Source organism: Nicotiana tomentosiformis, chromosome 6 (assembly GCF_000390325.3).
Source record: "Nicotiana tomentosiformis chromosome 6, ASM39032v3, whole genome shotgun sequence".
Lineage (NCBI taxonomy): Eukaryota > Viridiplantae > Streptophyta > Magnoliopsida > Solanales > Solanaceae > Nicotiana > Nicotiana tomentosiformis.
Window position 1 is genome coordinate 123510238 of NC_090817.1, and position 72089 is coordinate 123582326.

At 35.9% G+C, this 72089-nt stretch overlaps 3 protein-coding genes across 3 annotated transcripts; 2 read left to right on the top strand and 1 right to left on the bottom strand.

Moving 5' to 3' along the window:
• Positions 1–5476: 5476 nt before the first annotated feature.
• Positions 5477–15439, top strand: LOC104093046 (suppressor of mec-8 and unc-52 protein homolog 1). Its single transcript, XM_009598764.4, has 16 exons — positions 5477–5645; positions 6532–6742; positions 7161–7313; positions 7630–7678; positions 8372–8455; positions 9240–9343; positions 10478–10564; positions 10676–10729; positions 11633–11728; positions 12410–12537; positions 12738–12864; positions 12990–13049; positions 13160–13267; positions 13605–13705; positions 14134–14185; positions 15114–15439. The coding sequence occupies exons 1-16, from the start codon at positions 5614–5616 to the stop codon at positions 15210–15212; spliced, it is 1545 nt and encodes a 514-aa protein (XP_009597059.1). The 5' UTR covers positions 5477–5613; the 3' UTR covers positions 15213–15439.
• Positions 15440–16716: 1277 nt separating this feature from the next.
• Positions 16717–22156, top strand: LOC104093047 (GDSL esterase/lipase At1g71691-like). Its single transcript, XM_009598765.4, has 5 exons — positions 16717–17060; positions 17771–17892; positions 19944–20183; positions 20865–21114; positions 21701–22156. The coding sequence occupies exons 1-5, from the start codon at positions 16802–16804 to the stop codon at positions 21919–21921; spliced, it is 1092 nt and encodes a 363-aa protein (XP_009597060.1). The 5' UTR covers positions 16717–16801; the 3' UTR covers positions 21922–22156.
• Positions 22157–23442: 1286 nt separating this feature from the next.
• LOC104093048 (uncharacterized) lies at positions 23443–27269 on the bottom strand. The gene is made up of 3 exons (XM_009598766.4): positions 26956–27269; positions 24159–24273; positions 23443–23649 (listed from the first exon to the last, which is right to left on the bottom strand). The coding sequence occupies exons 1-3, from the start codon at positions 27178–27180 to the stop codon at positions 23576–23578; spliced, it is 414 nt and encodes a 137-aa protein (XP_009597061.1). The 5' UTR covers positions 27181–27269; the 3' UTR covers positions 23443–23575.
• Positions 27270–72089: the final 44820 nt, after the last annotated feature.

Genomic DNA, 72089 nt, shown 5'->3' on the forward strand with positions numbered 1-72089 from the left:
CAGCGAACGCGAAGAGAAAATTGGGGCTGGCACATTTTGTGCTTCGCGTTCGCGACAGAGTGAATGCGTTCGCGAAGACTCGAGGTGCAAAGCTTCGCATTCGTGATCGAAGCCTCGCGTTCGCGAAGGAAAAGAGGCTAACCAGGAAATTGCCTTCGCGTTCGCGAAGTAGCCCTCGCATTCGCGAAGAGTAAAAGTGGGCATCACAAATTTTGTGCTTCGCGAACGCGAGGCACTGACCGCGTTCGCGAAGGGTAAAAATCCCAGAAACAGAACTTAAGTTCTGAAAATGGGGTTTCGACCCATTTCCAACAACTTTCAATTTTTGAGCTCGGGTAAGGCGATTCTTGGGCGATTTTCACGGGAAAATATTAGGGTAAGTGTTCCTTATCCTATATTGATTATATTTCATGATTCCATACTCATTTATATCATGAATCCGTGAATTTATGGAAGAAAAATCAGATTTTTATACAATCTTCCAAAAATAAAAATGTAAGATTTGAAGGTTCATTTGATATCGGAATTTGACAATTTTGTATGATTGAACTCGTAGCGGAACGGGTGTTCAGATTTCGTAAGTTTTTTCGAGATTTGAGATGTGGGTCCCACTATCGAATATTTTAATGAATTTCGGATTTTTATCAGAAAAATTAGTAAATTTATATAGAGTTAATTCCTATTATTCGTATTGAATATATCGAATTGTTTGTGAATAGATTTGAAGATTTTGGAGACAAATTTAAAAGGAAAAGTTGTGGTTGAGTAATTGATTGAAATTTACAAAGCGAGGTAAGTGTCGTGGTTAACCTTGACTTGAGGGAATAGATCCCTTAAATTATTTGTTATGTGAATTGCATGTGAACGACGTATAGGCGAGGTGACGAGTGTCTATACGTTGTCGAATTAATTTTTTGCATAATTATTTGAAAATCATAAATCATTTTAAATTATGAATGAATTATTATATTAATTGTTTCACTCATAATTCCTTGTCAAATATTAATTCTTGAATTCCTGTAATAATTGCTACATGCTTATTTGAATTATGTGCATTAATTGCTACTTGACATTTAGCATATTAAATATTAAACTGCCTATTTTCTCCCTGATTTTCATAATAAATTATTATTTGTCATTGTTTGTTTCATAATTAAATCATAATTATTGTGTGCTTGTTGTCTTATAATTTTAGATTAATTATTGCATTTATTGAGGTAATTTCTTCTATGAGAATTGGTAAATGAATATATTGGAGGATCGGGTTGTACGCCGCAACAGAAGTGATATAAATGAATATATTGGAGGATCGGGTTGCACGCCGCAACATAATTGATTGAAATGAATATATTGGAGGATCGGGTTGTACGCCGCAACAGAATTGATTGAAATGAATATATTGGGCCGCAACATAATTGATTGAAATGAATATATTGAAGGATCGGGTTGCACGCCGCAACAGACTTATTAAAAAGTCTATATATATATATACTTGATAAAATAATTATATGAGAGGTTGAAAAATGAATATATTGTGGAAATAGGTTGCACGCTGCAACAGAAATTGATTGAAATAATAATTAATTATGACTACTGAGTTGGCTTCAACTATTAAAAAAGAGTTACCTGATTTATTTCTATTATTGTTGTTTTACTAATATTGCGTACATATTAATGTAAGTGACCCGTCTTAGCCTTATCACTACTTCGTCGAGGTTAGACTCAGCACTTACCAGTATATGGGGTCGGTTGTACTGATACTACACTCTGGACTCCTTGTGCATATTTTGGAGTTGGTCCTAGCGACGTACTATAGACTTGCTCGGATTTGAGGTATAACTGCATGACATCCGCAGTTCTGAAGTCCCCGTCTATTTTACTTTAGCTGTGTGTTTATTTCTAGATAGTTGTAGTTTGTTCAGGCCCTTATTTGTATTATTCTAGAAGCTTGTGCACTTGTGACGCCAATTCTGGGATAGTATTTAGACACCGTTATTTTATGGATTATTCAGTATATTTCAGACCTTACTTTCGCATTTATTTCTTTGTTATTAATAAATTTAAAAATTATTTAGAAATGGTTAATATTATTCTAACGTTGACTTGCCTAGCAAGTGAAAAGTTAGGCGCCATCACAGTCCGAAGGTGAGAATTTCGGATAGTGATAAGAATTTTTAGACTGACACGTCATTGTCTTAAAATGTCAACATTAGTGTAAAATTACGAGCAAATTTTAACGGCATTTGTCGTTTTTTGTTTAATTTACTGTGGTCAATGAACATGAGAAGAATGTGCCACTGTACCTAGAAAAATAAGGCACATAGCACGAAATGTTCGTAAAAGATAAAAATGTATGCTCAATCTAAATTTAAATGACTATAAGCAAGCATGTGAATAGAAACGTATTTGCTTCTTCATACTTCTAAATAATAGAAAATTTATTTATCTACTTAACCACAATCCTTATATCTTTCTATCTTCTCTCCTTTCTGCCAACACAACAATTGAGGCTAAAAAAACTAACTAGAATATGCACGTTTCTATAAACCAACTTTTGGCTGTTTCTCCCTTTGGGGCAACCATAATTCCAAAAATATGAACACCATAGTCACTAACTACAGTAAGTTAGGGATTATCGAGATTCTATCGGAAATGGTTTTTTTACCTGCATGAATGTAGGATACGGCTGTATACTCATATTTACCACAAACTCCATTTGTGAAATTATATTGGGTATGATTGTTATTAGAACAAGTTAGAGATTAGAGAATTTGAATATTATACTTCGACTTCGAAATTTTAGCATAAGTTATGTGATTTGTTAAGTATGAAATTTATACTTGTATGTATTTAATAATTTTTTTTTAATATATACATAGAATTTGAACCAAAATTATTGAATTTCAATAAATCTGTTACATATTAATTATGCCGGCCTGACCACCTCTAGATAGTATAAATGGATAGTTAGCTCTTATATGGATATGATAAATAAAGTTAAAAGTATAATTCATGCATCTATTTTGACTTTTGAATTATTGATCAAACAATGTATTCATATTTTATTTTTGTATATGGATAATGCTAGTTGGATATTTTAATTTTATTTCGTGGTTTATATAAGTTATGGTGTAAACAATTTCATTGCATTGGAAAATATTCCTCATTTTGCTTCCATAAATATCAGAAATTATAATTGTGGATTGTTGCAATAGAGAATATAACCGTTCCAAAAGACGTAGCAAATAATAACTTGAGCCCCTAATAAATAGTTGCAATATGTTACAATATCCTTTGCAATATGGTGCTGATAATTGTTCCAATATATCACAAAAAACTTTGCAATATATCATGAAAATCGTTGCAATAGACTTAAAAAAATCGCTGGTATAATTATACCACAACGATTTATAACCGTCCCAATAGAAAAGCAAATCGTTCTCATAGATAGAACAATGGTAGCAGTTGCATAACCGTTGCAATACCCCTATATGAAAACGCTTTTGAAACCGTTACAAATAACCGTTTCAATAGATCTATTATATCGCTGAATCCCGGAACATGTCCAAACCTGTTCCAATAACCCTATAGGGACGGTTAGTATATCTATTGCCACGATTTTGAAAGAGTTGCCATAAGCGTAATTTCTAGTAGTGATATATCCTTTAACTAACAAAAAAAATTCTTGCACACTTTTATTTTGCTGATATTTTTAATCTTTTCAGGTTCCACGTTTCAACTTGTAGCCTTGTACAAAGTATGCCAGATATTCTCTTACACAGTCACGTGAGCGTCTTATGATTTCCTATTTTACTCGTCATGTTTGTCAAAAGTAATTAACTTTCCCAAAATATCTGTTATACTAGAATATCAAGGAAGAATTAATGATCTTTTTCTTCAAACTTTACCCTAGAGTGAGTAAAGTTTAATGAAAGCATAAATAAGAGTAAATTAATCAAATAAATCTTATCATTACTATTTTCTTTAAAGGGTGTGCAAAACGCTGATAGGACAAATAAATAGAAACAAAGTACTAAATCAAAGAACCTACGCAGAAGCAATAAGGCAGCAAAGAAAATCTAGTAAGGCATTAATATTAACAGCACTTTTCTCGTACGGTCATATACTTTCGTTAAATCTACAAGTATTTTTGCCCATCTTTTTCACTTGTCTTTGAACAAGTTTCATTGCTTCATATATGTGATCAGTGAATCTTATTTTATAAGAATGTGGGTTTTACTATTCCTTGTTCGTAATTGATAGAGTTTTTTCTGCATTATCATTCCAACTTTTACGCCCATATTTTTTGGATTAAAAATTTGCTCAATGAAGATTAGGATCGTTAGTCGATCACAGTCTCCTAGTTTTAGATCGTGACATCATTCGTTAGGGTACCTTATCATAATAGTCTTCTCGCACAATAACTACTTATGATACAAATACATCTCAGAACATTGGTTAACTTTACAAGGTTTTGCATTAAACAAGGTATTAAAATTTAAAAATAAGATAAAATAATGAAGGTTTGAAAACTTAAAAATATTGTCTACTAGCTCTCTATGGGAATATAGGAGTGTAAAGATTAAAGTACTTCATATATCTCCGTCGGATTAATGATAGTGATCCGATGCAAAAGTAAGGAAAATTATTTGTCTTCTTTTCTTGGATTGTCAGATCGGAAATGAGAGAAATTAAAATTGTACTACAATCTTTTTCAATAAAAAAGAAACTAATAATAAGTTGCAGTAAAGAGGAAAAAGTTCTTTGCATCTTTATTCCTATCCTCCTCTGTTATACAAACTAAGCAACTAGCAAGAGAGACAGGGATTATTTTCTTGTCTTTATTTCGAAATAAAAAGATAAGCAATGTCGTGAATGAGTAGGAACTCCAAGATATGAGTTTAAAAATTCGGGAGTTTGAACTGCACATTTTAACTTTTGGAATTTTTCGAACTCCAAGATATTGTGATGGAGTTCCACTTGTCAAAGTTTCGAATTTCAGCACCTTTCTGGAGTTTCGTATTTTAGCGAGGATATTTTTGTTCAAATGTTAATTTCATCTTTAAAAGTACTTTATTTTTTTGAGATTCAAGTGGTGGCCGAATATTAACAAGCGGTGAAATACAAAAATAACCCTCAAAAGTAGATGATATTGAATTTTTGTCCCCGCTTGTCTCATTGGCAGAACTTCAAATTTAATAAGTGTTGTCCCTCGCTCATCCCATGGACAATAATTGTAACTTTTAACCTTGAAGTTATGCTTGCGTAGCAAATGGGGGTCAAAACTTAAAGACCACCTAAAAAGTGTCATATTTCTACAATTTATTTTTATTCCAAAAACTGGCCATCCGGGCTAATTTTTACGTTTACAAGTCTCCAATCCAATATGTGGCCCAAAGGTAAAAAGCCTTCTGTAATAGGTGAAGGAACATTTCGGCCCATCTACTAGGCCCACAAATGAGAATGGTGGAGAACTGACCAACAGTTCCTGCGATTTTCAGTTCATAGGCAAAATCCTTACATTTTTCTGTGTGTGTGTGTGTGTGTAGTATTTGTATTTGTTCGTGATTTTACACCTAAAGCAGGGATTAACTAGGGCTCTCACCCATAACCATGTCTTCTACCCTCGAAATCGAAGCTCGAGAGTAAGCTTCTAACTCTCTGTTTGTTTATATATGTTTGCATCATAAATATTATGCATGAATTTTAGAATTTGAAATGAGCCCTAATAGAGATGAATGGGTATTTTTTATTGATGTAAGAGAGTAATGTGATACAGAAGTCTTATTTGTTACACATGGTGCCCCATGATTATAGAAATTTGCTTATTCTGACCAAAAACAAGGTAAAAATTGCAGCTTTAGTAGTAGTGCCCTGTACTTTAACTTCTCAGAGAAATAACCATTATGAGGCTCTACGACCAAGAAAAAGAAAAAAAGAAAAAAGAAAAGATGTGCGGAATGGATACAGAGGATTCATATAGTCAGCCCAAGTGGTTGAGGTGTAGTTGATTGATTTGTATGTGTGTGAGATAGAGAAACTGATTAGGACATATCTTAGGCAAAGTAATATAGAAGGTACTACTATTACAGCTGCAATTTTTGCTTTGCTTTGGTGAGTTTAAGCAAGGCACTGTGTATAGTAAAGAAGACTTCTTGCAGCATTTGTGATGTACTTTTACCTTAATGTTAATCAGGATAAGCAAAATTTTGTTATGGAGCACCTTGTGTAACAAGAAGATTCTTGCAGCGGCCGTTGCATTTACCCAACCCCTATTTTTTGTGCACATTACTGGATAAATGCTGTTCTTGAAGTGTTGCATGTATCTAACTAGTTGTGCCTTTTTTTTTTTTTTTTAAATAAGTTTGTTGAGCCATTTGCTGTTAGGGCCATTTTACTTTCCCAAGAAGACCATCTGCATTGTTTTCATTTAAGATATTACCTTTGCAGACATATCAGTTTGAAACAGCATAAGAGTATCTTATCCTTATTGTTGTATGTGAGAGATAATGTTTTCTTTCTTTCTTGCAGTGTCATTAAGATAGTTCTTCAATTCTGCAAGGAGAATTCTCTGCATCAAACTTTCCAGACATTGCAAAATGAGTGCCAGGTTTCTCTTAATACTGTGGACAGCCTTGAAACCTTTATAGCCGATATTAATAGCGGAAGATGGGATGCAGTACTACCTCAAGTTGCACAACTAAAGCTTCCGAGAAAGATACTGGAGGATTTATATGAGCAGGTCTGCATGGATCATTCTTTCAAAGAAGCATTTTAGATTGTGTGTTTTGTGCTTATTATCCTCTTACTTGTTTTTTTGTTTGTTTTCGTTTTTTTTTTGTGTGTGGAATAAAAATTGCTTGAGAGTTGTATTAACAAATGTTTGATGTGAGAGTGAATAGATTTCGGTTGAATATTGTACTCTTTTCTTGTTTAAGAAAAAAACATGCCATATTTTTCTTGTCTGTTTTCTTCTTTCTCTTGATTGCTGTAGTTCCATATCACTGCTCTTTATTCAGATGAACTTCAGCTTGGCAGAAAAATATTAAGTGCAAATATTGCTTTGCTTATTTGGTTTTCTCTGAAGTATTTGATCACCTTTTTACTGTCTTTGTTCAGTGCAATCTTTTTTGCTCCTGACTCTTTCCGTTGCCTGATAGATTGTTTTGGAGATGATTGAACTTCGGGAGATGGATACTGCACGGGCTATTTTAAGGCAAACCAATGTGATGGGTGTCATGAAACAGGAGCAACCAGAAAGATATTTGCGGCTCGAACATCTACTAGTTCGGACTTACTTTGATCCACATGAGGTTAGAATCATTCTATAAAATAAATGATTAAGCTATGTGTGTCCCTTTTTTTTGCGCCAGTTGAGATTTGAACATCCCCAGTACTGTTGTTTGTTTTATTCACATGCATGTTATGTCAACTGGACAAGTATACATATTTTACTTTGATTCTACTTGTGTTCAACCTCCTGTTAGATCTCTGTTGGTGCGAAAGAATTGGCTTTCTTCTCTTGGTTGTCTGCTTCATTCTTAACTGCTTGAAGTTGTCTTGATACCCTTGACTTGAGGTTTGACTGGATGTTGCTTTTGACCTTGCATGCAAATGTTATATGTGCAGGCTTATAATGATTCAACCAAGGAGAAAAGACGTGCTCAAATTGCCCAAGGTTGCCAATAAATGCACTTTGCTTAGATTGATAAAACACTTAGTTTGAAAAAAAATCTATAATGAACGAATTTGCAATGTGTTCTATGCTGGTCTACATGTAGCACCAGAGCAAGTTTTATGAGAACAGCAGTTTCATTTCAGTACTCGGCATAAACCAAATTTAGCAATCTGTATTGATAGATGCACAATGCCATGAAGAATGCAAAGCTCATTAGCCTGTTAAACTCTTCAAAGAGGGATTGAAAGACTTCCTGAGATGTGATTTGAAGTATAATCCCTGAAAGTAGTTTCTCTAAGGTTCCTGCCAACTAAAGGGAAAATGTACTTTTCCTAAGGCCCACTACATAAAAGGCTGCATCTTACTATCTCTCCTATTACTTTATCCCACCAGATTAACGTCTTCTTATTGCAATTCCTCCTATGATCCTTCTATAGTCTAATTTATGTGTTCTTTTAATATGTTATATTCTGAGATCTGTGTATCTGCATAGCAATGCCATTATACTGGTCCTCTGCGTCTTTGTAATTGGTTAAGAAGTACAATTACAGTAATTCAACAGTACTAAATAGGGCTGAGCAGTTGATGATATTTCAGGGTTGAAATGTTGTAATGTCAATTATATGTACTTAATGCATAATTTGGTATTGATACACTTAAGATTATAACTTATCTTCTTTGGCTGCATTGCAGCACTTTCCGCTGAGGTTTCTGTTGTTCCACCATCACGTTTAATGGCTTTGATTGGTCAAGCCTTGAAATGGCAGCAGCATCAAGGTGAAATATACAATCTTATCGTTAGATTTTCATTGACGTGTTAGTAATGAACACTAAACTTCTGAGAAATTTCACTTTATTGAAGAGTAAACAAATGTTGGTAATTTTTGAGGACATCAAAATTGATAATTGCCTTTTATTTTCCTTACTCATAAAAGAAAATGGTAATTGTTCGTTGAGTTGTTAAGTTTGGCCAGTATTTCACGCACCAAAAAATGGTCATCCTGTGGAGAGATGACTTTTGGGCTCAATGAGTTTATGCTCCTTCTCTACCTTCCAATTTCTCTTAGGGGGGCAGGGAGAGGTGGTTGTTAGTTCTCAAAAACTCAGGTTTACTGCTAGTTCATTAACTGCTTCAAATCCTTGGTTTAGTATTTACTTTTAATATTTTAATATTTGTGAACGAAGAGAGTACATCAGTACATCTTCTACCTACAGCTATTACAAGATGATCATATTGGATTCTTCTAAGGCTATAATGTTCATTCAGAAGAAAGGCATCTTCTACCCGCAGTTAATAACAATTTTTTGATCTCCAAGTCCAAATGCTTGTCTTGAGAGAATTTAAATATTGCATCAGTCAATCGTGGACATGCCTATTTTAGATAAAGCATAAATTTGTTAAAGAAGGATGAAATTCCCCATATCTTGTGTCAAGTTTCTAATATAACTTCTAATGCTTCCAGTGGTGTGACTTTCATAATAGGTGAATTAGTTTTTTGCTAACATAACCCGATAATGACTTTGTATACCATGTATGTTATTTTCTTCTGGCTCTTTTCAGGTTTACTTCCACCTGGAACACAATTTGATCTATTCCGAGGTACAGCTGCTATGAAACAAGATGAAGAGGATATGTATCCGACAACACTCGGCCACACTATTAAGGTTTGTTGTATTATGTTAAACTCATATATGTTTGCTGTTAGATGGAGACTGTGTGTTGCATGTTAGGGTGGTTATAACTTCATCAAAGAGCTTATGTTGTTGAAACATCAAACTGTCAACGTTTGGAAATTGCTCTAGAAGTCCCTGTGTAATCAAAAACATGGGGACCTAGATTTATTCGGTTTATTTATTTTTATTATATTTTTTTGCTTTTCATTCTCACGTGAAACTGCTCTCAGCTGGTTAATCACTTTCATGTCCGTGTATCTCTTTGTTTTTCTTTTTAATGGTGTTCTCTGGTACCGGGCTTCTCACTTAGATATGTGTGTCGAGCTTTTTTTCTAATCTCTCTCTGTTTGTTTCTTTTCAAGTTTATTTCTTATGGGTGTATTGTCCTGTGGATAACCAATGTTGTTTTTGTGAAACTATGGGAGAAAAATATGATAATGGGAGTCACAAAGTCCAAACAAGTTCTCCTCAAAATGCAAAGAAGTACATGACATCTCAGGAAGTCACAAAAGTATGATAATGGGAAACAGTTAGAAATCCTCATTGTTCTGATAACGTGGGAATCTATGTTTGCTTTCTTTTCATTTTCACTGTTTTCTGTTTAAATTTGACAGAAGAAGTACACAAATAAATAAGAAAACTTGGAACACCACCCCTTTAGTGATTTGGTGGACTATTACACTAGAATTTTTGAGAGCAAATTGGAGTCTGTTATTAGCATTAAGGACAGATGCATATCTTTACTACTTTTTTGGTGCAACGTGGCTGTTGCATATAGACACCATGGTGGGCTTCTTGAGCTCATTACATAGACACCATGATGATATCTTTACTACTCATTCTCATCCTCTTGGATGATGCAACATTTATAATGTGCATGAACTATGAAATGATTGATCTCACCTGATATGTGCCGAGCTTTAAATTCGTAGGTGTTATTTCTTAGTCCTTGTACCTTCATTGTACTATAGCACAGTCCATATATTTTTTAGAAAATCTTTTCTGAGCTGTTTCGTTTTCCTTTCAAGCTTTCTCTCCTTTTTTCCTTTCCGGGAGTAATAAGGGGGCGTGAATAAGAAATTTAAAGATGATAATTTTATTTCTCTAGTGGATTTTGTGCTGCAGTTTGGGAAGAAGAGTCATCCAGAATGTTCTAGGTTCTCACCTGATGGACAATTCCTTGTCTCATGTTCAGTTGATGGATTTATTGAGGTATACTAAACCTAAGTCTCTCCGAATGCTCTCTTTTACTTTTCTTCATTTTCTTTTATTTTAATTGATGGTATAGTGTTGATTCAAATTTATTTTTATTTGATTCACCAGGTATGGGACCACATAAGTGGAAAACTGAAGAAGGATCTTCAATATCAGGCTGATGTGAGTTATACATTTACTATTTCTTTCCGAGTTTCATCCTAATTTTTTGGGCCTTAGTTTCTTGAAATCGTAGCATAATTCCATAGTTGTTTCATCTCTGTATGTTACTATTGAACTATTGATGCATATGTCGTTGCTGGAACCTTTATTCCATTTGACAAGTGCAGTTGTGTAATTTCTTTGCTATATTTGCAGTGAAGTCTATTAATGAATAGAAGATATAGTATATCTCAGCTGTATGCAGCTAGTTGTCTTGTGAATTGCCTTAAGCAAGTCTTATTGCTTATCTACTTCTCCAAGATGTTCCTTCATAAATGTCAATACGCAAAGTTGTTTAAATCTAAATATTAGTTGTTTTTATAAAAAGGGATGTATGCTGTTTGTTACCTATAAATATAGGCTTATCTCTTTTTCCGTGTTTTTCTCCCCCTTTTTTGGTTTTGGGGGGTGGGGGTATAAGGGGTTTGAATCTCGCTTTTAGCATACCTAATCATATGGTTCAGCTTTCCTACTGGTGCTTTTGTCATTATTTTTTTTGAATTTTTTTTAATCATGATAAATTTCTTATTATTTGGGTGTATAATTAGTATGGTAATAGTAATACGACATCTTTGTTTGTTTTTAAATACTCATCAGGAGGCTGTTTGGTGAAAAGAGAGGTCCTGGAATTGCCACTTTGTACTTTTGAATTTGTATTGTCTATCTTGCTGGGTTCCTGCATCTTCCATTTTTCTAATCAGCATCTGTTTTGTATTAACCTGCCTATGTTAGGCGGATGATCTCTGAAAGAGGACTTGGTTATCTTGATGCATTTGAATTTGTCTTTAGCTATTGTTTGAACTTGGGATGTTCATGCATGTGGTGAATCTTTTGTATTTTCTGACTTGCTGAATATTTATGTAGGAAACTTTTATGATGCATGATGATGCTGTCCTTTGTGTTGATTTTAGCAGAGACTCGGAGATGCTTGCATCTGGGTCACAAGATGGAAAAATAAAGGTAAAGGTTTAGTTCCTAATCAGCTCTATTCAATAAAAACTTTCTAATTCGTATTATCTTCATCCTGCCAATTTGACTGCTGGGAGAACTGAGACACTTGAGGAAGTCTTGAGCAGTCTGTTTTGACATTGTTACGCTGTAATTGCACTTCAGATAAGTTTTATTTACTAATGCAATTTAATGCTGGCGCCCCGAACATGCTGGAGCATTGAAATGAAGCAATATATTCTTTGCTTCATATGTATAATCATTCGAAAGCAGCTTCATAAAGATCCTTAATATTTCCATAAAGATCCTTAATAGTTTACTTATCACAAAAAAGAAAAAAGATCCTTAACATTTGTAGGAGCAGGAGAAGGACTCCATAATCAATGAAAAGAGAGAAGGATAAAAAAACCATAATGGCTATTTTTGCTTAAGCTTTGCCTGTTGAATCAGAAACTTTAATTACTGAATCAACGCAAGAGTCCAAGTTGTCTAATTTATGGCGCATCCTTCATATGCCTCTTCATACGACTTTATTTAACCCTCCAAGTTGTCCAAGTTGTTGCTGTGCAGTTACTTCTCTTTACAGTTTGTTACTCTTTGTTGTCTTCTGTTTTTTTCCTCTTTTTGTTTTCCTATGTCAACGTGTTAGATCTGGTTTTGGCTTGCTTGTTCTTATGTTACTATGTGTGATAGGTTTGGCGTATAAGGACTGGTCAGTGCTTGCGCCGTCTTGAACGCGCACATTCTCAGGGTGTCACCAGTCTTGTCTTCTCTCGAGATGGAAGTCAGATCTTAAGCACATCCTTTGACAGCACAGCAAGGTTTTTATCCTTTGACCATTTGCTGTGATGGCATGTCATCACTAGATGTTAGACATAGTGGTTTTAGCTAAATGATATCCTCGGATGCAGTCGAAAAGGGAAATAAACTGAAAAATATAACGGCTGCATAGCCATAAATTGTCTGCTGTTGGTCTTGGTTGGGAGAAGCATGTCTGATATCTCTGTTTCATCTTTTGTAGAATTCATGGCCTGAAGTCAGGTAAATTGTTAAAGGAATTTCGCGGACATTCATCTTATGTGAATGATGCCATCTTTAACAATGATGGATCTCGAGTCATCACGGCATCTAGTGACGGCTCAGTGAAGGTAAGATTACTGTCTTTCAAGGGATGACTGAGAGAAGCATGCCATATTTTTTTTTCCAATTCTATTTAATTGGGATTATCTACTCTATTCTTTGTTCATAATTTGTCTGAGTTGCCTCAAAACAGGTCTGGGATGCCAAAACTACAGAGTGTCTGCAGACATTTAGACCGCCACCTCCTTTAAGGGTATTCGATTTGCCTGGGGCATATTACCACTATATTATTTATTATGTGTTAGTTTTTTTTAAAAGATTTTGTTTTTTGAACTCGTTTGCTGCTATCTTTTTCTCCTACAGGGTGGTGATGCATCTGTGAATTCTGTCCATCTTTTCCCTAAGAACACAGATCACATTATAGTGTGCAATAAGACGTCATCTATTTATTTGATGACACTTCAAGGACAGGTAAGCATTGTTGTTTGTGGATCATTTTTCTTTCCATTCTTTATTTTTTATTTTGGGAGATTTTCCGGGAAAGAGGTAAGGTCCGCGTATACATTACCCTCCCCAGACTCCACTTGTGGTATTATACTGGGTTTTTTGTTGTTGTTGTATAGTCCGGGAAAGAGGAGCGAACAAATTGGGAAATGGAATCATTTTATACTAGCAACTGACATTTTTTATACTAATTGAAATGTCAAATTCGTTTTCTAAAAGAAAACATAAGGACAATGGACTGAAGTGGAGTTTAGTAGAAGAATTCAAATAGTAAGTGAACTTATGCTATGCAATTGTCATGTAGGTCGTTAAAAGTTTCTCATCTGGTAAAAGAGAAGGTGGAGACTTTTTGGCTGCTTGTCTATCACCAAAAGGAGAATGGATTTACTGTGTAGGTGAAGACAGGTATAGTTGAAATTTAAGTCCCTTGCTTTATGGAGTTTTGAGATTGATGCCATTATTTCTTATTGCTACAGAAAAAGAGAGAAAGAGAGTGTGACTTTGTTGTTACTTGGTGAACTTTGATTTTATTTCATCCTTGAAGATTTCTCTCTTCTTCTACATTTGAAACTTCAAGGACTTGCTGCTATAGATTTGTCTACGATTGAACTTAATTACTATATTATTCATACATGGTCGAGTTATTCTGAAACTACTACTGCTCTCTCGTATCTACTTTTGAACCGGCTTATTGTACAGTGGAAAATATCTTTTTTTTCCCTGCACTCAAAATGTGTCAGTTATGTGAACTTTATTACGTTGTTGATATTGATATTCAGTGGGGAAGGATTTATCCCATTTATGCTGATGATGTGGTTTGTGTATTCCAACAGAAACTTGTACTGCTTTAGTTATCAGTCAAACAAACTGGAACATCTGATGAAGGTACGCTTTAATTCCGATGTGAAGTTTGTCTACCACATCTTCTTTCCTTATTGTCACAGTACAAGTCATACTTGTAGAGTTAACACTTTGAGCTCGGTATTGTTATAAATCTTTCTTTTCTTGCTTTCTTTATCTCACTCGCTTGCTCACTTAATCATTACTGGGATGTGTGCGTATGTACCTAAGACGCACGTGTTCACATACGTGGATGCTGCCGAGGCTAAGTTATATGTTTTTTTTCGGTTTGTCAAGAGATAAATAACAGTGCGAAGAAGGATATTGATTTTTCTCCATGGCTCATCCTCCTAATGCCTTCATTCAAGCCAAGAGAAGGGGAACAATGATAACTTGCTGATGTGTTGTGCAGTTTTCAGTTTCTTACCTAATATTTATACGAAAAATTAATGGATACCATGGATATTTTGGTTTAAAACATCTTATATTTCTTCTCATAATACCTCTTCAACCAACCTGCTAGCAAAATAAGAAAATGATAGAAGGTTAGTTAATTGATTCTGCGGTTATTTCTCTCTAATTTCATCCTCAGTTATACTATCTCATTTTTTTGTTTTACCAAATCATATTTGTTTTAATCAACATTTATTCAGTGATAATGGTATATAGACTATTTTCTTTTGTTTCCTCTTAATCCTCCCAAAATAATCTGTTGTACCATTAAACCTCTCATCCCTTCTCAAACAACAGTAAACTTATCTGCCTCCTGCATTCACATGCACATGTATGTACATATACCGTATTGCATATTGTCAGGTATGGACGTCGAATACGTTTTTTTTTTAACAAGTGATATGTTAGTCATTCTTTGTTAGGGGTGCATTAAATTTTAGGTGGGTTTTTAGTGTTGTTGGCTTTAGGATCAGGATAAAAAGCAAGTCACTGAAAGTTATAGTTTTCTGCTTTATGGCAGGTACATGAAAAAGAAGTAATTGGTATCACTCACCATCCCCATATAAACCTTGTCGCCACCTATGGAGAAGACTGCACCATGAAGTTATGGAAGCCTTGAGGCATTCTTTGCCAATGTTGATTTCGGTGTAGAAGTGGAAAAGATTGTTAATTGTGATCCAATGATAGCCAACTTTATGTATTTGTATATTTATCTGACTTTTTTTTATAACTTTAGTCCATTCAATTAGATGCCTCGCGCAAATATCTTCACCATATGTGGTGTGGAGCCTGTTTTTCTGGATCAAATTTGTTTACAATCTGGATCAATGCACTTGGTTTGAGCTAGGATCCCACTTTTGGGTGCTAATTGTTTTCAGGATCTTTCTTCAATGGATCTCCATTATATAGGAGACAAATAAAATGCCTCAAACTAATTATTTGGGGTAAGAATAAGTGCGATATCACTCTATAAGAGTAGAGAAACCATGTACGCTACACTCCAAAACTATGTGGAGCTCTTCAAAAAGACATTGTATTGTCTATACTAACCATTGAGAAATTGGAAGATACAAATATTTAAGTTTGTGTTATAAAACCTAACGGTAACAAGTGTGATCCCACAATGTCGTTTCCTATAATACAAACTAACGCTAATGGACATGAAATTAAGTATACTTGCAACGCACGTAGTTAGCACATTCAGGAAGGTAATAACAGAAGGCCAGTGTAGTAAATACGAAGCAACCATCTCAACTGTCCCCAACACAGAAAATTAAGCTTTTCTGCATGCACATCATAAAAATTCTGAAAGAAAAAAAGGTTTTTGCATTTACTTCTCAGAATCATAAACATGCACCTTTTTCTCTAGGGAAGAGACTTGATTCTCAGCTGCAAATGGAGCTAAGTATTAATGAAGGAATGCAGCTCAGCTCAACATTATTTAGTGAGTTAAGCATCAAATGTAAATACGCCACAGAGCTCCGCCCAAAGAGACCAATCATTTGTTAAATCACAGCTCATCCATGGCTGCAGCAGTCTGCATAATATAGAGTAATTACTAGCAGTTACTCATGTTGTTTATTTGCTCAACTAATAACTCCCTTTCAATTTTTGTGGCGCTGGCTCTTTTCTCTTTGTTTTAAATGTTTTCCTTAGGTTGAAATATACTCCTTTCCTGTCTTACATATTAGCCGTTTTGCCCTTAATTCTTAATTGAATTTGTTCAATATAACTTGTCAATTTTAACTAATAGCCACTGATATATGAATCTAGTTATATATCTTCTCAAGAAGTTTTCCAGAAATACATTGAAATGTAACTTCTCAAATAACAATGAAGAACTAGTGAAATTAAGCAAATAATAGAAAGAAAAAAATGACTGACTAATATTTCAATTCCTAATGAGGTGAAACTATGAAAGTGAAAAAACCATTAAATCAATAAACCAACCTGAAATATAGTAAGTATAGTGTAGTACTCATATATTATCCCCAAGGAATATAATTCCTATATACTCACTCATCAATTATTACTCATTTACTGCATAAAACAACTTACAGGTGAATTCATTTACTCCTCTCTAACCACCGCATTTCCCTCCTCTATTAAACCCTTTGCCACCTTTTCATTCCTTCTCACTTCAAGCTAGTTACATTATTTACACACACTAACCAAAGATAGTAGAGAAGATCCATCTATATTGAGGAAATGGCTAGTGAGTTTAGGCTATTTTCTTTGGGTTTTCTGTTGTTTGCATTGGTTAATAATGCAATATGTCAAGAAGAAGAAGGAACGAGGAATGCTTTGGTGCCAGCCATGTTTATATTTGGAGACTCTTTGATTGACAATGGAAACAACAATAATTTGCCTTCTTTTGCAAAGGCTAACTATTTTCCTTATGGAATTGATTTTAATGGTGGCCCTACTGGTCGTTTCTCCAACGGTTACACCATGGTTGATGTAATTGGTAATATACACACATTTATCCACTTGTTTATATTTGTTTTTTTCTCCAAATATTTCATTTTCCAACCCTTTGTGCATGGAATATTTTCGATTTTTTCATCCTTTGTTTCTTGTTTCTATTTGGAAAAATATTATTGTATAACCACTCTTAAAATAATATCTGAAAAAATTGTATATTTTCGATATGTTATATAAATTTTATACACTTTTACAACTATCGAATGTAAATAGTTTTGGCCGCGGGCTAAAAGTGATCTTTGCCCTTCCTATTTCCTTCTAAAGTTTCAGTACTTTCTATTTTTCTCCCCTTTTTGATAGAATATTAAGAACAATCATTACTTAGAGTGATTAAATAAAAGAGTAGAATATTAGCATACACAATAATCTAGCGAAATGTGATACTTTCGAGCTTAGATCATAGGTATAACAATATGTTAGACTCTAGTATTGTGGACTTTTTTTCTCAAATTTTGTTTTTAATTACTATAAAAAAAGAAATATTTGATTGTTTTTCCTAAAAGAGAAATAGGATTCGGTACGGAAATATTTCTTGACATGATAAAGAGAATTATTGCTTCTTGCCAAGAAACTTCTCATAACTAGATCAAGTATTTAAACAAGGATAAAAACAAACCAGTTATTTCATTTCTAAAAAGATAGATAAAATTAGAATATTGGGTGAATTAATTATTGACTCATTATTACTTGCAGCTCAATTGCTTGGACTACCCCTTATTCCACCATACACTGAGGCTTCTGGAGACCAAATGCGATTTGGAATAAACTATGCCTCAGCTGCTGCTGGGATTCTTGATATTACTGGCAGAAACTTTGTGAGTTTTCTTTTTAACTTTTAAATTTTTTGAAATATCCAATTCAATCCCCTCCCCCCCACAAAAAGAAAAAAAGGAAAAGGACAAAGAAATGGTACTTTTAATTTATTTAAAATGTCTCAATAACCCCAAAGCAAGATCAGAAGAAAAGAAAGGATTTAACGTATGTACTAACCGTGTAAAAAACTATCAATATAAATTTAACAAGTTATAGTAAGATTTTTGACTTACTTTTCAAGTTACTAACTTCACTTATAGTTATTTTTTTCCTAAACTGATAGTGTATTTTGTTTTTGATTTTTTTTCACTTTTAGCCCGCGTCAAAAATTATTTACATCTAATAGCCGAAAAAGTTTATGCAATTTGTATAATTTTTTGTATATAACATACAAAATATATATATATATATATATATATATATATATATATATATATATATATATATATATACATTTTTCAGCTATTATTTTGAGAACGGCTATACAATATTATTTTTTCTTTTTAAAAAAAAAAATTGTTATTGTATAGAAAATTTAGGAATTTCCACCTTGTCTCTCCCAAAAAAAAGGTAAGTAGTACTGTAGGCGTGTTCATAAAAACCCGAAAAACCAAACCAAACCGAAAACCAAACTAAACTGACCAAAAAAACCGATATTTTTAGGTTTGGTTTGGTTTTGGTTTTAAATTTTAAAAACCGATCAAATTTGGTTTGGTTTTGGTTTTAATAAAAAAAAAATCCGAACCAAACCGACTATAAAAGTAGATATTTAAATTTATTATTATACCTATATATATGTATATTTTTATATAAAGTTTCTAAATTTTTATGGTATATATATATATATATATATATATAAAATTTCTAAAATTTTATGGTACATATTAGTCCTTTGTATGTTTAGTCTAGTTCTTTGCTATTATAATAATTTAATTCTTTGCCTTCTAGTTTGATTGGTAGTTTTCTTTTATTAAGTACAAGAATTTATTTCATGTTAAAAATAATCGATTTTAATTGAGTACTTAAGCTATTCATCACTATTTTAGTCAATTATCATCAATATATCTTGGTAAATGATAGATTTCTCAAAGAGCAATTGGTTTGATAGCGTTACGTTGAAAATATACTCGCTGGAATATGCGTTTGGTAGTGTATGTCTCATATTTAAGAAAAAACCGACAAATAATCGAAAAAACCGAAAAATCGAAAAACCGAATCGATAAAAAACCGACTTAATTGGTTTGGTTTGGTTCAAATATTTGAAAAATCGACTTACTTGGTTTGGTTTCTTTTTAGGGAAAAACCGACCCAAACCGAACCATAAACACCCCAAGTTCGGACCCCTTATTTATTGGTGAAAGGACAAAACAATGGGTGAAATTCAAAAATAATCAGATTTACAAGTGGTAATTGAAAAATAGCCACAGTTTCAAAAGTAATGGAAATTTAGCCACTTTTCATATAAAGATAAATCTGAACGAAGATACTGTTCAAAATCCGAAAAATATTCCAGCATAATATACTGGAGTTCGAATTTTTTACATGTGAACTTTCAGCATAATGGAAGTTCATACAGATGTGCTCCAATCTCCAGCATATTATGCTGTAACTTTCCGTGTGTTGGAGTTCCAGCATATTATGCTGGAAGTTCATACACAGGTGCACCAATCTCCATTATATTATGTTGGAACTTACCGTGTTACAGCAAAATAATGATTATTTTTCAATGACTTTACATATACTAGCTATTTTTTAATTACCGATCCGAAAACTGGCTAGCCCGTGATATTTTCACCAAAACAGAGACTATATGAGTCGAGAACCCTTGAGGATCGATTGATGAGTCAAATTCATATATAGAATGTAAATGGCTGACACTTAAAATGTTGTAATAATAAATCCATGAACAAAGTGAATAAATAAAGGTAAATGCACTACACCTAAACCACCTATCCAAGTGCTTTTACTTTTAACTTTTTAAAATGTCACATTAGTTTCTTTTCATAGAATCTTACATGATTACTTGGACATTTTTATTATTAATCTTATACAGGTAGGGCGTATTCCATTCAATCAGCAAATCACAAATTTTGAGAGCACAGTTAACCAAATCAGAAGCAATCTTGGAGTATCAGATGTAGGAGAGGCATTAGCCAAATCTATTTTCTTTGTTGGAATGGGAAGCAATGACTACCTTAATAATTACCTTATGCCTAATTACAATACAAAGAATCAATATAATGCTCAAGAATTTGCCAGTCTCTTGGTTCAGCAGTATAATCAACAACTTATGGTAAGACTCTTTTTTTTTTGTTTCTTATTATCTCTTTTGTAATTTTCCAAATTAGTGTATCCATTTTTCCCTAATATAATATATGCTTTTATAGGAGAGGGTTTTCGGTGAAAAGAAAGAAATTATATTTTCTTTTCCTTTTTCTTTTCTTTTTTGTTTGTGGCTGGTAAGTGAAAGTAAAAAAAGTGAAAAACTATATATCTTTTCCTCTTTTAGTGGGATGCAATTTCTTATGCGTGATCTCGCTGGTTCCTCTCATTTTCAGCACAATAAATATTAGAATAATTAATTTTTTTTTCAAATACTTTATTTATTTAAATGAGTTTATTATTTGATATTTTTTTGTACTACATTGAATAAATAATAAATTCCTTTTTACCAACACTGTATTTGTTTTAAACAGGAAGAGAAAACCTTAAAACAAACCTTTTCTGCTAGATTGTTTTAGTTAAAAATTATTTGGTAACATCATTTGTGGAAAATTCTATGTTTTCTTTTTCTTTTTTAAAACAATATTCCATCTTCATCTATCAATTTGAGGTGATTTCCTTCTCTTTAAATAAGACAACAGAGATTTGAGTTAAGTCATTTTCACCTAGGACTTTACTCTAAACTAGTACTTTTCATTTTATTTATCAACTAATGTTTTTTAACCTCCAATTCAATTCATGAAAATTGCAGAGATTATATAATCTTGGAGCTAGAAAATTTGTGATTGGTGGAGTTGGACTAATGGGGTGTATTCCAAGTATTCTAGCACAAAGTCAAAATGGTGCTTGTTCAGATGAAGTCGATCAACTTGTTCTTCCATTCCATAACAATGTTAGATCAATGCTTAACAACTTTAATACCAATCTTCCTGGTTCCAAATTTGTTTATATTGACATCAGGAATATGTTCCAAGATCTCCTTACCAATTATAGACAATATGGTAAGTCAAACTCTTTCCAGAAAAATTCTTATTTATTTTATTCTATATTTTATTTCAGTTGGACGAAGAAAAAGACATTTGAAAAGTTCATGTCCATTACAAACAAGTTAAAATATATTGATAATGTAAAAATTCTTTAATTGATAAGGTATAAAAGTTAAATCCATTTTTAGTTACACTTTAACTGAAAAGGGCAATCCGATGCACAAGGCATCTCACTTTCACGCAGGGTCCGAGAAGGGCCGCATCCCAAGCGGAGTGACGTACACGGCCTATTCTAATGCCAACATTAGTAACTGTTGTCACGGCTCTAACCCGTGATCTATAGATCACATGAAGACAACTTTTACAGTTACTCCAAGCCCCCTTCGAATTAACCTTTAACCATCCACCCCTTTTTCTTCCTTTCCTTTACCTTTCTTTTTCTTTCCTTCTATTATTGTTATTATTGCTCTCCCCTACTACAGTCCTTTTTGTCTAATTTTCTTTTACTTTCCATCTAAATAAAGATTTCTTGGAATTTTGTATTAAATCCTTGGAAGCAAAAGCTAACATTCTGTATTCAACATTGTTAATGATGTAACAGGATTTAGTGAAATAAATAATGGATGCTGTGGAGTAGGGAGAAATAGAGGGCAAATAACATGTCTACCATTCCAAACACCATGTCAAAATAGGGAACAATTCATATTTTGGGATGCATTTCATCCAACTGAGGCAGTTAACATCTTGTTTGGGAGGAAGGCTTTCAGTGGTGGTTCTGATGTTGTTTATCCCATCAATATTCAGCAACTTGCCAGTCTTTGAGATTTCTCTTTTTATCTATGAAAAATCATGGAAGAAATTAACTTGAATTTCTTCAGCTTCTCATTTATTTGAAGTGAACTTAGTTTTCTTTTTTCTAGTTAATTTTTTTCTTTTGGATATTTTGCTATATTTAGTAGAGAATATAATCTTATTCTGCAAGTGTTTGAAGACTGTGGAGAACCATGAAGCAGTTGCTGATATATTAGGAATTCGTTAGAATCTATAATTTTTACTACTTGTGTCTGCTTCTATTACTTTTATCTTGAGCCGGGGGTCGATCGGAAATAACCACTCTACCTTTACAAGGTAGGGGTAAGATTTATGTACGTTTTACCCCTCTCAAACCCCACTTTATAGGATTACACTGGGTTTGTTGTTGTTGTTGCTGCGTTAGAATCTACAATTTACTGCAAATTTCTTAAGATCCACAATGCTTCAAAAGATGAAAAAAGATATGCTTTAAATATTATATTTATTAATCGTTTTCTGATGAATAGATTTACTTATATGAATTGGAAAAAAAGGTTGTTGCAAGAACTTGAGTGGTGCAGGCAGGGAAATAAATATAAGGATCAATAATCATAAGACAAGCAAGGTTATGATTTTGAATCGGTGGATAGAAAAAGCATCATTTCACCATTATTATTTTTAACAATAAATGCAAACTTATTATAAGTAAATATAGTTCTTCAATAATTGTTCAATTAAGTATTACTCCAATATAGTTATGTTGAAGATGACGAGTGTTGTCACAATCGCTGCCTCGTACTTATCTGCCAGTTGCTATTAGGTGAAGAACTATGCACAAAGCAAATCTAGGAATTTAAGTTTGTGGATGCAGAGGACAACTGCACTTACTACCCCTTTATACAACAGGCTCGGACTTATTATTTTCTCAAGAATGCATGCTTCTAGCTAAAATTGGATTCATAATTTACAAACAGAGGATATAACTTTCAATATAGTATAAATTTTTTTAGAAAAGTTTCTTTTAAGATTTCTACGTATATAGTTACGTTTGAGACAACGGGTACACATGCACCCGCCGTTTATATAAAGATGAACTCACATGAGGGACCTTTCGGAAGTTTTACCATTGCAGAAGTACAATGGATCCGAGTCCACTTTACTTTACCTAAAGAACCCTACGACTATAAGCCTTTGAATTAAATATTACTAATGTCAAAACATGTACTATCTCCTTTTTTTTTTCCAAATAACCCTGGTATCCACTTACGCGCACCTTGACTAATACCATAGAATACCTGCTATCTCCCACCAGCACAGATACCGAATAATTCTGTCCATCAAAGCTTGGACATATGAGAAGAAATTACCTAGAAAAGATTGTTGATAAAGAGATCAAGAACATTACCATTCAGAAGAGATCTCCCATGTTTTTAGCTAAATTAGGCACCTAGTATCGGAAGTTCATATCAAAATGTGGAAAGACTAAATGGGGCTAGTCGCGTAAGTCTCAGCTAAATAGGAGTTCACTAGCACTTGTGCTGGTGAACTAAATGAACTTTAAGATGACTAGTCATTTATCAGCAAATGCATATAGAGTACAAAACTGCCCGAGTCTCCAGAATATATGAGGTACAGCAAAGGAAAAAGAAAACTCAACACTCCTTGCAGTTACTAAGTAAGTCCATTAACGGACCTTACGAACTTTTTCTTCCTGTCCTAAGCCAAGAGATTTTTGTGCATTTGCTATTCCTTCAGGATCTGCCAAAATGAAAATCTTTGAGTTAAAGGAAAAATAAATATGAAGGAAATGAAACATGGCTAAAAGTTATTAGAGGGGCCAAAAAAAGAGGGTTTTTTCTCCTTTCATCTTTTATCCAAATCGCAGAAGATTCTGCTTGTCATGACTACATTCCCACCTTAACATTTGCAACTGCCATCAGCTTGCAAATATACAACTAAACAAATATTGCTAATTGTTTTAAGGCCCAGCCTAACACCCAAACCTCTAAAGTTCAAGCCCAGCTAAGTTTTACTTGCAAACCAACAAAAAAAAAAACCTCCAAATAATCCCCCACCTCGAAACAAAAAGATACAATGACAGAAACCCCAAAAGAAGCAAACGAAGGAGTCTTCATGAGAAGAACAAACAGTTCAGTGAAAACACGATAACCAACTAGCCAAAAGTAGCTCCCAAGGGGACACCACAAAGGAAGGACCCTTTTCCCCTTGAAACAAATTAGTAATATACAACTGACAAATAGACTTACCAAAGAATTGCGTAAAGATACTCGTGAAGAAAGTTAAGTTACGAGCAACATTATATGCCATTGCAGGAGGCAGAGGTTTAACAACAGTGTCAATGCTGAAGACACGTTGAAGAAACTGCAAATAAGTAAAAGAATCGTATAAATATTTTTTAACCAAATAAGAAAAATCAAAGGCTCAATAGAATTTAAGAGTACAACAGATACAGATATTCTTTTTTGTTTAGTATAGTAGATACTGATATTGAAGGTAGTCATCTATTATCAAAAGGAGCATCCACTTAATTTTCCAAATTTCCTTTGTCCTGTACTTCTTAGCATCAGATATGAGATCCCTTTGGACTGTAATCTCTGCAGCTTTAACTTTAGATTTAGACTGCAATTGGTTTTTGAAAATGCAAATCTACTGTAAAAAGATTTAAACAAATAGATGAAGAATCAATCATCAAGAAGGTTTGGATTATGCACATTGTCATCTTTTGATCTTCTTCTTTTTGATAAGAGAAATCCCTGAGGATCAGTGGCGCATGGTTTGAAACTCGATCGATAATGAGCCCGCCCCTCTACGCTTCTCTACTTAAATACCAGGCTTTTGTCTGCGAGAGGATTCTAATCCGTGATGTGTGCCTAATCCACACATCACACATTGTGATCTTACCACTAGATCAAACCTCTGGACCGTGCACTTTGTCATCTATAGTTATACATATTTTATGGCACCAATTTTTTTACCATATTGACTTTACATTTATAAAAATTAGCTATCTTCCCCGAGAATTCCTTTTTCCTCTCTCTGTCAACCATACACCTGCTCCATAGCTTTGCCATCCATATGCCACAGTTCCTTCACTTCATACTTCAATCAAACCTCCATTGCACATCCATTTATTTTGGCTCTCCATTTTCATCGTTTTTCAGCTTAGATCATTTGACTACACCAAATGATTCAGGTAATCGCTTGAAAATATGCCCAAAATTTCAACTCCGAGGATTCTTGGCGCCGAGAGACCATTTGGAACCTCTTAGATCTAATCTTGTATTGCTATCATCCAAAAGCGCAAGATATTTTTCAACATATGATTCATTGATGCATGACAACCAAAACCATAGTGGGTATCCTTGTCAAATCCTGAACTTAAGCACTAGGTGATCACAGGACAAAACCATTGAGCACGGACTTTTGCACTATCAAATGAGACTCATGATAATGCTTGATAAAATGCTAAAATGTATAGTTCAAGCAAGGCATTTGTAAGAAGCAGTCAGGAGATAGGGGAGAGTGGAACTGTGGAAGTAGCAAATGTGAGGATAGAGGGCATTGGAGAAGAGCTCGAAGGAGTGGGAGGGAGAGCACAAGGGTGGTTGGAAGAGTAAAAGATGAGAGACAAAGGAGGAGCAAAGCACACAATATGTACTGAACAGAGGTGGCTGAAGCTAATTGGAATGAGCTGAGATAGGTATGTATGGAGGAGCTGCCTATTATCATTGCCGTCCTTAGCTTCTTCCTTGTGTCTTCTTCTTTTCCTTTTATTGTTATAGTTTCCCTTCCTTTCGTTTTATTTTTCATGTATTTTCAAGTTGCTTCAATTATATTTTGTCTTCATCTCAATGTGTTTGGAATATGGATCTCAGACGGATCCTTTAAATTCAAATGGTTCAGAAGAAAAACAATATAATGAGGAAAAAACCCCGAGTTCAAACTATAGACTGGAAACTAATTCAGTACTTTGACACAGAGTAACTTACTGTCTCTCCACTTACATGGAAGGACATGGAATTGCAATTGAACCACAACAAATAAAAGTTTCCTCGTTGTATAGAACTACTCAAAATCTACCCTAATATATAGTATCTACTAAATGTACTGCTTGCCCTGATACAAGCAATACACTGAAAGACACTTTGATGCTACAGCTAAGACAAGAAAAGAACTGGTTTGATGGGTCTAAGTTGCTAAGGCCTATGCTCTATAAGAAACAAAAAACTTCACCAAAATGAATGTTAGTACCTTTAAACCATCTCCACCTCATAACGATTTAGCAATCCTTCTTTACCAAAGCGAAACTATTTGAGGTATGCTAATCTCACACATATGACCACTTTAGGTTGTGGAACCCAATTCAGCTCTCTATCTTTTAACCAGAAGACCCAAGTCAAGTGCCATATTGTATCGTATTGTATTGTATTATACTGTATTGTTTAATGAATACAATATTTGGATAGGTTGTATCGTTTGCCATCGTTTCATTATGTCGCACACCAACAATATAAAGAATAAACTTACAACATTACTAAAAAAAATAGGATACGGATTAGAATTATTGTATAAAAAAGTAGGGTAAAGGATAAAATATGAATATTTAATAATAAAGAAGGGCAAGATGAGAGAAAATCAAGATAAGGACGCCGTCACACCAAATCCATCGTTCCGTAAATTGACACTTTTTGTAGTTACGTAACGACGTATTTAACAATATGATATAAAAAAAATTTAAGTAACAATCAAAACAAACATTGTATTTAAAATAACAATACGATACAATACAATACAATGGGTAACAAACATCCAAACAAGCTGTTAGTCTTCACGATAGAAAATGCCGTGGTCAACATTGGGATAACTTGTCCCGGTCATTGATTTTGCTGCTATTAGTTCTACAAATTCATCTATAAGCTTAGGGTCGGCTACATAAATTACACTGGCCGTAACCTATTACATAAAACAGAGAGAGAGAGAGAGAGAGAGAGAGAGAGAGAGAGAGAGAGAGAGAGAGAGAGAGAGAGAGAGAGAGAGAAGGACCTGTAAGTTACGTTGGAAGCTATAGCGAAGTTCAGGGTCAATTTCAAGAGAATCATCAGCTTCATTAACATTGGATTTCACGGATTTTTTACCAGGGACGTGCATAGTCGGCGTTTGACCTGGTTGGCTTGTGACTTTGAGCCTTGCGTCTTTGAATTTGTCATCTTGTTCTGCCTCTACCCTCCACGGTGCTGACGCTAGCAGCTCTTTCTTCCCTTTCGCCATTCTCAAAAATTGCAGTGTTACTATGAGGACGACGACGAATGCAACAAGATAAAGGAGAGAAGAATTGCCGAACCAACGACGTCGTTTCAAATCCAGACCTCTAATTTCACAATTTTACAATTAAGTACTTCAAATTGGTCAAAACTGTTATAAAATAAAGACAGTAAAGTAAAGACAAGTATAGAGAGAAACTAATCTATTATTCAATCTTCAAACTTATGTACATAATGAACTGAATTCTCTTCTATTTATAGAAGAAAGGAAGCTGCTGTGTAAGCTGGTACTCTAAGTTGTTGTGTCAGATATAAATAATCTTCTACCATGGGTAATATTTATCCATAACGGAGTACCGAAAGGATAAGCTTCTTCAGGAGGCTTATTTTCAATGGAGTACTAAATAGATAAACATATTAAGGCGGAGTCTCATATGGACAAGCTTCTTCAGGAAGCTTATTTATAACGGAGTACTAAATGAACATCCACAATATAATATATTTATAACACTCCCCCTTGGATATTCATTAAAAGATAATGTGCCTCATTAAAACCTTACTAGGAAAAAACCTTGTGGGAAAACAATCCTAGTGAAGGAAAAAGAGTACACATATTTATTAATACACATTGCTAGCTACCTCATTAAAAACCTTATAAGGAAAACCCTGTGGGAAAAAACCTTAGTAAGGAAAAAAGAGTACATCGCATATTTTACTCCCCCTGATGAACACCTTGTTTCAAATATTTAAGTCTCCGCATTCCAATCTTGTATACCATCTTCTCAAAAGTTGAAGTTGGTAAAGATTTAGTGAATAAATCTGCCGGATTGTCAGTTGAACGGATTTGTTGCACATCAATGTCACCCATTTTTCTGAAGATCGTGTGTGTAGAATAATTTTGGTGAAATGTGCTTCGTTCTATCTCCTTTTATAAATCCCCCCTTTAATTGGGCTATGCATGCAGCATTGTCTTCGTATAAAATTGTGGGTCTTTTCTCACATTTCAAACCATATTTTTCCCGAATAAAATGAATTATTGATCTCAACCATACGCATTCCCTACTTGCTTCATGAATAGCTATTATTTCAGCATGATTTGAAGAAGTAGCAACAATAGATTGCTTTGTGGAGCGCCATGATATGATAGTACCTCCACATGTAAAAACGTACCCGGTTTGAGATCTAGCTTTATGGGGATCAGATAAATAACCTGCATCTGCATAACCAACAAGATCTGCACTATCTTTGTTAGCATAAAACAAACTCATATCAAGAGTTCCCTTTAAATATCGCAATATATGCTTAATCCCGTTCCAATGTCTCCGTGTAGGAGAAGAACTATATCTTGCTAGTAAATTAACAGAAATGCTATGTCAGGCCTTGTAGCATTAGCAATATACATTAGTGCACCAATTGCACTAAGATAGGGTACTTCGGGACCAAGGAGTTCCTCATCCTCTTCTGGAGGTCGGAACAAATCTTTATTCACTTCAAGTGATCGAACAACCATTGGTATACTCAATGGGTGTGCTTTGTCCATGTAAAAGCGTTTTAATACCCTTTATGTATAGGTAGATTGATGGATAAAGATCTCGTCTGCTAAATGTTCAATTTGCAGACCAAGACAAAGTTTTGTCTTTCCAAGATCTTTCATCTCAAATTCTTTCTTAAGATATTCAATTGCCTTTTGGAGCTCTTCTGGAGTTCCAACAAGATTTATGTCATCAACATAAACAACAAGTATAACAAATTCTAAAGCCATTTTCTTTATAAAAATACATGGACAAATAACATCATTTATGTAACCCTCTTTCAGCAAATATTCACTGAGGCGATTATACCACATGTGCCCAGATTGTTTTAAACCGTACAAAGTTCTTTGTAATCTGATTGAGTACATTTCCCGAGATTTTGAATATGCTTCAGGCATTTTAAATCCTTCAGGAATTTTCATGTAAATCTCATTATCAAGTGACCCATACAGATAAGCTGTAACCACATCCATTAGATGTATTTCAAGCCTTTCACGTAAGGCTAAACTGATGAGATATCGAAATGTTATGGCATCCATAACTGGTGAATATGTTTCTTCATAATCGACTCCAGGTCGTTGTGAGAATCCTTGTGCAACAAGGCGAGCCGTGTATCTTTCAACTTCATTTTTATCATTCATTTTTCGCACAAAAACCCATTTATGACCAACTGGCTTTATACCAGCAGGTGTTTGGACTATTGGTCCAAAGACCTCTCTTTTAGCAAGTGACTTCAATTCCAATTGGATTGACTCTTGCCATTCTGGCCAATCAGATCTTTGTCGACATTCTTCGACAGATCGGGGTTCAAGATTCTCACTATCTTTCATAATGTTAAGTGCAACATTATATGCAAAAATATTATCCACCACTATTTCAGATCGATTTAAATTAATCTCATCACCAGTAGAACTTATTAAAAGTTCCTCACTCACTTGAGTCCCGGGTTCATTGACTTCTTTAGGAATCTCAGAACTAATCAGATCTTGGGTCTCTTCAGGAGATCCCTTCATAATATCATTTTGATCATTTGTCGATTTTCTTTTTCTAGGATTTCGATCCTTAGAACCCAAAGGTCTACCACGCTTCAGGCGTGCTTTAGGTTCACTAGCTCTCATGCTAGTAGATGGTCCTGCTGGAACATCAATTCGTATAGGAACATTCTCTGCAGGGATATGTGACTTAGTTATCCTTTTCAAATCAGTAAATGCGTCTGGTATTTGATTTGCTATATTTTGTAAATGGATGATCTTCTGGACCTCCTGATTACATATAGGGGTACGTGGATCAAAGTGAGATAATGATGAAACTTTCCACACAATTTCTCTTTTGATTTCCTTTTTCTCTCCCCCTAATTGTGGGAAATTTATTTCATCAAATCGACAATCTGCAAATCGAGCAGTAAATAAATCTCCCATCAATGGTTCAAGATAGCGAATAATAGAGGGTGATTCAAACCCAATATATATTCCTAACCTTCTTTGGGGGACCATCTTATTGCGATGTGGTGGTGCTACTGGCACATATACAGCACATCCAAAAATTCGTAGATGGGCAATATTTGGTTCATGACCAAAAACTAATTGTGACGGAGAATATTTATTATAATGTGTCGGTCTGAGACGGATAAGTGATGTTGCGTGCAAGATAGCATGGCCCCAAACAGTAATGGACAATTTTGTTTTCATAAGTAGTGGTCTTGCTATCAATTGCAATCGTTTAATAAATGACTCTGCAATGCCATTTTGAGTATGAACATAAGCTACAGGATGTTCAACTTTTATCCCAACTGATAGACAATAATTATCAAAAGCTTGAGATGAGAATTCTCCAGCATTATCAAGGCGAATAGCCTTTATAGGATAATCTGGGAATTGTGCCCTTAATCGAATTATTTGGGCTAATAACTTTGCAAACGCCAGGTTGCGAGATGATAGTAGGCACACATGAGACCATCTTGAAGGTGCATATATTAGGACCATAAAATATCTAAACAGTCCACTTGGTGGGTGAATAGGTCCACATATATCCCCATGTATACGTTCTAAAAAGGCAGAGGACTCAATGCCAGCCTTCATTGGTGATGGTCTAGTGATCATTTTGCCTTGATAACAAGCATCACAAGAAAATTCATCATTTGTAAGAATCTTCAGGTTCTTTAATGGATGCCCACTCGAATTTTCAGTAATTCGTCTCATCATTATTGATCCAAGATGGCCCAAACGGCCATGCCAAAGCATAAAAGTATTTGAATCAGTAAACTTCCGGTTTACGATAGAGTGTGCTTCAACTGTACTAATCTTTGAATAGTATAAGCCAGAAGATAAAGTTGGTAACTTTTCTACAATACATTTCTGGCCAGAAATATTCTTTGTAATACAAAGATATTTGTCACGACCTAATTTTCCCTCCGTGTGACGTCGTGACGGCACTTACTCTTTACAACTAGGTAAGCCTAACACTTTGCGGAATAATGAAATAAAAATATAAATTTAACCAATTATTCAACAATACACAACAATCCCCAAAACCCGAAACATCGTGAATCACAAACTACAGAAGGAAAAATCTAGTGTCTCTATACATCAGAATCTAACAAGGAAGATATAGAAAATAATGGACATGAGAAAGAGTAGAAAGGGACTCCGAGGTCTGCGGACGCGACAGATATAGCTTGAAGTCTCCAAAGCTGTCCCGACTCACTGATAGTGCGGCTGATAAGGTGCACCTAGACTTGCACATGAATAACATGTGCAGAGAGTAGCATGAGTACACCACAATGGTACCCAATAAGTGCCAAGCCTAACCTCAGTCGAGTAGTGACGAGGTCAGGTCAAGACCCTACCAGAGTAAATATAATAAATTAAACAGTAAAAGACATAAGTAAAAATTTACGGTAATATAGTTAAGGAAATTCTCGAAAATTTAACAGTTTTAGGAGCCCTCGGCTCAGAACAAAGTAAACACAATGGGGAATCTCCCGGAATGCCGTCCCGTAGTTCCGAATGAATATGCAGTACAAGGGGGATCTCCCGGAATACGTCCGTAGTCCCAAAGTAAATATGCAATGCTGGGGGATCTCCTGGAATATGTCCATAGTCCCAAAGTAAATATGGAGTGCTGGGGGATCTCCCGAAATACGTCTGTAGTCCCAATTTAAATATGCAATGCAAGATACAATGACAAGTATGGTCTTAAATATACAATTTACACTAATCACAGATAAGGAAAAATAGGGATTTAACTAAGCATGGCTCACAGAATGTCAATTAGGCAGTTAAAACACGTAAGCATGCTTTTCTAGTCTAAACTAAACAATTAAACATTATTAGTGCAATTCAATAAGAGAAACCATTTATGATTTAAAAAGGATAAACATGATTTTTCTTTTGCAATAATAGCCTGTGTACATACTCATCACCTCACGTACACGGTGCCCACACACCAAATAATATCGAAATATCCTAAGGGGAAAGTCCCCAACACAAGGTTAGATAAGCCACTTACCTCGAACCAAGCTCAATCAATCGGTCACAATGTCTTTCCCACGAATATCCGTCTCTGAATGACCCAAATCTAGACAAAAGCAATTACATATCATAATACAACCATAATAGACTCATCTAATTAATGAAATCAACATTTTATCAAAAATTCCGAAATTAACTCAAAAATTGCCCGTGGGGCCCACGTCTCGGAATCAGGTAAAAGTCATAAAATATGAACACCCATTCACTCACGAGTTTACTCGTACCAAAATTGCTCAAATCCGATACCAAAATCTCGATCAAAACCCCAAACTTTGGTCTAAGAAATTTTCTCAATTTTCACCCAAAATCCAAAATTTAACGATGAATTCAAGCATAGATTAGTGGAATATAACCATAAAGGAGTTAAAAATCGTTACCCAATCGATATCTCTGAAAATCCCTCAATCCCTCGTCCAAAATCCGAGCTCCCAACTTAAGTTTTTGATAAAAATGGCATAACCTCCGTTTTTGGAACTTTAATACTGCCCAGACGCGTCCTTCTTCGCGAACGCGGCCACACCCTCGGGTTCGCGAAGTACAATTTACTTCGGCCCAAAAATTCTCCATCGCGAACGCGATGCACATGTCGCGAACGCGAAGACCACTCAGCTTGACCCTTCCCAAACGCGGGATCTCCATTGCGAACGCGAAGCACGAAATCTCGCCTGCCTCCAGTTTCTTCTTCGCGAACACGAGGACCATGTTGAGAATGCGTATCTTCGAGGTTCCACACCTTTACGAATGCGAGAGCAACATCGCGGACGTGAAGAGTAATTCAGCTGCCCTTCTCAGATACCTTACGCGAATGCAAGGACTCCCTCGCGAACACGATGAAGAAAATGCCTGCAACAGAACACCAGAAATATGCTATCTTCCAAAGTCCAAAAGTGATCCGTTAAGCATCCGAAACTCACCCGAGGCCCCCGGGACCTTAACCAAACATACCAACAAGTCCTAAAATACCATACGAACTTAGTCGAGCTCTCAAATCACATCAAAAAATGCTAAAATCATGAATCACCTTCCAATTCAAACTTAAAGAACTTGAAACTTCAAAATTCTACAACTGATGCCGAAACCCCAAATTTTGCACGCAAGTAATATTCGATATTACGGACCTATTCTAACTTTCGGAATCGGATTCCGACCCCGATATCAAAATTTCCAGTACCGGCCCAAAACTCCAAAAATTTTACTTTCGCCATTTCAAGCCTAAATGAGCTACGGACCTCCAAAACACAATCTGGACACGCCCCTAAACCCAAAATCACCTAACGGAGCTAACAGAACCGATAGAATTCCATTCTGGAGTCGTCTTCACACTGTTTCGATTACGGTCCAAATTCTAAGGTTTAAGCGCTCATTTAGGGACTAAGTGTCCCAAAACACTCCGAAACTCAAAACCAATCATCCCGGCAAGTCACAATAGTAGAAATAGATATGGGAAAAGTAGTTAATAGGGGATCAGGGCTATTACTCTCAAAATTACCGGCCGGGTCATTACAATATTCCACGTTCATTTCATCTATTGTCTCAACATGTATCCATTTCGGCGGATATCTATAAAACTCAACAAGTTTCTTCGGGAGTTGGAGGAGAATAATGCATTGTTGATAATGAGTTTTGTTCCCTTAGGCAGAAATACAGTATCTCTTCCGGAGCCTTCAATCAAACTTATATTACCAGAAATTGTAGAAACATTTGCTTTTTCCTTATGCAAATAAGAAAAGTATTTGTGATCTTTGAATATGGCATGAGTTGTTCCACTATCAATTACACAAATATCTTCATGATTGGTCTTTGATCCAAACACAATTTGAGGATTATCCATATTCTTCAAAATGATATAAACAAAATAAATTTGATAGCAAACATCATTTTTAAAGCATAACTTTTATTTATGCACAACAATTACATAACCATACTATCTACTACAAATAAAAAAAATTAAAATATTTATATTTTTACAGATTCACTACCGATCACATGACTTGTTTCTCCTTTAGGGAGTGCAAAATAATCAGCTACATCCAAATGCATGAAGTCTAAATTATCTTCAGAAATAAAATTTGCTTCAGCATTTTTCTCTGTCTTCTTCAGGGAGGCTTGATACATCTCTACCATGTGCTTTGGCATACGACATGTACGTGACCAGTGCCCTTTTCCTCCACATCTATATCATGCATTTTCGGGCTTTGCTGTTTGTACCGCTTCATGCTTTTGTTCCTTCCTTTTCCACTGCTGGTGGTGAGGAGGGTTCTTTGGTGTATTGTTATTACCACGATTAGAGTTTCCTCCCCAACCACAACCATGACCACGACTGGGGACACGTCCTCTTCCACGCTTAGCTTGGTGGAAGTTCGTCTTATTCACTTCAGGGAATGGACAAGAACCAGTAGGTCGGCTTTAACGGTTTTTCATTAATAGCCCATTATGTTGCTCGGCTACAAGAAGATGTGAGATAAGTTCAGAATACTTTTTGATTCCCATCTCTCGATATTGCTGCTGCAGGAGCATATTCGAGGCATGAAAAGTGGTGAAAGTTTTCTCCAACATATCATGATCAGTAATATTATCACCACATAGTTTCAATTGGGAAATAATTCTGAACATAACAGAATTATACTCATTGATAGATTTAAAATCTTGTAGCCTTAGATGAGTCCAATCATAATGTGCCTGTGGAAGAACGACCATCTTCAGGTGGTCATATCTATCTTTCAAATTATTCCACAGTATGACCGGATCTTTAATAGTAAGATATTCTATTTTCAGGCCCTCATCAAAGTGATGGCGTAGGAATATCATTGCTTTGGCACTGTCTTGGTTTGATGCCTGATTTTTATCTTTGATGGTGTCTTCCAGACCCGTCGCATCAAGATGAATTTCGGCATCAAGCACCCAAAATATGTAGCTTTTGCCCGATATATCCAGGGCTACAAACTCAAGTTTAGAAAGATTTGACATTATTTAGAACAAAAAAGTTTGTACCTCTGATACTTTCAAAGTATTTTCTCGAGATGGCAGAGTCTTGTGCCGATAAAGTGTTATAAAATAAAGACAGTAAAGTAAAGACAAGTATAGAGAGAAACCGATCTATTATTTAATCTTTAAACTTATGTACATAATGAACTGAATTCTCTTCTATTTATAGAAGAAAGGAAGCTGCTATGTAAGCTGCTGTGTAAGCTGTTGTGTAAGCTGCTGCTGCAAGCTTCTTGTAAGCTGCTACTCTAAGTTGTTGTGCCAGATATAGATAATCTTCTACTTTGGGTAATATTTATCCACAACGGAGTACCGAAAGGATAAGCTTCTTCTGGAGGCTTATTTCCAATGGAGTACTAAATAGATAAACATATTTACGGTAGAGTCTCATATGGATAAGCTTCTTCAGGAAGCTTATTTATAACGGAGTACTAAATGAACATCCATAATATAATATATTTATAAAAAAAATACAATTTTTTAGTCACTTTTAGACACCCATAACTTCACGTGGTATTGGATAGGCTTTGTATCGCTTCACACCGAGGGAAAGATATAGGCTTTAAGATATAGATTCGACAGAGTTCAATAGCTTTCATCTCAAAATTTTATATGTTAGGGATATACTATTAACCATGCGGTTTAGACATAATATTGTATTTATTATTTATGGAATAATTATGTATTTAATTTATAGTACTATTTTAAATAGATCATTTGTTACATGTGTTTCCTTTAGTTATGTAGTAGACAATTAGTGTATGGAGTCTTAGCTCATGCACAGAAAATTAAATTGTCGGTTCTCGTAATTAATAAACTATGTTCACAATCGAAGATATTATTGGGAAAAATATCTTGATGATTATAGCACAAGATTATAGTATAATTTGTCTTGATTATGGGAGTGGTTTTACTCCGACTTCTTATGCTAGTATGCTTAATGTATATTGAACAGACCAAGTAGAGAAAAAATATTTTTGTACTGAATATATATATAATATTTTCTCTAATTCATTGAATGAGCTTATACTCCTAATCTTGATATAATTATTATGATCAATGTGATTTGTTTATTATTTCGATTTATCAAAAGGTACAATTCTATTCAGAGTTAGTGTATGCCTGGTAGATTGGACAATAACGAATAACATTTGTAAAATAATAATTAGTTGATAGAATCCATGATTCGTTTTTGAGTTTGATGATACCCTTTATGTAAGCATATAAGTTTTCATGTGAAAACCCGACCGGTGAATTTTGTATCCGTCACATGAAATAGTTTAAGCGGAATTATAAAGGATTCAATTAGTTGATTAAATTAAATTGTCAGTGATTTAATTTAATTGACTGGCATTTGGGATCTTAACACGGGGAGTTAAAATAAGTATTAGTGAATTTTCGAAATTCATATTGAGAAGTTCAATTGCATGTTTTTAGTGGAATAAACTGCAATTAATTATAGTAGGAATTAATTCATGCAAAATTAAGAATTAATACTATAATTAGTAACCTCTTATTATTTATGTGGTCCCTGATATACCTAGTAAAAACCTGGACTGACTTGGATAAAAAGTGACTTGGGAGAAAAGTCATTTGGTAGAGTTAGAGTAGGATTCTACTTGCACAAGCAGAAACCTACACGTTTTGGAGACCTTTTTGGCTGAAAAACGAGTATACATAAGAAAAACATTTTTTACCCAATAACTCACTTTTAGTGTAACGACCCAACCAGTCATTTTGACTTTTCGAACCCCGTTACCCTAAATAAAACTTTCCGTATGTGCTTTAAATGATTTATGACTTGTGGGATGGTTGGTTCGGGATTTGGAACTGTTTGGGTTGAAATCGGAACACTTGGTTCCTTAAGTTGGCTTTAAAATGTCAAATTTGACTTTGGTCAATATTTTTGAGTAAACGGACTCGGGTTACTGTTTTGACAGTTTCTGTAGGTCCGTATCGTGATTTGGGACTTGGGCGTATGCCCGGAATTAAATTCTGAGGTCCCTAGCCCGAGATATGAAATTTTGATAAAAAATTAAAAGTTTAAGTTCAAATAGTATCCAGATGTCTAATTATATGAAAACAACTCCGGAATAGAATTTTGATGATTCCAACAGCTCCGTATGGTGATTTTGGACTTAGGAGCGTGTTCGGAATTTTATTTGGAAGTTCATAGTTATATTAGGCTTGAAATGGCTAAAAACAAAAATTTAAGTTTGGAAGTTTGACCGAGGAGTTGACTTTTCGATACCGGAGTCGGAATCCAGTTCCGAAAATTTTTATAGCTCTGTTATGTCATTTATGACCTGTGTGTAAAATTTGAGGTCAATCGGAATTGATTTGATAGGTTTCGACATCGAATGTAGAAGTTGGAAATTTTAAGTTTCATTAAGCTTGAATGGAAGTATAATTCGTGGTTTTAGCGTCGTTTTATGTGATTTGAGGTTTCAAATAAGTTCGTATGATGTTTTAGGACTTGTTGGTATATTTGGTTGAGGTCCCGAGGGCCTCGGGTGAGTTTCGGATGGAAAACGGATCAAAAGTTAGACTTAAAACAGCTGCTGCAATATTTTCCTTTCTACTGGAAATTCTGGCCCAAAATCGAGGCCCAAGATCGAGGTTGTGGATCGAGGCTGAGGATCGAGGTTGTGGATTGAGGCTGAGGATAGAGGCTAAGGATCGAGGCTGTGGATCGAGGCTAAGGATCGAGGCTGTGGATCGAGGCTGAGGATCGAGGCTGAGGATTGAGGCTGTAGATCGAGGCTGTGGATCGAGGCTGAGGATCGAGGCTGAGGATCGAGGCTGTGGATCGAGGTTGTAGATCGAGGCTGAGGATCGAGGTTGTGGATCGAGGCTGAGGATCTAGGCTGTGGATCGAGGGCTGCCTGGGCAGAATTATAAAAGAGGGCATTCGTCCTATTCGCTATTTTTAACAAATTGGAGTTTGAGCAGAGGCGATTTTTGATATATTTTCAAGGAAAAGACATTGGGGTAAGTGATTCTATCTTGGTTTTGGTCTATAAACATAAATATATCACTGTTTTCACCATTTAATTAGTGTTTTGAGATTGAGATTTGGAAGATTTTAGAAATCTCATAGAAACGAATTTTTGAGATTTCGGTATCGATTCGGAGTCGAATTTGAGTGAAACTGGTATGGTTGGACTCGTAATTGAATGGGTTGCCGGATTTCATAAGTTTCGCCGGATTCCGAGATGTGGGCCCCGCGGACGAATTTTTAATTAATTTTGGGATTTTTCTTTAAAATGTAGTATTGTTTTATTGAATTGATTTCTATAATATTTAGTGATTGTATCAAATTATTTTGGCTAGATTCGAGCCAGAGGGAGTGGGATAATCGTGGAAAAGGCCTTATAGTGGATTAAATTGGAGCAAGACGAGGTAAGTCTCCTGTCTAATCTTGTGAGGGGAAAATTACCCCATAGGGTTTAAATTGAATAATTATTGCTAATTGCGGGGTCTACGTACGCACGAGGTGACGAGAGTCCGTGTGTAGCTACTATTAATGCTAAAGTCCGGGTAGTTTAAGACTCAAAGCATGAATTACTTGTTTGAATTGTATTCTTTATTAATTAAAATATTTGATGTATATATTGTGAATCGTTATGAAAAGTAGAAAAATATGAAATTTTCATATGCTTAATTTTTGTTTAGATTAATTAATTGTTGAAATAAATTGTTATCCTCTCGAATAAATTTTACAATAAATACTCTTATTCTGGAGGTACGTAAGAAAATATCCTCCTTTCTTGTGGATCAGGCCGAACGCCTCGGCAGGATAGATGCATCTATGGACCGTGCCACATGTCCCTCGGCAGTGTACACGAAACTCTGGATCAGGCCGTACGACCTCGGCAGAAATCGTGCTTAATAATAATAATAATTACACGATACTTGGACAGTTTATTACAACTTGTAAAGCTATTTGATAAATTAAAAATTTATTGAAATTGAATTGCAGCTTGTAAAGCTATTTGAAATTTATTGAAATTGAATTGCAGCTTGTAAAGCTATTTGATAAATTGGATTTTTTTATTAAAATTGAAGGATTTAATTAATAGATTAGAAATTATTTGAATTGAAGGAATTTAATTAATATATTGAGAATTATTGGAATTGAAGGAATTTAATTACTTATACTGGTTCAATAAAATTATTGTTAACTCTGTGAATCATGTTGATATAAATATTTCTACTTTCATGATTATTTAATATTATTGACCCATAGTGAGTGTCATAGTCAACCATCTCGTCTCTACCTCTTCGAGATTAGGCTTGATATTTACTGGGTACACGTTGTTTTCGTACTCATACTGCACTTGCTGCACATTTTATTGTGCAAGTACATATATGTATAGCGGCCTTGTGGGCGCAGAGGTGTGGTTAATAATTATGGGGACATAGGTGAGCTGCATTCTATATTACGATCCGCAGCTAACAGAGCCTCCTTCAGAGTTATTATATTTTTCTGTCTAATTTGTATTCTAGACAGATGCTGTATTTTATTTTAATTCCCTAGTAAATGCTCATGCACTTGTGACACCGGGTTTTGGGATGATTATGGGTTGCAATGTATTGGAAAATTTTAAAGATATTAGTACGTATTTGGTAAATGTCATTTTCTGCTATTTAATTGAGGGGAACAACTATGACTTCAAAAATATTAAAATGAGAATTTATTTAGTATTTATTGTTGGCTTGTCCGACAACGGTGTCTGGGGCCATCACGACCTATAAGTGAAATTGGGGTGTGGCATTTAGAGTTGTATTGTTCTTGAATACTCAAAGCAATTTCGTCCAAGATCTCATTAGGACCATAGCAGAAGACTGCAGCCCTGGATTCTTGCTCTGTGGAGGACCTGTCCAACGATTTCAAGAGGTTAGTGATTTTTAATCTCGTAATTGTATCATTGTCTAGTTTATATGTATTTGATGCCTGAATTCTAACTAGATAATGTAATACATCATGAATAGAGTAATATTAAAACGTGTTGTTTAATGATACATGTTTGGTATGATTATTCTATGTCAAAAACGTGATTTCTTTTATTAGTATTTTAATTCTGAAATTATGAATTAATATGCATATGCATAAACAGTGGTGTTACATTTAATGACAATTTATTTTATTGCGTTTTTGTTGAATAACAGTATTGTTTTTAATAAAAACGTGATTGTTTTCAAAATACTATTAATTATGTTATTATGGATTAGTGTATATATATATATATATATATATATATATATATATATATATATATATATATATATATATATATATATGCATAAACAGTGGTGTTATATTGTCAATTTGTTTTACTTGCGTTTTTGTCCATATTCACAGTGTTTTATTAATAAAAATATGGTTGTTTTGAATGCTATTAGTTTTGAAATTATGGATTAATATACGAAATTATGAACAGTGGCGTTTTGAACGAGTGAAAAATATTATGTTTTTTTTTTTACAATTTTGTTCGAAAATAGTTTTCATATGACACTGTAATAATAATATTATTTTGAGTTCTGAAATCATGAATTAACATACATAAGTATATTATGTGATTTGAACGAGTCAAAATAATCAAAATCCTAAAAAAAGCTAAAAACAGAATTCTACAAATTGGTCATGAGTTTGGAATTCTGAAATTCTGTCGAACTCCGATTGACCTCAAATTTGGTGGGTTCATCGAAAATGACCTAGTGAGCAATACTCATCAGCTTTGCTCATGATGTACGTCGTGTTTTGGGCATTCAGGGTCGTTTAGATGGGTTTTTGGTCATTTTTCTATTTTCTGTTTTTTTAAGAAAACAATGATGGTAGGGTTCAATTTCCATGTTTTCCAATCATGTTTTACAGTAATATAATGAATTTATATGTTAACATAGGTCTTCTTCCACATCGGATAAGTTCATTATAGATGATTACTGTTGTTTTGCCTCTAGTTATTTGATTACTTGTATTAACTCTCCAACCGAGTTACATGTTGATTCAATGAAAACTAGAGTTTATAAAAGTGATATTTACCTATCTTAAATTAACAGTTTACTGTCACGACCCAAAATCCCATGACAGGCATCGTGATGACACCTAGTCTCTAAGACTAGGTAAGCCGATTTTACTTACATTTTTAAAGCTATATTTCTTTTTTGAATTTAATAAGTAATCAAAACTAACAACGGAACAAATATGAAAATACAACCTCCCAAGACTGGTAGTACTGAGTCACAAACTCTAACTGACTACATAGAATGATCACGAGGACCAAATATACAATACTCTTTGATTAAAAATTAACAGTACAATGAAATGAACAGACTCCAAGGGACTGTGACGACCAAGCAACTCTACCTTGAGTCCTTGCGATCACACTCTAACTCTGTCCGGGTCCGATATCTCCAATACTGGCTCTGCACACAAATGTGCAGAAGTGTAGTATGAGTATACCACGGTCGGTACCCAGTAAGTATCAAGACTAACCTTAGTGGAGTAGAGACGAGGTACAGTCAAGACACTCACTAGTCTATTAACCTGTGCAATATAGTATAGAAAATAATACTGGAAAATAACTAGCAATGATAACAACAAAATCAACCAATTAAGCAAGTCCTTCAAATACAAATTCTTTCACCTATATGTTTTTCAAATAAAAATCTTCAGGATATAATACTTTCCAATAAATATATTTTCAAGTAAAAGTCACCATGTGACACCTCATTTCACAATCATAAAAAATACGGGTCTCAGCCCACTTTCATATTTTTCGCGGCATCTCATGCCCATAATTCTATCACCACCTCACGGACAACTCACGTGTCCATAATAAAAGTATATAAGATCCGCAGGGTCAATTTATTTTCAATAAAGTAAGTTTACAATTTTTTTTAAAAAATTAAATAAGAAATCAACAAAGAAATGAATTTATTTTAGAATTCATTTGGGTGAAGAAAATAACATTTGTACTTAAATTAAAGCATCAGATAACTACTAATTTGGATGTAAAACTATTTAATTTAAAACATAATAATTTATTTTATTTAAATCAACTCAAACATCGAACATCGGTAAGAAAAAATAGAAATATACTTCTTCAGAGTCACGTGCTATAAAGCCAAAGCCAACACAATATAAATAGGAGCACAAAACAAATAATAATAAAGTCAACTAGTACATCATGGAAGAAGACAAGCATTTACACATTAAATGAAATAAAATCACCCAAGACAAGAACATAAATAATGAAATATCAACAGGGCACTCCCGAGGTACCGCCTCGAAGTCCCAAATCATAATTAAATTCACAATATCTCATTTTCTTATATCACCGCGTGAGCCTTCACATTTAATTTTAAAGAAATCATTTTTATCCGAAATAGCATCCCGTGTTTTAGCCACCCTTATCACACCGCATGACTTCTAATAGTTCCCCTACTAGCCACGCATTTAAGGCCACCCTTATCTCACCGCATGCGTTTCAACACCCTAACTTTATATCACCACATGACTTCTAGTAGTTCCTTTACTAGCCACGTGTTTCAAGCCACCCTTATCTCACCACATGCGTATCAATATCATAATATTTCACAAATCGCACCTCAAGTGCCCAAATATCACAACATAATACAACTTGCACCTCAAGTGCTCACATATCACAACATATCACAAATTACATATCAAGTGCTCAAATATTACAACATATCACAAATTTCATGTCAAGTACTCAAATCTTACAACATATCACAAATTGCACATCAAGTGCTCAAATATTACAACTTGCCACAGAAATCAACACATTATTTTTCCACAATAAGGAGCCACGACTCGATCATAATTCGCAAAACATCTTAACAAAATGTTCGAGAGTGAACAACTCAACCGAATAACATTTTACAATTTGACACTTTGCCTCAATATGATTTACGGCCTTTATAATTCAATACCAAATTTTCAACAACGTGAACTGAGAAGTAATTCATCAAGGAACAACACCTCTTTTAAATCACAACTTCAGGAAATAAATAGATTTATTCATCTTATTAACTAAATTTTTCATAAAAATGGCAACTCAAACAAACACAGAGTTCACATAAAAGTCAAGTGGCAATCACACCAAATTATCATATAAAAACAACATTGGCAAACAAGGAATGAGTCATGACAATTAAGGGATTTAATAAGTTACAACGATTTTCCAACTTAATACTTAAGGGCGGCTACGAATTTCAACAGATATAATTTGCACATATAAACCAAGTACGTACTCGTCACCTCGCATATATGGTTTTCAATTATAAAATTTCCACATAAGACTCAATGTCTAAGGGGTAATTCCCCCACTCGAGGTTAGGCAAGATACTTACCTTTTTGAAGTTATGCTGGTATTACAAAATCGCCTTCTTGCTTGAATTGACCTTCGGACCGCTCAAATCTATTCAAATCAGTTGTATCACTTCATTAAAATTCATCAAAAATAATTCCGGATAATAAAACGTTGACTTAAAAATTTATACTAAAAAGTCAACAAAAGTCAACGTGGGGCCCGTTTCTCGAAACCCGACAAAATTTTCACGCAATCCGAATACCCATTCCGATACGAGTTCAACCATACTAATTTTATCGAATTCCAATAACAAATCGACCTTCAAATCTTAAATTTGTGGTTTATGAATTTTCTATAATTTTTCCCAAATTTCCATCTCAAAGTACTAATTAAATGATGAAATTAGTGATATATTCATGTATATTAACAAAATCCGAGTTAGAATCGCTTACCCCGATGAATTTCTTGAAAAACCCACGAAATATCGTCTTAAACCGAGCTCCCAAAGTCCAAAAATGAAATAATAACCTAAACCTCAGATATTTAGTACATCCTCTGAACTAAACTTCCAATGTGTGGTCCGCACAAAAATGGTGCGGTCGCACATCCCCAGCTCCTACGGTCACAGAAAAATGGTGCGGCCGCACTCTCTTGGAACTGCACTGCCAGAATTTAGTATTTTGGCCATAACATTCTCTACAGATGTCCAGATCATGACTTCTTTACCTTTCTGAAAACTAGACACGAAGGGCTACAAATTTAGTCATCTCACACTTCCTTGTGGATCAAAAGATATAAGCTTCCGAAGTTGGACCATCGAATCTGAGAGTTCCTGAGTGCGGCCGCACACAAAATTATAAGGTCCGCACACTCCTCTGCTGTAATGACCCAACCAGTCATTCTAACTTTTAGAACCCCATTCCCTAAAATAAAACTCCCCGAATGTGCTTTTATTGATTTATGACTTGCGGGGATAATTGGTTCAGAATTTGGAAGTGTTCGGGTTGAAATCGGAACACTTGGTTCCTTAAATCAACCTTAAAAGTCCAAGTTTGACTTCGGTCAATATTTTGAAACAACGACCCCGAAACTGGGATTTGACGATTCCAATAGCTCCGTATGGTGATTTTGGAATTAGGAGCATTTTTAGAATTTTATTTGGAAGTCCGTAGTTAAATTAGGCTTGAAATGGCTAAAACAAGAATTTAAGTTTGAAAGTTTGACCGGGGAGTTGACTTTTTGATATCGGGGTCAGAATCCAGTTCCGAAAATTTTTATAGCTCTGTTATGTCATTTATGACTTGTGTGCAAAATTTGAGGTCAATCGGACTTGAATTGATAGGTTTCGGTACATAATGTAGAAGTTGGAAATCTTAAGTTTCATTAAGCTTGAATTGGGAGATGATTTATGATTTTAGCGTTGTTTGGGGTGATTTGAGAGTTCGACTAAGTTCGTATGAGGTTTTGGGACTTGTTTGTATAATTGGTCGAGATCCCGAGGGGCTCGGGTGAGTTTCGGACGACTAACTGATCACTTTTGGCCTTTGGAACACTACTAATAACTGTTGGTATTTTCTTCTGGTATCCTTATACGCGATCGCGTAAGCTGGTCTGCGATCACGTAGAGTAATTTAGGCAGAGGTGGATTTGTTCTACGCGATCACGTGAATAGGGTTGCGATCACGTAGGGTTAGTTTGGGCAACTGGGAATTTGTTCACTGCGATCGCGTGGTCACGTCCGCGATCGCGTAGGATTAGTCAGTGTGTGTATCGCGATCGCGTGGCATTGTTTGCGATCGCGTAGGGGAAATTTGAGAGGAAGCTGGGCCATGCGTTTGTGCTACGCTATCGCGTGAAGAGGGATGCGATCGCGTAGAGTCAGAACCTGGTGCATCGCGATCGCGTGGGACTGGATGCGATCGCGTAGGGTTAATGTTAAGGCAGAAAAAATATTGCGCTACGCGATCGCGTGAGGAAGTTTGCGATCGCGTAGAAGAAATCACTGGGCAGAGAGTTTAAGGTCTGAAATCAAGGGCGAATTTTTAATAATTTCGGAATTTTTATTGAAAATATAGTATTTTCTTATAGAATTGATTCATATAATTTTTAGTGATTGTATCGAATTAAATTTGGCTAGATTCGAGCCAGACAGAGTTGGATAATCCTGGAAAAGGCCTTCTAGTGGATTAAATTGGAGCAAGACGAGGTAAATCTCTTGTCTAATCTTGTGAGGGGGGAAATTATCCCATAGGGATTAAATTGAATAATTGTTGCTAATTGCGGAGGCTACGTACGCACGAGGTTACGAGAGTCCGCGCGTAGCTACTATTAATGCTAAAGTCCGGGTAGTTTAGGACTCAAAGCATGAATTTCTTGTGTAAATTGCATTCCTTGTTTAATTAATATTATTTGATATATATATATATATATATATATATATATATATATATATATATATATATATATATATATATATATATATATATATATTGTGAATTGTAAGATAACGTATTAAAGGATGAAAATCTCATATATTTGATTTTCTGTTTAAATTATTTAATTTTTAAGAGAAATCGTTCTTCCTCCCGAATTTATCTCATAATAAATATACTCTCCTTCCGGAGGTACATAAGAAAATGTCCTCCTTTCTTGTGGAACAGGCCGAACGCCTCGGCAGGATAGATGCATCTATGGATCGCGTCGCACGTCTCTCGATAGTGTACACGACACTGTAGATCGGGTCGTACGTCCTCGGCAGAAATCGTGCTTAATAATAATAATTACATGTTACTTTAATACTTTATTTCAGCTTGCGAAGCTAATTGATAAATTAGAAAATCCTTGGAATTTAATATATTATTATTCTTGCTTGTTAAGGAATTAATTGTTATTCTTGTAAATGAGATTTAATTGATAAATTGAAAATTTATTGAAATTGAATTGCAGATGGTAAAGCTATTTGATAAATTGGAAGTTTTATTGAAATTGCATGATTTAATTAATAAATTGGAAAATTGTTGCATTTGAAGGATTTTTATTATTTCTGCTAATTGAATAAAATTATTGTTAACTCTGTGAACTATGCTGATTTGAATAATTATAATTTATTCCAATTATTATTATTGACCCATAGTGAGTGTCAAAGTCGGCTATCTAGTCTCTACCACTGCGAGATTAGGCTTGCTACTTACGGGGTACACGTTGTTTTCCTACTCATACTGCACTTGCTGCACATTTTATTATACAAGTACATATATGTATAGCGGCCTTGTGGGCATAGAGGTGTGGTTAATAATTGTGGGGACATAGGTGAGCTGCATTCTATATTACGATCCACAGCTAACAGAGTCTCCTTCAGTGTTATTTTATTTTTCCTGTCTAATTTGTATTCTGGACAGATGCTGTATTTTATTTTTAATTCCCTAGTAAACGCTCATGCACTTGTGACACCGGGTTTTGGGAATGGTTGTGAATTGTTTAGAAATTTAGTTGCTAAAAACATTTATCATTTACTCTATGAGTTTTATCTTTACAATTTCATTGAAGAAATTTTTATTTCAAAAAAAATTCTAAAATGGGTAATTTTATGTGATGTGAAGTACTTGTTATAAATTGGGGATCGAGGAAATTTTTAATGGTACTACAGATGTAGTACATGATGCTTCTCCATGTGTAATTAATTGGGCTATTATCGTCGCCTTGCGAAAGGCCGCTCTGTCATTTCAAATTAAGTATTAGTACTACCTAAGGTTTTGAGATTTGGCATTGATTGTTATGACGATTCATGCGTTGTTATCGCATAGTGTTTATGAAATGGTAGAATGCTTGTCTATGTGTCAGGGCAGTAAATGACTAGGTCTACGGACTTAAGTTGTAATATTTGCTGCTATATTGAGGAAGATTGGACACAACAAGAGTGAGTTTCTTGATATGAAGAAGGATACAACATGACTTTGGATTGGAAGGTATTGTCGCATCTCTAGTTGACGTCCATGAAGAGTGAACGGACTGGTGCAGCTGGTGAATGAGCCTGGACTCACGATGATCTACTGATTTTGTAGTAATTTCACCCAGTGCAGTGACGTTGGAATATGTCAGCATGTAATTTCCACATGTGGGTTATCTCCTGTGAGCAGGTTAGCGGCCGCGTGGTGTTGACGAAGCCTCTGCAAAGAATTCTACTAGCTACCCGGTAAGAGATTTAATATGTAAATGTGGCTAGTGGTTCAGAGTGTTTATTAAAGGTTAATAGAAATATTTCGAGAAATTTGGCAAGTTGCGTGTGCAGGATCATGTCAACAATGAAGAAAGAATCTCGGTGGATTCTAGAGTTATGTAATTGTTGCTTCAAGCTAAGTGGGAGAGCCCCACCATCTACAATTGGATTTCATGGTTGTCTATTTGTTAGGTTCCTAGTTATTGGTGTACTGGTGGGTCATTGCAACTAAGGTAAGAAAACATCAGTGGTAATTTGAGCAAAGGATTTGGGGAATGTGTGCCATATTTGGCCTTATCGATTCATATTCATATTTTTGGAAGACTCAGAGTTTATGCTTTGTGTAGATGTAATGCACATGGAAAATGAGACAGTCGGGTGTTTCCTTGAGAAAGTGTCCATGTGCTAGCAAGGCCTTGTAGTTGATCATGTTTGGGAGAAAGTCAGAACAAGTGACTCTCAATAACGGTCTTAGCGGGTTCAAAAATTTAAAGTGCGATGTCTAAGGATTTCGAGTCTGTAGTATGGTTGAGTATCGAGCTTTTACAGCAGATTATGAAATGGGGCTTGGAGTACTCTGCGTTATCTTTAGGTTGTGGTGTAGCAATAGAGAAATGAAAGAAAATAACTTCGGATTCATAAAAGAAGTATCAGAATGTGTGTACCAATTGAAGATGTAAAAAGTGCGCACAAGAAGGGATATGAGATAATTAGTGGGTTTTGAAATACCATGGTCTCGTGAAATAAGGTCACTTGAGATGAGTGCGGATTTGAGTTTGTGATGTATGAATTGAGATTTTATTATTTCTAAGGCAAGTTGAGAGTAAATTGAGAAAAGATGGATCTGCTATCAATGGTTGAATCGGCACGATGGTGGCAATGATCAGTTCCTTCAGCGCATTGAATTATGCATGTGATTTGTGGTGGTACGTGCGAGGCTTGATGACCGCCGTAATTGATTTTATTTGGAGGAATTCAAGTATTATGACATGTTATGTGTAGAAGGATCCCAGAAGAGTTATGGTGGTTTAGACCAATTCTTGAGGCTAGTATTTTCTACGGATATGGGAATTCAGTCACGTGTTGCAATGGTTCTCTTGAAATGAGTTAAGGAGAAGGTTTCTATATGATTAAGTTTTTACCCTATTAGTGGTTCGGGAGTTATGATGGAATTCTTGTACTCCTGCGCATTGGCATGGTTAAGTGCACTAAGTAGCATGGGATTCAAAAGTTGAGGATTTAAGATTTTGGTTCGGTGTTGACAAGGATGTCATGAGCTCGAATGAGCAGGAAAGGGATTTAGATGTTTAAAGTAAGATGGTATTGTTTTTGGCATCATCTAAGGTCGATGTCAGGTGTAAGAGACCTTGTGTATTGATTTGTAGATTCTTGATATGCTTTACAACATTAGTGTAATCGGTAGCATGGATGTGCAGACTTGTTTCCTGGTGCGAAAAGTTGTGAGAGCGTGTCTCACGGAAATATTGTGTAAGAGTGACATGTAGTCACTTGATTGAGTGAAGATTGAAACCAAGTATGAAGATTGTGGTAATATCGTTGATTCGAGAATTTATGCCTGGAGGGCGCTTGGTTCATTTGGTTGTGGGCTGTGGATGTTTGTTCCGATTATGATGGCTATTCTTGTGTGTTATGGGAAAAAGGGTTATTTTGGATCCTTGAAAGGTTATTAACCTAGTACAGTGCGATCAGAATCGGCTTGGGGTCTGTGGATGGATTTAAATATGCATACGGGCTCTATATCAGGCCGGATGTGTTCATTTCAACATAAAAGCTCCCTATGGAGGAGTATTCAGACGTTGGATGTCGTTTTGTCGTCGGTTATTTCATGTAATACTATATTGTACTGTGTGAGTTATGAAACGGCTTGATAAAATTCTTATGTGTTGAGGTTCCGCGTAGCGATAGTGTTATGAGAGCATGATGGCTCTCGAGATTCAGATCATATATCGCACCTTAGTTGTGCTTGAGTTTTGTAGCGTATGACGTTGTCGGTCCTTCCATGGATGGTATTATGCACTTAGCGTGCTTGTGTCCGATGTTTAGATATTTTGTAAGTAATGAGCATTCTAGCTCGTTAAGTATTTTTTTTTTAAAGATTCTTTTTGTGCGGATCAGGTTGCACGCCGCAACAGTGTGATGTTGAGTACAGTTCCCTATGTTCTATTTTGTGTGTTTTGTGTCTCATTTTCTGAGGAAGGTACATGACACATTTTTAGTTGTTTAATTAGTCACGTGGGTTGAGTAATCCTTTCCAGAGTTCGTTTTCCTTATGTATCGCAATCGAGTCCGTAGCTTATTAGCTCATTGTGGCGTCATATGAAGCTTTTTGCCGTGTCTAAGGTGGCTTATTGCCTGAGTAGTTTATACTGGGTGAGACGAGATTATTGGATTCGGGATCAGTGCGATCAGATTATATGGAGTGTAATAAAGAGCAAATACCATTATTTGGTTATAATGAGGCAATGGTTCTTATCAGAAGGAGAAACTCAATAATTGTTGACTCGACAATTGGTTATGAATTTCTACACATTTCTTCCATCGTGGAAGCATTTCAAGAGTTGGAACATGACTTATATGTATCATGAGATGTGTTGTGGACACCATATTCGTGGAATCTCGACTATTGTTATCGAGTATGTTATTATGGGGATGTGAATGGTGCGGTGCATGGTTTAAATTCAACCAAGGTATGCAATCCTGTATTGGTGCATCGTGTAGTGATTGATACAGTGCTCATAAGTTGGAAACGGGCATGGTGGAAAATTCTGGATGTTAGAATTTGGCTCTAAGGCTTATTTTCCAAGAAAAAGGGGAGAATCTTCAGATTGGCTCAAGCTAATGTGCTCAACTGGGTGCGGTAGCACGGGTAGGTGCACGAGGTGTTAAACAATGATTTTGTACAACTCAGGAACGGTCCTTAGCACGTTCGAGGACGAACATATATTTAAGTGGGAGAGAATGTAATGACCAAACCAATCATTCAAACTTTTAGAACCCCGTTCCTAAAATAAAACTCCCCGAATGTGCTTTTATTGATTTATGACTTGCGAGGATGGTTGGTTCGGAATTTGGAAATGTTCGCGTTGAAATCGGAACACTTGGCTCCTTAAGTCAGCCTTAAAAGGCCAAGTTTGACTTCGGTAAACATTTTGAGAAAACAACCCCAGAACTGGGATTTGACGGTTCCAATAGCTCCGTATGGTGATTTTGGACTTAGGAGCATGTTCAGAATTTTATTTTGAAGTCCGTAGTTAAATTAGGCTTGAAATGGCTAAAACAAGAATCTAAGTTTGGAAGTTTGACCGGGGAGTTGACTTTTTGATATCGGGGTCGGAATCCAGTTCCAAAAATTTTCGTAGCTCCGTTATGTCATTTATGACTTGTGTGCAAAATTTGAGGTCAATCGGACTTGAATTGATAGGTTTCGGTACATAATGTAGAAGTTGGAAATCTTAAGTTTCATTAAGCTTGAATTGGGGGATGATTCGTGGTTTTAACGTTGTTTGGTGTGATTTGAGGGTTCAACTAATTTCGTATGATATTTTTGGACTTGTTGGTATAATTGGTCGAGGTCCTGAGGGGCTCGGGTGAGTTTCGGATAACTAACAGATCAATTTTGGCCTTTGGAACACTACTGATAACTGCTGGTATTTTCTTCTGGTATCCTTATACGCGATCGCGTAAGTTGGTCTGCGATCGTGTAGAGTAATTTAGGCAGAGGTGGATTTGTTCTATGCGATCGCGTGAATGGGGTTGCGATTGTGTAGGGTTAATTTGGGCAGCTGGGAATTTATTCACTGCAATCGCGTGGACATATCCGCGATAGTGCAAGATTAACAAGTGTGTGTATCGCGATCGTATGGCATTGTTTGCGATCGCGCAAGGGAAATTTGAGAGGAAGCTGGGCCACGCGTTTGTGCCACACGATCGCGTGAAGAGGGATGTGATCGTATAGATTCAGATGCTGGTGCATCGCGATCGCATGGGACTGGATGCGATCGCGTAGGGTTAATGTTTGGGTAGGAAAAACAAATGCGCTATGCGATCGCATGAGGAAGTTCGCGATCGCGTAGAAGAAATCACTGGACAGAGAGTTTAAGTTCTGAAAATGTGACTTCGTCACATTTTCCATTTTTAACGATTTGGAGCTCGGATTTAGGCGATTTTTGGGATATTCAGAGAAAACAACTGGGTAAGTGTCCATAACCCAGTATTGGTTAAATTACCCGAATCTATCACTATTTTTATCATTTTATTGGTGAATTGAGTTGGAAATGTTTGAAAACCCTCTTGGTATTTATTGGTGAATTTGAGGGCCGAATTGTTATCGAAATTAAGTGATTTTAGTATGGGTAGACTCGTGGTTAAGTGGGTGTTCATATTTCGTAACTTTCGCCGGATTCCGAGACGTGGGTCCTCTAGGCGAATTTTTAATTAATAATCGGAAGTTTTATTGAAAATGTAGTAGTTTCTTATAGAATTGATTCATATAATTCTTAGTGATTGTATCAAATTATTTTTGGCTAGATTCGAGCCAGACAGAGTTGGATAATCGTGGAAAAGGCCTTCTAGTGGATTAAATTGGAGCAAGACGAAGTAAGTCTCTTGTCTAATCTTGTGAGGCGAAAATTACCCCATAGGTATTAAATTGAATAATTGTTGCTAATTGTGGGGGCTACGTACGCACGAGGTGACGAGAGTCCGTGCGTAGCTACTATTAATGCTAAAGTCCAGGTAGTTTAAGACTCAAAGCATGAATTTCTTGGGTAAATTGCATTCCTTGTTTAAATTTTATATATATATATATATATATATATATATATATATATGTATATATATATATATAGTGAATTGTAAGTTAAGAAATCGTGCTTAATAATAATAATTACACGATGCTTTAATACTTTATTTCAACTTGCGAAGCTAATTGATAAATTGGAAAATCCTTGGAATTTAATGAATTATTATTCTTGCTTGTTAAGGAATTAATTCTTATTCCTGTAAATGAGATTTAATTGATAAATTGAAAATTTATTGAAATTGAATTGCAGCTGGTAAAACTATTTGATAAATTGGAAGTTTTATTGAAATTGCATGATTTAATTAATAAATTGGAAAATTGTTGCATTTGAAGGATTTTTATTATTTCTGCTAAATGAATAAAAGTATTGTTAACTCTGTGAACCATGCTGATTTGAATAATTATAATTTATTTCAATTATTATTATTGACCCATAGTGAGTGTCAAAGTCGGCTATCTCGTCTCTACCACTTCGAGATTAGGCTTGATACTTACTGGGTACACGTTATTTCCGTACTCATACTGCACTTGCTGCATATTTTATTGTGCAGGTACATATATGTATAGTGGCCTTGTGGGCGCAAAGGTGTGGTTAATAATTGTGGGGACATAGGTGAGCTGCATTCTATATTATCATCCGCAGCTAACATAGTCTCTTTAAGTGTTATTATATTTTTCCTGTCTAATTTGTATTCTGGACAGATGCTGTATTTTATTTTTAATTCCCTAGTAAACGCTCATGCACTTGTGACACTGGGTTTTGGGATTGGTTGTGAATTGTTTAGGAATTTAGTTGCTAAAAATATTTATCATTTACTCGATGGTCGGCTTGCCTGACAGTGGTGACCAGCGCCATCACGACCTTTTTGGATTTTGGGTCGTGACAACATGGTATCAGAGCACTAGATTCACGTAGGTCTCACGAGTCATGAGCAAGTCTAGTAGAGGCTTGCGGATCGGTACAGAGACGTCTGTGCTTATCTTCGAGAGGCTATAGGGTTGTTAGGAATACTTTCCTTTTTGATTCCTCATCGTGCGATTCGATTCCTTTGAGGCTTATGCCTATATTTCCTTCCTATTCAATCTTATGCGACATGAAGTACTTGTTATAAATTGGGGATCGAGGAAATTTTTAATGGTACTACAGATGTAGTACATAATGCTTCTCCATGCGTAATTAATTGGCTATTGTCGTCGCCTTGCGAAAGGCCGCTCTGTCATTTCAAATTAAGTATCAGTACTACCTAAGGTTTTGAGATTTGGCATTGATTGTTATGACGATTCATGCGTTGTTATCGCATAGTGTTTATGTAATGGTAGAATGCCTGTCTATGTATCAGGGCAGTAAACGACTTGAAAGAAGGTTTTTCTCAGTACATGATTCAGAGGTTCCATGTTTTATTTCCAGGAGAGAAAAAGGCAATCGGGCTATGAATGTTCAGGTTTGGGGTTGATAGAGTAACGAAACCTGATATTTTCGAGTGTGGCAGAGTTCTCAATTTTGATGTGGTGTCATCGCCTTGTAAAATGTGTTAAGGTTCGCCGGTGTTATGGTTTTCTTCAACTCGCCTTCACGACGAGGTGTAAGGAATTTGTATAGGGGAAATAGTCATTAGAGATCGCGGTGTCCAGTGATTCAGGATCGAAGCAGTGTTTCTAGTGTTGATGTCTCAAGAAGGATGATCGTCAAAAAGGTTTAAAGCTGGTAACGAGCTATTGGTTCAAGGGCTATAGAGACAGATTTTGAGTTAAAACAACAACTGGGCAGTGAAGGATGAGGAAGGACATGTGGTAGGTGCCTTGCAGTGGTTAGACTCCGAAAAGGCCAAGTGTAAGAAAATAGAAGCAGAGTAGTTGCTTAAAGGAGATGGTTGACCAAAGTGGGAGAGTGCCAAGGTAGCACATGGGTTACGTGGTAGGATGATTACACGTCTTGAGGAACGTTTGGAGTAATTTGGGATGTAGAATGGACAATGACTAGGTCTACGGACTTAAGTTGTAATATTTTCTGCTATATTGAGGAAGATTGGATACAACAGGAGTGAGTTGCTTGATATGAAGAAGGATACTACATGACTTTGGATTGGAAGGTATTGCCGCACCTCTAGTTCACGTCCATGAGGAGTGAACGGACTGGTGCAGCTGGTGAATGAGCCTGGACTCAGGATGATCTACTGATTTCGTAGTAATTGCACCCAGTGCAGCGACGTTGGAATATGTCAGCATGTAATTTCCACAGGTTGGTTATCTCTTGTGAGCAGGTTAGCGGCTGTGTGGTGTTGACGAAGCCTCTGCGAAGATTTCTACTGGCTATCTGGTAAGAGATTTAATATGTAAGTGTGGCCAATGGTTCAGAGTGTTTATTAAAGGTTAATAGAAGGATTTCGAGAAATTTGGCAAGTTGCGTGTGCAGGATCATGTCAATGATGAAAAAAGAATTTCGGTGGATTCTAGAGTTATGTAATTGTAGCTTCAAGCTAAGTGGGAGAGCCCCACCATCTACAATTGGATTTCATGGTTGTCTATTTGTGAGGTTCCTAGTTATCGGTGTACTAGTGGGTCATTGCATGTACTAGTGGGTCATTGAAACTAAGGGAAAAAAACATCAGTGGTAATTTGAGCAAAGGATTTGGGGAATGTGTGCCATATTTGGCCTTATCGATTCATATTCATGTTTTTGGAAGACTCAGAGTTTATGCTTTGTGTAGATGTAATGCACAGGGAAAGTGAGACAGTCGGGTATTTCCTTGAGAAAGTGTCCACGTGCTAGCAGGGCCTTGTAGTTGATCATGTTTGGGAGCAAGTCGGAGCAAGTGACTCTCAATAACGGTCTTAGCGGGTTCAAAAATTTAAAGTACGATGTCTAAGGATTTCGAGTCCGTAGTATGGTTGAGTATCGAGCTTTTGCATCAGATTATGAAACGGGGCTTGGAGTACTCTGCGTTATCTTCAGGTTGTGGTGTAGCAATAGAGAAATGGAAGAAAATAACTTCGGATTCATAAAAAAAGTATCAGAATGGGTGTACCAATTGAAGATGTAAAAAGTGCGCACAAGAAGGGATATGAGATAATTAGTGGGTTTTGAAATAGCATGGTCTCGTGAAATAAGGTCACTTGGGATAAGTGCGGATTTGATTTTGTGATGTATGAATGGAGCTATTATTATATATAAGGAAAGTTGAGAGTAAATTGAGAAAATACGGATCGGCTACCAATGGTTGAATCGACACGATGGTGGCAATGATCAGTTCCTTCAACGTATTGAATTATGCATGTGATTTGTGGCGGTACGTGCGAGGCTTGAAGACCACCGTAATTGACTTTATTTGGAGGAATTCAAGTATTATGACATGTTATGAGTAGAGGGATCCCAGAAGAGTTATGGTGGTTTAGACCACTACTTGAGGCCAGTATTTTCTACGGATATGGGAATTTAGTCACGTGTTGCAATGGTTCTCTTGAAATGAGTTAAGAAGAAGGTTTCTATATGATGAAGTGTTTACCCTATTAGTGGTTCGGGATTTATGATGGAATTATTGTACTCCTGCGCATTGGCGTGGTTAAGTGCACTAAGTAGCATGGGATTCGAAAGTTGAGGATTTAAGATTTCGGTTCGGTGTTGACAAGGATGTCATGAGCTTGAATGAGCAGGAAAGGGATTTAGATGTTTAAACTAAGATGGTATTGTTTCTGGCATCATCTAAGGTCGATGTCAGGTGTAAGAGACCTTGTGTATTGATTTGTGGATTCTTGATATGCTTTACAGCATTAGTGTAATCGATAACATGGATGTGCAGACTTATTACCTGGTGCGGAAGGCCGTGAGAGCGTGTCTCACGGAAAGATTGTGTAAGAATGACATGTTGTCACTTGATTGAGTGAAGATTGAAACCAAGTATGAAGATTGTGGTAATATCGCTGATTCGAGAATTTATGCCTGGAGGGCGCTCGGTTCATTTGGTTATGGACTGTGGAAGTTTGTTCCGATTATGATGGTTATTCTTGTGTGTTGTGGGGAAAAGGGTTATTATGGATCCTTGAAAGGTTATTAGCCTAGTACGGTACGATTAGAATCGGCTTGAGGTCTGTGGAAGGATTTAAATATGCATACAGACTCTATATCAGGCCAGATGTGTTCATTTCAGCATAAAAGCTCCGTATGGAGGAGTATTCGGACGTTGGATGTCTTTTCATCGTTGGGTATTTCATGTAATACTATATTATGCAGTGTGAGTTATGAAACGTCTTGATAAAATTCTTATGTGTTGAGGTTCCGCGTAGCGATAGTGTTATGTGAGCATGATGGCTCTCGAGATTCAGATCATATATCGTACCTTAGTTATGCTTGAGTTTTGTAGCGTATGGCCCTGTCGGTCCTTCCAAGGATGGTATTATGCACTTAGCGTGTTTGTGTCCGATGTTCGGATATTTTGTAAGTAATGAGCATTCTAGCTCATTAAGTATTTTTTCTTTTTTTTATAGATTCTTTTTGTGCTGATCGGGTTGCACGCCGCAGCAGTGTGATGTTGAATACAGTTCCCTATATTCTATTTTGTGTGTTTTTGTGTCCCATTTTCTGAGGAAGGCACATGACACCTTTTCAGCTGTTTGATTAATCACGTGGGTTGAGTAATCCTTTCCAGAGTTCGTTTTCCTTATGTATCGCAATCGAGTCCGTAGCTTATTAGCTCATTGTGGCATCATATGAAGCTTTTTGCCATGTTTAAGGCGGCTTATTGCCTGAGTAGTTTATACCGGGTGAGACAAGATTATTCGATTCGGGATCAGTGCGATCGGATTATATGGAGTGTAATAAAGAGCATATACCATTATTTGGTTATAATGAGGCAATGGTTCTTATCAGAAGGAGAAACTCAATAATTGTTGACTCGACAATTGGATATGAATTTCTACACATTTCTTCCATCGTGAAAGCATTTCAAGAGTTGGAACATGACTTATATGTATCATGAGATGTGTTGTGGACTCCAGATTCGTGGAATCTCGACTATTGTTATCGAGTATGTTATTATGGGCATGTGAATGGTGCAGTGCATGGTTTAAATTCAACCAAGGTATGCAATCCTGTATTGGTGCATCGTGTAGTGATTGATACAGTGCTCATAAGTTGGAAACGGGCATGGTAGAAAATTCTGGATGTTAGAATTTGGCTCTAAGGCTTATTTGCCAAGATAAAGGGGAGAATCTTTAGATTGGCTCGAGCTAATGTGCTCAACTGGGTGTTGTAGCACAGGTAGGTGCACGAGGTGTTAAACAATGATTTTGTACAACTCATGAATGGTCCTTAGCACGTTCGAGGACGAACGTATATTTAAGTGGGAGAGAATGTAATGACCAAACCAGTCATTCAAAATTTTAGAACCCCGTTCCTAAAATAAAACTCCCCGAATGTGCTTTTATTGATTTATGACTTGCAGGGATGGTTGGTTCGGAATTTGGAAATGTTCGCGTTGAAATCGGAACACTTGGTTCCTTAAGTCAGCCTTAAAAGGTCAAGTTTGACTGCGGTCAACATTTTGAGAAAACGACCCCGGTACTGGGATTTGACGGTTCCAATAGCTCCATATGGTGATTTTGGACTTAGGAGCATGTTCAGAATTTTATTTGGAAGTCTGTAGTTAAATTAGGCTTAAAATGGCTAAAACAAGAATTTAAGTGTGGAAGTTTGACCGAGGAGTTGACTTTTTGATATCGGGGTCAGAATCCAGTTCCGAAAATTTTCATAGCTCCGTTATGTCATTTATGACTTGTGTGCAAAATTTGAGGTCAATCGGACTTGAATTGATAGGTTTCGGTACATAATGTAGAAGTTGGAAATCTTAAGTTTCATTAAGTTTGAATTGGGGGATGATTCGTGGTTTTAACGTTGTTTGGTGTGATTTGAGGGTTCGACTAAGTTCGTATGATATTTTGGGACTTGTTGGTATAATTGGTCAAGGTCCTGAGGGGCTTAGATGAGTTTCGGACGAGGCCTTTGGAACACTGCTGATAACTGCTGGTATTTTCTTCTGGTATCCTTATACGCGATCGCGTAAGTTGGTCTGCGATCGTGTAGAGTAATTTAGGCAGAGGTGGATTTGTTCTATGCGATCGCGTGAATGGGGTTGCGATTGTGTAGGGTTAATTTGGGCAGCTGGGAATTTATTCACTCCGATCGCGTGGACACATCCGCGATCGTGTAGGATTAACAAGTGTGTGTATCGCGATCGTATGGCATTGTTTGCGATCGCGCAAGGGAAATTTAAGAGGAAGGTGGGCCACGTGTTTGTGCTACGCGATCGCATGAAGAGGGATGTGATCACGTAGAGTCAGAACCTGGTGCATCGCGATCGCGTGGGACTGGATACGATCGCGTAGGTTTAATGTTTGGGCAGAAAAAAAAACTTGCGCTATGCGATCGCGTGAGGAAGTTCGCGATCGTGTAGAAGAAATCACTTTGCAGAGAGTTTGAGTTCTGAATATGGGACTTCGTCCATTCTCCATTTTTAACGATTTGGAGCTGGGATTTAGGCGATTTTTGGGAGATTTTAAGAGAAAATAACAGGGTAAGTGTTCTTAACTCAATATTGGTTAAATTACCCGAATCCCTCACTATTTTTATCATTTAATTGGTGAATTGAGTTGGAAATGTTTGAAAACCCTCTTGGATAGATTTGAGGATTTAAGGGCTGAATTGTTATCGAATTTAGTGATTTTGGTATGGGTAGACTCGTGGTTGAGTGCGTGTTCATATTTCGTAACTTTCGTCGGATTATGAGATGTGGGTCCCACAGGCGAATGTTTAATTAATTTGGGAATTTTTATTGAAAATGTAGTATTTTCTTATAGAATTAATTCATATAATTTTTAGTGATTGTATCGAATTAATTTTGGCTAGATTCGAGCCAGACAGAGTTGGATAATCGTGGAAAAGGCCTTCTAGTGGATTAAATTGGAGCAAGACGAGATAAGTCTCTTGTCTAATCTTGTGAGGGGGAAATTACCCCATAGGGATTAAATTGAATAATTGTTGCTAATTGCGGGGGCTACGTACGCACGAGGTGACGAGAGTCCGTGCGTAGCTACTATTAATGCTAAAGTTCGGATAGTTTAGGACTCAAAGCATGAATTTCTTGTGTAAATTGCATTCCCTCTTTAAATGGAAATCTCATATAATTGATTTTCTATTTAAATTAATTAATTATTAAGAGAAATCGTTCTTCCTCTCGAATTTATCTCATAATAAATATACTCTCCTTCCGGCGGTACATAAGAAAATATCCTCCTTTCTTATGGAGCGGGCCGAACGCCTCGGCAGGATAGATGCATCTATGGATCGCGCCGCACGTCCCTCGGCAGTGTACACGACACTCTAGATCGGGTTGTACGTCCTCGGCAGAAATCGTGCTTAATAATAATAATTACATGATACTTTAATACTTTATTTCAGCTTGCGAAGCTAATTGATAAATTGGAAAATCCTTGGAATTTAATGAATTATTATTCTTGCTTGTTAAGGAATTAATTGTTATTCCTGTAAATGAGATTTAATTGATAAATTAAAAATTTATTGAAATTGAATTGCAGCTGGTAAAGCTATTTGATAAATTGGAAGTTTTATTGAAATTGCATGATTTAATTAATAAATTGGAAATTGTTGCATTTGAAGGATTTTTATTATTTCTGCTAATTGAATAAAATTATTGTTAACTCTGTGAACCATGATGATTTGAATAATTATAATTTATTCTAATTATTATTATTGACCCATAGTCGGCTATCTCGTCTCTACCACTTCGAGATTAGGCTTGATACTTACTGGGTACATGTTGTTTTCGTACTCATATTGCATTTGCTGCACATTTTATTGTGCAGGTACATATATGTATATCAGTCTAAGTGAGCTGCATTCTATATTACGATCCGCAGCTAACAGAGTCTCTTTCAGTGTTATTATATTTTTTTTTGTCTAATTTGTATTCTCGACAGATACTATATTTTATTTTTAATTTTCCAGTAAACGCTCATGCACTTGTGACACCGGGTTTTGGGAGTGGTTGTGAATTGTTTAGAAATTTAGTTGCTAAAAATATTTATCATTTACTCTTTGAGTTTTATCTTTACAATTTCATTGAAGAAATTTTTATTTCAAAAAAAATACTAAAATGGGTATTTAAATTAATGGATTATGGTTGGCTTGCCTAACAGTGGTGTCCGGCGCCATCACGACCTTTTTAGATTTTGGGTCGTGACATCTGCGGACATGAGTGCGGCCGCACCAAAATTGTGCGGTTCGCACAACTCCCTTGAGGTCCGCACTTCTCTTTTTGCCTCAACACTCCCGAAACTCATCCGGAACCTCCCGGACACAAACCATATATGAATTTCAATCATAAAATACGCTACAGACCTGCTCGAGCACTAAAAACACTGGAAAGAGGTCGTCTTGACCTGATATTGACCATGGTCAAACTCCCAAATTTCTTAACTTTACTAATCTCTCAATCAATGATCCAAAAATACACCCAAGCCCCTCGGGATCTCAACCAAATATACCAACACATCCCAAAATACAATACGAACTTAGTGAAGGCTTCAAATCTCGTCAAACAATGTCAAAATTACGAATCGCGTCTCGAATCGAATTATGAGTTTTCGAATCTCCCAACTTTTATGTTTTGCGCCGAAACGTATCAAATCAATCCGGAATGACTTCAAATTTTGCACACAAGCCATAAATAACATAATGTATGTATTCAAATTTTCAGAATCAAATTCCGGCCCCAATATTAAAAAATCAACTCCCCGGTCAACTCTTTTCTTTTAAGCTTCTTAAATAAGAATTGTTCTTTTAATTAAATTCTGAATCTTCCGAAAATCAAACTCGACCACACCTGCGGCTCATAATACTTATTACGAAGTTTCTCGAGACCTTAAGTCACTGAACGGGGCTTTAATTCTTTAAATGACAAGTCGGGTCGTTACATTCTCCACCTCTTAAACAAACGTTCGTCCTCGAACGTGCTAATAATTATTCTGAGGTTACCAAATTGATGATTTTACTTTTACACATATACTCACGGTTGATCCCCCGTTACCGCATTTGAGATAAGCCCGACAACACCATCTCATTTCAGATTATTATTTTTATCCATATTCGAAACTTTAAGATCAATTTCTTACACTCGAACATTTTCAAAAGGCCTGATTTTTTCACAACAACACACGGTATTAGTCTCAACTGGCTATAGCAACTCGTGCCTACGCACACATCAACCTTCTTGACAGTGTTGAAGTACTTAAAAAATTTTGGGGTGTTACATTCTCCCCCGCTTAGGATCATTCGCCCTCAAACACATAATATAACCTATCTCTTCTTTTGCACGTCTCAATCTACCAAATTTTTCTAACTCCCACAAGTATTTTGCACATTGTGCCAACTAAAATTTTCAATTTCCTTTCTTTCATTCTTTTTTTTTTCAATAAATTTCGTAAATAGTATTTGTTTTTCATAACACATAATGAACCCTCATACCGGTAGGGCATATAATTCATAAAAATTAGAATCAATTATTCTGAAACATATTAAACCCTCTGTAATGAATAATAAAAATTTCTTTTGGACTTATAGCCCTCAATGGTATACAAAAATAAAATGACAGACACGGGCTCACATCTTCAAATCTCCCAACATGGATAAACATATAAGTGGGTCACAAACTTACAAAGCTCGCCCATAAGTGGAGTATAATAGGAGGACTCACCTCAATATTCAGATCTGAATCCAACTAAGGGGAAATATTCTTTTATAACAAATCGGGATCGTACCTGTAACGACACCATCTGGTGTATCGACCTCAGCCAAATCATAGCGATTATATCAACGGATTGGGCCTCCACCTCTTAGGCGCCCACTACCCGCCTGTCCTCCACATCTAGCTGACTGTGCATGTGGAGTATTAACTGGAATAAAGCTTGTAGCTTGAGTGCTCTGATGAAATCCATCCCTCCCAAGTCTGGGACAATCTCTCATGATGTTCCTAGCATCACCACACTCATAACAACCCCTATAAGGTCGCGACTGCTTGTACTGAGTCTGTGCCATATAACTGAAATAATCATTATAGGAAATCTCGTACCGGTGGTGCATTGTAAGAACTTATGGGAGAACTCCGAGAAATCTGATGTGCAGACTGAGCTGGCCGACTGCTCGAGCCTCCACTATAATGAGTCCTAGCTGAAGAGTAAAATCCAATGAACCCTCCAGGTCTTCGAGACCTTTTGGCCTTCTTAGACTCCCTTTCCTCGCCTAAAACACCCTCAATCTTCCTTGCAATCTCCACTACTTGTTGAAATGGAGTATCAATTTGCAACTCTCGAGCCATGCATGTTTTAATATCATAATCGAGCTCCTCAATGAATCTGCAGACCCTTTATCTAACTGTAGGAACCAAGATAGGTACATAACGGGCTAGCTCACTAAACCTGATAGCATATTCTGACACTGTCATAGTGCCCTGACACAACCGTTCAAAATCTATGCGCCACGCATCTCGGAGAGTCTGGGGAACAAATTATTTCAAGAACATTTCCTAAAAGTGAGCCCAAGTTGGTGGTGTTGCATCGGCTGGTCTACCTTCTTCATAGATTTGCCACCACTGATACGCTGCGCCTGACAGTAGAAATGTAGTAAAGGCAACTATGTTCACTTCCACAATACCCATGGTGCGGAGAATATGGTGTCAATTTTCTAGAAATCCTTGGGCATCCTCTGTAGCTGTGCCACTGAAAGTAGGTAGACTATAACTCTTAAACCTTTCAAGTCTCTTTTGTTCCTTTTCTGATGCCTCTCGTCTGACCTCAGGCCGAACCAGAATAACAGGTTGTACTAGTGCTACACCCGGAACTTGAACAACGTGAACCTGTTGCTCTGGAGTTGTGGTAGGAGTCTGGGCTACTCCCCCAATCTGCGAAATATTTGGTGCAACAGAGAGCAATCCTGCCTGAGTTAATGTACCAAACATACTTAGGAACTGTGCTAAAGTCTCTTGAAGTCCGTGGGTAACAACATGTGCTTCTGGTACCTGTCCCCCAACAGGAGCTACTGGCGTCTCCTCAACTGTTGTTCTGACAGGTGCTCTAGTCGCAACACGTTCCCTTCTTCGACCTCTGCCTCGGCCTCTACCTCGGCCCCGACCTCTTGCAGCCCTAGCAGTATGTGTGGATGCCTGCTCAGCTAACCCGATAGCACGTTTCCTCACCATCTATGAGAGAATAGATATACAAAGGCTCAAATTCTAACCCACTTTCATATTTTCTACGGCACCTCATGCCCATAATTCTATCACCACCACACGGACAACTCGCGCGTCTATAATAAAAGTATATAAGATCCGCAAGATCAATTTATTTTCAATAAAGTAAGTTTACAATTTTTTTTTTAAATCAAGTAAGAAATTAACAAGAAAATGAATTTATTTTAGAATTCATTTGGGTGAAGAAAATAACATTTGCACTTAAATTAAAGCATCAGATAACTACTAATTTAGATGTAAAACTATTTAATTTATAACATAATAATTTCTTTTATTTAAATCAACTGAATCATCGAACATCAGTAAGAAAAACCAGAAATATACTTCTTCAGAGTCACGTGCTAAAAAGCCAAAGCCAACATAATATAACTAGGAGCACAAAACACATAATAATAAAGTCAACTAGTACATCACGGAAGAAGACAAGAATTTACATATTAAATGAAATAAAATCACCCAAGACAAGAACATAAATAAAGAAATATCAACAGGGCACTCCTGAGGTACCGCCTCGAAGTCCCAAATCATAATTAAATTCACAATATCCCATTTTCTTATATCACCGCGTGAGCCTTCACATTTAATTTTAAAGAAATTATTTTTTCCAAAATAACATCTCATGTTTTAGCCACCCTTATCACACCGCATGACTTCTAGTAGTTCCTCTACTAGCCACGCGTTTAAGGCCACCCTTATCTCACCGCATGCGTTTCAACACCCTGACCTTATATTACCGCATGACTTCTAGTAGTTCCTTTATTAGTCACGCGTTTCAAGCCATCCTTATCTCACCGCATGCGTATCAATATCACAATATTTCACAAATCGCACCTCAAGTGCCCAAATATCATAGCATAATACAACTTGCACCTCAAGTGCTCACATATCACAACATATCACAAATTGCACATCAAGTGCTCAAATCTTACAACATATCACAAATTGCATATCAAGTGCTCAAATCTTACAACATATCACAAATTGCACATCAAGTGCTCAAATATTATAACTTTCCCCAAAAATCAACACATTAGTTTTCCACAATAAGGAGCCATGACTCGATCATAATGTGCATAACATCTTAACAAAATATTCGAGAGTGAACAACTCAACCGAATAACATTTCACAATTTGGCACTTTGCCTCAATATGATTCACGACCTTTATAATTCAATACCAAATTTTCAAAAATCTGAACTGAGAAGTAGTTTATCAAGGAACAACACCTCTTTTAAATCACAACTTCAGGAAATAAATAGATTTATTCATCTTATTAACTAAATTTTCCATAAAAATGGAAACTCAAACAAACACAGAGTTCACATAAAAGTCAAGTGACAATCACACCAATTATCATATAAAAACAACCTCGGCAAACAAGGAATGAGGCATGACAATTAAGGGATTTAATACTTAAGGGCGTCTACGAATTTCAACAGATATAATTTGTACATATAAACCATGTACGTACTCGTCACCTCCCGTACATGGTTTTCAATTACAAAAATTTCACATAAGACTCAATGCCTAAGGGGTAATTCCCCCACTCGAGGTTAGGCAAAATACTTACCTTTTTGAAGTTATGCCGATATTACAAAATCGCCTTCTTGCTTGAATTGACCTCCGGACCGCTCAAATCTATTCAAATCAGTTGTATAACTTCATTAAGATTCATCGGAAACAATTCCGGATAATAAAATGTCGACTTAAAAATTTATTCCAAAAAGTCAACAAAGGTCAACGAGGGGCTTGCTTCTCGGAACTCGACAAAATTTCTACGAAATCCGAATACCCATTCCGATATGAGTTCTACCATACCAATTTTATCAAATTCTAATAAAAAAATCGACTTCCAAATCTTAAATTTGCTGTTTATGAAGTTTCTACAATTTTTCCCAAATTTTCATCTCAAAGTACTAATTAAATGATGAAATTAGTGATATATTCATGTATATTAACCAAATCCGAGTTAGAATCACTTACCCCAATGAAGTCCAAAAATGAAATAATAAACTAAATCTCGGATATATAGTACATCCTATGAATTTCCAATGTGCGGTCCGCACAAAAATGGTGCGGCCGCACATCCCCAGCTCCTGCGGTCGCAGAAAAATGGTGCGGCCGCACTCTCTTGGAACTGCACTGCCAGGCTTTAGTATTTTGGCAGTCCAAATTATGACTTGTTTACCTTTCTGGAAACTAGACATGAAGGGCTACATATTCGATTTTGAGTCATCTCAGAATTCCTTGTGGATCAAACGATATAAGCTTTTGATGTCGGACCATTGAATCTGAGAGTTCCTGAGTGCGGCCACACACAAAACTGTGCGGACGCACACTCCTCTGTGGACATGAGTGCGGTCGCACCAAAATTGTGCGGTCCACACAACTCCCCTAAGGTCCGCACTTCCCTTTTTGCCTCAGCACTCCCGAAACTCATCCGGAACCTCCCGGACACAAATCATATATGAATTTCAATCATAAAATATGCTACGGATCTGATCGAGGACTCAAAACACTGAAAAGAGGTCGTATTGACCCGATATTGACCATGGTCAATCTCCCAAATTTCTTAACTTTACTAATCTCTCAACCAATGATCCAAAAATACACCCAAGCCCCTCGGGACCTCAACCAAATATACCAACACGTCCCAAAATACAATACGAACTTAGTGGAGGCTTCAAATCTCATCAAACAGCGTCAAAATTACAAATCGTGCCTCGAATCGAATTATGAGTTTTCAAATCTTCTATGTTTTGCGCCAAAACGTATCAAATCAATCCGGAATGGCTTCAAATTTTTCACACAAGCCATAAATGACATAATGTAGGTATTTGAATTTTTAGAATCAGATTCCGGCCCCAATATCAAAAAGTCAACTCCCCGGTCAACTCTTTTCGTTTAAGCTTCTTAAATAAGAATTGTTCTTTTAATTAAATTCCGAATCTTCCAAAAATCAAATTCAACCACACCCGCGGGTCATAATACGTATTATGAAGTTGCTCGAGACCTTAAGTCACTGAATGGGGCATTAATTCTTAAAACGACAAGTCGAGTCATTACATTTACTCTCCATCTGAGTTGGTCCTGTTTTAATTTATGGGGTAATTATCTTACATAACTCATATATTTTGCATGAATAGTTAAGTTTCCCTAACAAATTTAACTGTCAATGAGCATGGTTATATGTGTAATGTGCTGTTTTGAATTTAATTATTCTAAATACATAACTAATAATCTATTTAATGTGAATATCTCTCAGATTAACCATGTCTTCATTCAACCCACTTACCTCAATTTTGAACCAAAACAAGTTAGAAGGACCGAATTATGTTGACTGAAAAAGGAACCTTGATATTGTCCTAACTGCTGAAGGTTACAAATTTGTAATCACTGAGGAATGCCTAGAAAAACCTGTTAAAGATGCTACTGGTGATCAGGTTAAAGCCTATGACAAATGGGTCAAGGCTGATGAGCGCGATATTACATTCTTGCCTCTATGGCGAATGTTTTGCAACATCAACATCAGTCTATGAGGTCTGCTTATGACATGCTCGAAAGTCTCAAAGAGATGTTCGGTGAGCAAAATAGTGCGGCTAAGCGGACATCCATGAAAGCCCTTTTGAACACCAAGATGGCTGAAGGATCATCGGTCAGGGACCATGTTCGGAAGATGATGGGTCTTCTAAATGAACTGGAGGTCCTTGGAGTTGTGATTGATAAGGAATCTCAAGTTGAGATGGTCCTGCAAACTCTGCCTGACAGTTTTCAACAATTTCGCTTGAACTATAATATGAACAAAATGGATTTGTCACTGGTGAAATTGTTGAATGAGCTGCAAGCGGCAGAATCTATCATCAAACAACAAGCTCCAGTTGTGGCACTGAATGTTGAGAAAGCGGTAAGAAAAAGAAGAAGGCTAAAAAGTTTTTGGCACCTGGAGGTGCGGCTGGTGTGGAAAAGCCCATAGGAAAGTGCTATCATTGCAAGCAACCCGAGCATCACAAAAAGCAATGATATGCCTATCTGAAAAGGTTGAATAAGCAAGGTAATTCAAATTTAAATGTCGTTGAAACTTGTTAAGCGGCTGTCTCTACCATATTTTGGTGTGTAGATTCAGGCGCCACTAATCATATATGCACTACTTTGTAGGGGTTTCAGGAAACGCGACGGCTAAGTAAGAATGAAGTTTGTGTTTTTCAAGCCAATGGCAAGCCAGCACCAGCTTTAGCATTAGACGATATTAGAGTTTTGTTCAGTATTGATAGAGTTTTAGTTTTGAAAGATGTTCTCTATGTACCTTCTATTAGAAGGAATTTGATTTCGGTTTCGAAAATAATGGATGTTGGTTATAATGTTTATATTGCTAATAACTCTGCTGTTATTAAGTTTAATAAATATTTTATCTACACTACTGCTAGAGCACATGACCTTTTTATTCTTGATATATCTCCTCATATGCTGCAACAACCAAAAGAATTTAATAACATTAATCTACCACATAAAAGAAAACGTATTTCTGAATTGAGCCAAACTTATTTATGGCACTTACGTCTAGGTCATATAAATCTAAATAGGATTTCGAGATTGGCCTTTGATGGACCTTTGAATTCATTGAAAGTGGAGGCATTTCCAACATGCGAATCCTGTTTAGAAAGTAAAATGACCAAGAGACATTTTTCCTCAAAAGGAAATAGAGCCAGCGATAAGTTAGAACTAATTCACTCTGATTTTTGTGGCCCTATGAATATACAAGCAAGATGTGGTTTTGAGTATTTTGCGACTTTCACATATGATTACTCAAAATATGGATACATTTATCTGTTGCACCGTAAGTCTGAATGCTTTGAGAAATTCAAAGAATTTAAGACGGAAATGGAGAAACGACATGATAAATATATCAAAACATTGCGATCTGATCGTGGTGGTGAATACCTTTCTGCAGAATTCATTAAATACTTATCAGATTGTGGAATTAAATCTCAATTATCTGCTCCAAGAACACCACAACAAAATAGTGTGGCCGAAAGAAGAACTAGAACCCTTATGGAAATGGTTAGATCAATATTAAGTTATTCCGATTTGCCTTCTTCCTTTTAGGGATATGCTTTAGAAACAACAAATTACATTCTAAATTTGGTTCCTTCAAAGTCAGTACCTTCAACTCCAACAGAATTGTGGACTGGGCGCAAGCCAACTTTATGGCACATTCGGATTTGGGGTTGTCCAGCACATGTGCCGAAAGGGAAAGCGGATAAGTTGGAATCGAGGATAGAAGTATGCATTTTTATTGGATATCCAAAAGGAACTAAAGGCGATTTTTTTTATTGTCCCAAAGAAAATATGATAATTGTTATGACAAATGCCAGATTTTTAGAAGAGGACTATTTAATGAACCATATTCCTATAAGTGAACTAGTTTTACAAGAATTAAGTAATGGAGTAACTAATGCATCATCTCTGGAAGCCAGTATTGACATACCACTGCATTATCGTAGTGGGAAAAATGTCAATAGGCAGCAGAATGCACAAGAGCGATTGCCTGGCATCTCACTACTCCAAAGTAGTGGGAGTAATGTTGAGCAACCTCAGATTGTTGAGCAACCTGAAATTATTCTGCAGCCTGCACTCCAGGAAGAAGTTAATGATATCCCAGCACCGCAAGGTGTGGAGGATAACATAGAGGCTTCAGTTCCAGAAAATGATGTTGTGATTCAGCAACAAAATCAAACTGCACAGTGGGAGAATTATTAAAAAACCTCTCCGGTTTACGTTCTTGGGGGAATCTTATGATAGAATCCCTGAAGAGACTAATACAGAACCTCTTAATTATGATGAAGCACTACAGGATACAGACGCTGATAAATGGGTTGCTGCTATGAAATCTGAAACGGAGTCCATGTACTCCATACAAGTCTGGGATCTTGTAGAATCACCTACTGGAGTCAAACCCATTAGTTGTAGATGGATCTATAAGAAAAAGAGAGGAGTGGATGGAAAAGTGCAAACTCTAGGCTTGTTGCAAAAGGATTTACTCAAAAAGAAGGGATCAATTATAAGGAAACCTTTTCGCCAGTAGCCATGCTTAAATCCACTAGGATTCACTTATCCATTGCTGCTCATTACAATTATGAGATTTGGCAATTGGATGTCAAGACGACATTTCTTAATGGATGTCTTGATGAGTGCATCTATATGGCACAACCGGTTGGTTTCATAAAAAATGGCAATGAGCACATGTTGTGTAAATTAAAGAAATTCATTTATGGATTGCAACAAGCTTCTAGAGCATGGAATACTTGTTTTGACACATCGATTAAAACCTTCGGTTTTAATCAATGTAAAAATGAGTCTTGTGTCTATAAGAAGTGGGATGGAGATAAAGTTACATTTTTGGTTTTGTACGTGGATGCTATTTTGCACATAAGAAATAATGAGAGCATGTTGAATTCAGTAAAGGAATGGTTTTCCTCGCGTTTTGAAATGAAAAACTTGGGACAAGCGGCACATATCCTTGGGATCAAGCTTATTCGAGATCGCAAGAGAATGATATTATGCTTATCCCAAGCACTTTATATTGATACTATTCTCACCAGGTTTAGCATGAAAGATTACAAGAAAGGCTTTTTCCCTTTTAGACATGGAATCTCTCTGTCAAAATATCAGTCCCCGAAAACGACTGATGAGATAGAAAAGATGAAGGCGGTCCCTTATGCTTCTGTCGTAGGGAGTCTCATGTATGCTATGCTATGTACTAGACCTGATATCTGCTTTGCTATTGGCATGGCTACTAGATTTCAGTCTAACCCTGGATGAGAACACTGGGCTGCCGTTAAACATATAATCAAGTACTTGAAAAGGACTAGGGATTATATGTTGATTTATCACTCAGGTGATCTTGCACCCATTGGCTATACTGATTCAGATTTCCAGTCAAATAGAGATTCTAGAAAAGCTACCTCATGATATATTTTTACCTTAGGAGGTGGAGCTATAAGTTGGAGGAGTATCAAGCAATCATGTGTTGCTGATTCCACCATGGAAGCCGAATATGTGGTTGCATCTGAGGCAGCTAAAGTGGTTGTTTGGCTCGGGATCTTTCTAAAAGAGCTTAATGCAGTTCCTTCGGTTCAAGCACCAATTGAACTTTATTATGGAAATAGTGGTGCAGTTGCAAACTCGAAGGAACCAAGAAGCCATAAAAGGAGTAAGCATATTGAGCATAAATATCACTTAATTCGGGACATAACTCAGAGAGGTGATGCAAGAGTGTTGAAGATTGCGTCAGAGGGCAGACCCGTTTACAAAGAGCTTGCCACAAAAGACTTTTGACAAGCATGTAGAAGGAATGTGTATTAGAGTTGTAGACGCATGGTTATGAGTTTAAGTGGGAGATTGTTGGGATATACTATTAACCATGCGGTTTAGACATAGTATTGTATTTTATTATTTATGGAATAATTATTTATTTAATTTATTCAATTCAATAAAGTACTATTTTAAATAGATCATTTGTTACATATGTGTCCTTTAGTTATGTAGTAGACAATTTAGTGTATGGAGTCTTAGCTCATGCACAAAAGATTAAATTGTCGGTTCTCATAATTAATAAACTATGTTCACATTCGAAGATATTATTAGGCAAAATATCTTGATGATTGTAGCACAAGATTATAGTATAATTTGTCTTGATTATGGGAGTAATTTTACTCCGACTTTTTGTGCTAGTATGCTTAGTGTATATTGAACGGACCAAGTAGAGAAAAGATATTTTTGTACTGAATATATATAAAATATTTTCTCTAATTCATTGAATGAGCTTATACTCCTAATCTTGATATAATTATTATGATCAATGTGATTTATTTATTATTTGGTTAATCAAAAGGTACAGTTATATTCAGAGTTAGTGTATGCCTGATAGATTGGACAATAACAAATAACATTTGTAAAATAATAATTAGTTGATAGAATCTATGATTTGTTTTTGAGTTTGATGATACCCTTTATGTAAGCTTATAAATTTTTATGTGAAAACCCGACCGGTGAATTTTATATCCGTCACATGAAATAGTTTAAGCGGAATTATAAAGGATTTAATTAGTTGATTAAATTAAATTGTCAGTGATTTAATTTAATTAATTGGTATTTGGGATCCTAACATGGGGTGGGGG

What these genes read in the sequence shown, in the direction of transcription:
- LOC104093048 (XM_009598766.4), bottom strand. Translation starts at nt 27,180, where the DNA reads ATGGCGAAAGGGAAGAAAGAGCTGCTAGCGTCAGCACCGTGGAGGGTA. An exon ending in GCTTCCAACGTAACTTACAG is followed by an intron (nt 24,274 to 26,955) that starts GTCCTTCTCTCT and finishes ACTTATTTGCAG; the next exon opens with TTTCTTCAACGTGTCTTCAG. An exon ending in TATCTTTACGCAATTCTTTG is followed by an intron (nt 23,650 to 24,158) that starts GTAAGTCTATTT and finishes TCATTTTGGCAG; the next exon opens with ATCCTGAAGGAATAGCAAAT.
- LOC104093047 (XM_009598765.4), top strand. Translation starts at nt 16,802, where the DNA reads ATGGCTAGTGAGTTTAGGCTATTTTCTTTGGGTTTTCTGTTGTTTGCA. An exon ending in CACCATGGTTGATGTAATTG is followed by an intron (nt 17,061 to 17,770) that starts GTAATATACACA and finishes TATTACTTGCAG; the next exon opens with CTCAATTGCTTGGACTACCC. An exon ending in TACCAATTATAGACAATATG is followed by an intron (nt 21,115 to 21,700) that starts GTAAGTCAAACT and finishes ATGATGTAACAG; the next exon opens with GATTTAGTGAAATAAATAAT.
- LOC104093046 (XM_009598764.4), top strand. Translation starts at nt 5,614, where the DNA reads ATGTCTTCTACCCTCGAAATCGAAGCTCGAGA. An exon ending in CTTACTTTGATCCACATGAG is followed by an intron (nt 7,314 to 7,629) that starts GTTAGAATCATT and finishes TTATATGTGCAG; the next exon opens with GCTTATAATGATTCAACCAA. An exon ending in AACTGGAACATCTGATGAAG is followed by an intron (nt 14,186 to 15,113) that starts GTACGCTTTAAT and finishes GCTTTATGGCAG; the next exon opens with GTACATGAAAAAGAAGTAAT.